The sequence below is a fragment of the Solanum verrucosum genome, unplaced genomic scaffold, assembly GCF_900185275.1.
Source record: "Solanum verrucosum unplaced genomic scaffold, falcon-dt-bn FXZP01000241.1, whole genome shotgun sequence".
Taxonomy (NCBI): domain Eukaryota; kingdom Viridiplantae; phylum Streptophyta; class Magnoliopsida; order Solanales; family Solanaceae; genus Solanum; species Solanum verrucosum.
The window spans coordinates 379,777-451,865 of NW_026020543.1; the positions used below are offsets into that span (position 1 = coordinate 379,777).

General features: G+C 36.6%; 1 protein-coding gene and 1 pseudogene across 1 annotated transcript; one reads left to right on the plus strand and one right to left on the minus strand.

The window, feature by feature from the left end:
• The first annotated feature begins 33,785 nt into the window (after nt 1–33,785).
• LOC125810013 (glyoxylate/succinic semialdehyde reductase 1) lies at nt 33,786–36,469 on the plus strand. The gene is made up of 8 exons (XM_049489531.1): nt 33,786–33,985; nt 34,498–34,608; nt 34,694–34,795; nt 35,147–35,248; nt 35,771–35,886; nt 35,982–36,060; nt 36,133–36,303; nt 36,394–36,469. The coding sequence occupies exons 1-8, from the start codon at nt 33,878–33,880 to the stop codon at nt 36,466–36,468; spliced, it is 864 nt and encodes a 287-aa protein (XP_049345488.1). The 5' UTR covers nt 33,786–33,877; the 3' UTR covers nt 36,469.
• A 371-nt stretch (nt 36,470–36,840) lies between these two features.
• Nucleotides 36,841–44,900, minus strand: LOC125810023 (oligoribonuclease-like; annotated as a pseudogene).
• Between the last annotated feature and the right edge of the window lie 27,189 nt (nt 44,901–72,089).

The window sequence follows — 72,089 nt, forward strand, 5'->3', positions numbered from 1 at the left end:
GACATTGGTGTCAATGCCTTGTGTGATGAGCTTACTGTGAACCATGTGTGCTGACACCTAGAATTTGCCCCATTGGACCGTTGACTAAGTGATGCAATCTCTTGAAGTGATATTAGGAAACTTTGAAGAGTGTGAAACCATTTGACACTATACCTCTTTTGTGGCCTACCTTGTGAGTGTGTGATCTTCGCTTGAACACTTTTTGAGCCTTACCATTTTCTTGGAAGAAACTTGATGAAATTGCGACATTTCTTGATCCATTACCCTTAATCCTCATGACTTATGATTTGTGTGAATAGCCAACTTAGGCCAAAGTGTGGTGAAACGAGAAGGTAAATCAAGAAAGAAAAAAAGTCCCATTGACCCATGGTTTTGAGAAATATGGAACCTCTCCATATAAAAAAAAGAATGAAAAAGTTATGGAATGAAGTTAAGAAAATGCAAAAAGAAATGGGGTGTCCAACATCCCATGAAAAGTGAATAATGGGGTGACATTCGAGCATGAATGAGAATGAGAAACAGAAGGGAATAAAGTGTTCTTCACACCACATTTCATGAGGATTACAGCCATTAAGCCTAAATGACCATACATTTACACTAAGCCCCGTTACAAGCCTTGAAAAGACCTTTTTGATCTTGATTGAGCTGAAATAGTTGTTGGTTTGAAAATAAGGGCAAACCTATGAGTGAATTCATGCATTGTGTTCATCTTTCTGAGTGTGAGTGTTGATTGTGATTTCGGAGCTATAACTTGTTTAACCATTGTGTGTGAATATGGAATCATTATTTGTGTGAGGGTATTTGAGTACCTTTGTTGAGCTTGAACTTGCATTTGAAGAAAGTATGGTGAACTTGAGATTCTTTGATAATGGTGAGTCACAACTTGAATTTTTGAGTGCACGATTGATCCTTGCATGAGTAGGTTGAGTCTTTTTGTGTGCATTCATGATTGAATCTTGTGTAGCACTGTTTGAAACATCCTTTTTGAACTGCTGAACTTGAGTTTTACTTGAGGACACACAAAAGTTTAAGTTGGGGGTGTTGATGAGTCCATTATTTAGACTCATTTAGGTCTTTATTTGGATAGATTTAGTGTCCTCAAATGCTTATTTTGTGCCAATAACTGATGTAAAATCCTTGTTTTCCAGGTATTGGATTGAGGAACAAAGCAAGGACAATAACGAGTAAAAACGAACAAGGCAGCTGAAAGAACGAAGAAAAGAAGGCATGTTAATCGCCTAATCCATTGGGCGAATTGTCGAGTGGCTATTACCTCACCTAAAGTTCTAGTGTGCCAAGCCCTAAAGGAGAAAGTCAAGCGTGCGAGAGAAATGAGTAGTCGGTGAGTCGGTGAGTCGGCGAACGGTTTTGTGATGCAGTGTTGGATCGCTCAAAGTTACAGAACTTGACGATGTTGAGAGCCAAAGCAAAAAGGTGATGCAACTGACCAAAGGGCGGATCTCCGAGTTGATCGGCGATCCCAACTTACTGTGCCGAATGGCCCTTCGTAGCATATTTTTGGCGACTATAAATACATTTTCAAACATTATGTTTAGTATCAAATTTTATTCTGAATATTCATTAGAGAAATTTTTGAGTATGAACTAAGAGTATTGAGACAATATTTTCCTTAGCTTTCAAAAATTGAAGTTTTCCATTTTTGAGAAATTAGAAGTGGGTCTTTGAGATTCTTCAACCTTGACTTTGTAAAGATGAAATTAATCTTACCCAGTTGATGGAAACACAATTTAATAATGATTTTTATCTTTTTATGATGTTTAGTTAAAATCCCAAATCTTGGGGTGTGATTATGGGTTGATTTAGCTTTTGGGTATTGCTAATTGTTAGTGTAATTGTTGTTTAAAAGTGATTTCAATCAGTAATTGTGGTTCAATTTAAAGGGTTGTAGTTCCAAATGCAACTCTACCTTTGTGTTTTTGGCTTGCTCGAGAGAGAGGTTTTAAAACCAAGATTACTGATTTGATGGTCTGTGGGTATTGGGTTCTCATGGGTTCAGCTCGAGAGAGTGAATCCTAAACCATTTTCCACACATTCAGCTCAAGAGAGTGAATGGACTAAAGCGTAGGCTGTTCTTAATTGCTGCTTGTTGGTGTTCGAGAGAAACCAACTTGATTCGGGGTAAATTGTTCGATAGAAAGTTTAACCCCACTAAAGTCTAGCTTATTCACTGATTTACAGCTATTTACTAATAGTTACAATCATCCACATATCTATATTAGCCTATAATCCAATCACATCCCAAGAACTCGTCTCATTACTTGTTAATTCGTGTTATTTGCTATTGTTGTAGCTGATAATTACAATCAAAACCCCCCCTGTTATTTTACACTTGTGTCACTTTTAAATTTGAATTATGTTTTTATTCGTAAATATATATTCCTATGATTGACTTGAACATATTCGAACATTGCTCTTGATTCTCAAACGCGTACCACTCCTTGTGGGAATCAACCCCAACTCATTTAGTTGGGTTATATGCTGACTAAAGATTTTTGACTCTTAAAATTGGACTAAGTGTCTTTGATAAAGTTATTCAATCAAGTGTATCTCTTTGCGGTGATCCTGCGTTATTGTGAAGAGCAATGATGATTTTATATGTATGTGTATTGACTATCAAAAGTTGAACAAGTTTACCATCAGATATAAGTATTTAATACCTCATATTGATGATTTATTTTATCAGCTTTAGGGTTCTTCAGTTTTCTCCAAGATTGAATTTAGATTTGTTAAATCAACTGAAGCTTAGGGTAGAGGTCCCCAAGACAAGTTTTCAGACACGTTATGGCCATTATGAGTTTTTGGTGATGTGTTTTAGGCTGACTAATGCCCCCAAAAACTTGTACAGACTCTATGAATGGGGTGTTCATACCGTACTTGAATTCCTTTGTTATTGTCTTCATAGATGATATATTGATATACTCTCGTAATAACGAGGAGCACGAGCATTATTTAAGGATTATGTTTGAAATTCTGAAAGAGAATAAGCTTTGTACAAAGTTTTCAATGTGAAAGTTGTCTTAGTTTGGTAGCATTCTTGGGACATGTAGTGTCCAAAAAGGGTATTATGGTGGATTCTAAGAAGATTAAAGCAGTTCAAGATTGGGTAACACTCATTTCAATTATTGAGATTCAGAGTTCCTTAGGTATTGCAGGTTATTATCATGTAGAGGGGTTCTCATCCATTGCATCTCATTAACTAGATTGACCTAGAAAAAAATGGTTTTCTAGTGGTATGATGAGTGTGAGATGAGTTTTCAAAAGCTTAAGACTTTATTGACAATTGCTTTAATTTTGACATTACCTGTGGAGGAAGAGGGTTTTATTATATATTCTGATTCGAATTGGTCTAGGTTATGCATTGATGTTGAAAGTGAAGGTGTTAGCTTATGCTTCGAGGCAGTTGAAGTTTCAGGAGAAGAACTATCCTACTTATAACTTGGACTTGGCAATTGTAGTGTTTGCATTAAGGTTTTTAAGACATTATCTTCATGGTGTACATTGTAAGGTGTTTCAATATATATTCAATAAGAGGAATCTAAATTTGAGACAAGGCAGATGGTTGGAGTTATTCAAGAACTATGGAATGGCTATCATTTATCATTTGGACAAGGCGAATGTGATAGTAGCTGTTTTAGGTTAAAGGAGTTGTTTTAGGTTAAAGGACGATGATTATTGGTAGTCTACCTTTATTGCATGTGGGAGAGCATCCTCTGGCTATAGATGTCCACTACTTAGTCAATATCTTTGTAAGACTTGATATTTTAGAATGTAGTAGAGTTTGGGCTTACATGGAGGTGAGGTAGTCCTTATTGGAGCAGATTCTGGTTCGACAGTTAGGTGATGGAAAGATGGTGATGGAAATTTGTGTAAGATTCGAGACAAGGTGTTATAAGGAGAAAGTTAAAGATCGTATTCATGTTCATCAGATATATGAGTTGACTAGACTAATCATGGAGGAGGCTCATATTTGAGATTTTTTATCCATTTAGAGGTTATTGAGGCATATTTTGACTAGAAGAAATATTATCAATAGTATCGTAAGAAGAGGGACATAGTTATGTTTGTATCTCATGTTTGAATTATTATCAAGTGAAGTATGAACATCAAAAGCACGTAGGTGTGACTCCAAGGATGCCCATACCTAAGTGGAAGGAGGAGTGTATTTATATGGAATTTATGGTAGGGTTGCCACATACATGGGTAAGTTTGATGCTATATGGGTCACCATATACTGATTGACTAAGTTTATGCACTTCGTACCAGTTCAGACCACCTATAATTTAGACAAGTTAGCCAAGATCTACATTCGAGAGATAGTTCGCTTGTAGAGGGTGCCTATTTCAATCATTTCAGATCATGCCATATAGTTTAAATCTCATTTATAACGGTCTATGTAGAAGGAGTTGGGCACTCGGGTGGATCTTAGTACAACCTTCCACCCTTAGAGTGATGGTCAATCTGAACGGACCATTCAGGTTCTTGAGGACATATTGCGGGCATGTGTGATCGACTTCGGTGGTCATTGGGATCAGCTCTTTTTGGCCTTTAGCAGAATTTGCTTATAATAATATTTACCATTAGAGTATTGAGATGACGCCATTTGAGGCTTTGTATAGTAAGAGATGTCAATATGCGATTGATTGGTTTGATGCATTTGATATTAGACCCTAGGGTTCAGATTTGTTGAGGGATTGTAAAAGAGTTACGCAGATCTCAGGTTTGTGACCTGGAGTTCATGGTTGGAGAGCGGATTCTCTTGAAGGTTTCACCCATGAAGAGTGATGAAATTTGAAAATAAGGGAAAGTTGAGACTGAGGTATATAGGTCCTTTCGAGATTGTTGAATGTATTGGTGATCGGGATTGTGAGTGAGCTTTGCCACTTGGTTTGTTTGGTGTTGACCCTGTATTTCATATTTTGATGTTGAAGAAGTATAATCAGGATTTTACTCATGCGATTCAATGGGACTCGATGTTATTTGATCAGAATTTGACTTTTGTGGAGGAGCCAATAACCATCTTAGATAGAAAAATTCAAAATTTGAGACCGAAAGAGATTGCTTTAGTAAAGATTCAATGGAAGCATCATCTGGTGGATGAGGCTACATGGGAGACCGATTCAAACATGAGGAGGAGTTGATAACCATATTGGATAGACAAATTCAAAAGTTGAGGTCAGCAGATATTACTTTAGTAAAGGTTCAATGGAAGCATCGCCCGGTGGAGAAGGCTACATGGCAGACTGAGTCATACATGAGGATTAGATATCCTCACCTTTTTTAGCGTTCATGTACTTCCTATTCTTTTACGGTTTGAGGATGAACATTTGTATAAGTGGTAGATGATGTAACGACCCTTTTCGTTATTTTGAGCACTAGAGCTATTTTGACTCTTGCTATGAATTTCTCAATGGAAATTTTGAACTATTTGGTAACTACGATTATTTAGAAAACAAATATGTATTAAATAATTAACATAATTAGTAATTAATGGGATAAGTCTGAAATTTATTTAACACGCTATCCCGCTTAGACCATGAGTTTAAATAAGTTATTGGGGTTTAATGATTTTAGATTACAACAAATTGGGGGAAAGAACATAAGGGAAAAAAACCAAAATAAAAGGTCACCACAGAGAAGATGGAGACAACATGTACTACAAACTCTTTCATGGCCTTTCCATTTTCCTTCTTATCAATTAATGATGGTAGAAATATGCTTAAGAAATAATTGGTTAGTAACTATGAGGGTGATAATTATAGCAAGGAGAATAAGTATTAATGGCTTAAGTTGTAAGGGTTGGAGCCTATTGTATCGATGTATTAGTGGATAGAAAGGATAATTGCTATTTTATTTGGATCTATTTGTGGTTTGTTTGAATTAAGGGACAATGGTGAGTGGTAAATCATGACAAATGATAATATAATGATGAAGTAATCATTAGAAAGTGATATATTTAAGAAATTTGTGGTGGGTTAATGTCTAAGGTATATTTATTTGGTATATTGAATAATATTGAACTACTGGTTATATGTAACTAATTTGGGTGAACGAGAATTAATATTTTAGATTACAAATTGAAACGATGGCAGCATGATGTCTATGTTTTTGTTAAATTTTGGATTTCTAGACTTTGGTATGGGTATTAATAGATTTATATTCTTACGAGTATCATAATTTTGATAGATTGGACTACTGATTATATGTAACTAATTTGGGTGAACGAGAATTGATATTTGAGATTATAAATTGAAATGATGGCAGCATGTTGTCTATGTTTTTGTTAAATTTCGGATTTCTAGACTTTGGTATGGGTATTAATAGATTTGTATTCTTACGAGTATCATAATTTTGATAGATTGGAATCATTCTGAAGCATTGCAAAAGGGAAAAGGAAAATCGTGAGGATTGGTGATACATTATTCAGAGATTGAGGTATGTTAAGGCTTTCAGATTTCGTTGAAGGACGTTTTCTAATTAAATATTAAAAATGAAATAGACAAAAAGGTAAGGGAAAATAGTAGAGGTCTCGTACCAATGGTGTGATGAACATTGGTACGAGTATCGGTGTTATAAAGGGAAAGTTTATTACTATAGAAAGACGGATTGTAATCTGAGAAAGCCAAAGCATATGAGCATTAGTTGATGTATTATTGACTTGGTTTGTTTTGTGTTATTGTATTCCTTTATTGAATCCATATAATTGTGATAGTTGAGGTGATTATATGTCATACTGATATTTGATTGATTGAGATGCATCATCATTCCCTTTTATCTATATCATACTGTGCATATGCATTGGCATAGGAGTGAGTATAAGTTGTGCACGTGGAGATTGTCTGTGCTAGGATTTTTTTGATTTTATGATTATAAGTTAGGCACGTGCAGACTGTCCGTACTGAGATTTTTTTAATTTTATAATAGTGTGCTGAGATCGTTCACAAAGACACGTGGAGTTCATCCATGTTAGTATATGGACCTCGCGAGTCCCCCATGGGTAATGAACACTCGATGTATTTCCAAAAATTATCATGTATATACGGTTGAGAGAGTACTTGGCAATTGAGGCATATCATTTCATCATGTTGCATTGTATTGCATCTCATTACATCATTTATTCATGTTTGTTTATGTGCTTCATTGGTTTTTGGGCAGTATATGCTATTTGATTTTTCCTATTTGATGAAACTTAATTGATAAGTATAATGTAGACTTGTAAAATTAAATAATGATTTTCTTATATACTCCTGACAGTACTTTGTTGTTGTCAGTTTATGAGATATACTGGGTACATGTGATTTTGTACTCATACTATACGTGTTGCACTCTTTTGTGGTGAAGATTGGATTTTGAATTCAAACAAATTCCGTGGAGCTTTTAGAGTTTACCTTGAGTTATCTTGGAGTTGTGGTGAGCTGCTTGGCTATTCTGTGTCCCACACCTCCTTCTATGTCTTAGCTATTATTTTATTAGTATTCGTACATGATATTTCGTACGTCTAGGTTTTTCATTTAGTTCTAGGCATACATCCTAGTTTAGAAGTTCTTGTACCTATGACTCTAAATATTGGGTGATATTTCAGCTTTCTGTATTTTAAAATTTTGAAAGACTTAGTGTTCAGAATATTTTTCTTATCACTTAAATTTCCACTTTAATTATTAAGTTGAGTTGGGAGTGTTGATGAGTCCTGTATTTGGACTCATTTAGGGCTTTGTTTTTATGGATTTAGTGTCCTCAATTGCTTAATTTGTGCTATAAACTGATGTTAAAGCCTTGATTTTCAGGTATATAAATTGAGGAGCAAAGCAAAGACACTAACAGGCAAAAAGGAACAAAACAAGTTGAAGAAATGAAGAAAGGCAAGCCTGGTGATCACCAAGGGCATTTGGCAAATCATCGAGTAGCTATCAGACCACCTAAAGTTCCAATGTGTTAAGCATTGAAGGAAAGAACCAAGTAGGCGATGAAAAGGAGCAGTCGGTGGATCGCCGAGTAGTTCCACGAAGCCAAGATAGATCGCCCAAAGTTACAGACCTTGAGGATGTTGAATGTCAAGGCAAAAGGGCGATGGAGGGGGTCAAAGGGCGGCTCGCCGAGTGGTTTGGCGAGCCCCACTTACTTCGCCAAAGAGCCCTTCGTGGCTTATTTTTGGCAACTATAAATAAGATTTTGAACATTTAGTTTAGCATCTTGGAATCAAATTTTTATCTGGTAACATCGAAGTTACAATACATTTTTTAGTCTAAAACAGTTTTCTTAGTAGACTTGAAGGTTTTGAGACTCAACTTGGAGATTTCACAAGTGTGTTTCTAATTTTCTTCTAATTGGAGCATTGTAAAGCTTGATTTCCTCTTACCCAGTTGATAGCTAATCGATTTGGTAACGGTTTTTATCTTTTTATGATGTTCAGCTAAAACCCCAATTCTTGGGGTGTGATCATGTGATTATGGGTTGAATTAGTGGGTGGGTATTGTTAATTACTAGTCTAAATGCTATTGTGAAATGGGTTTAATCATTAATTGTGGTTTAATTTATGAATTGTAGTTGCAAATGCAGTTCTATGTTAGTGTTCTTGGATTGTTCGAGAGAGAAGTTTTAGGACTAAAATTATTGATTAATGATTTTTATGTATTGGGTTGATATGGGTTCAGCTCGAGAGAGTGAATCTTCAACCCAGTCTAACCCATCTTGCTCGAGAGAGAAGATGCATTAAGGTTTTGGGTTGTTCTTAATTGCTATGCTTGTTGGTGTTCGAGAGAAACCACTTGACGCGGAATAGTTGTTCGAGAGAAAGCTATTTCAATTATAGTCTAGCCTACCCACTGATATTTAATTGTGTACTAGTATTTTCAACTACTCAAATATCGAACTTCACCTATAATCTATCACATCCCGAGAATTTCTCTCTTTATTGTTAATTCATTGTTATTTGACTGATTGTAGCTGATAATTTGAAAACCAAAAACTCCCATTTGACATTTGTGTCACCCTTTTTATTTGATATGTCTTTTTCTAATAGTATTTATTCCTATAGCTAGTTAGATCACATGCATACTTCTTAATTGAATTTGAACACGTACCGCTCCCTGTGGGATTCGACCCTAACTCAATTGTTGGGTTTTATATTGTTTAACGATCATTTGCACCTAGAATTGATGAGGTGTGCTTGAAACGTTAATTAGTAAACTTATTATATTGGCTTACCTATCGATTGGGAACATAGGTTCCATCACGATCCATATTTTTGGATCGTGACAGGTAAGGGGGAAGCAAGGGGTGAGAGGAGCCATGATTCGACCCTCCCGAGGAAACTTCACGGGAAGAACGTAGGAGACTGAAGAAGACTAAGAGAGAATACAAGAGAGTTGCCAAAGAGAAGGAAGAATTGGACCAGCAGCAGCGTGAGGCACTAAGGTCTGGAGATTTCAGTACTGGCCCTACTTCCCCTAATGAGTCCAAGATTTGGACTCATTTAGGGCTTTATTTATATAGATTTACTATCCTCAAATGCTTATTTTGTGACAATAACTGATGTAAAACCCTTGATTTCTAGGTATATGGATTGAGGAACAAAGCAAGGACACTAATTTGCAAAAAGGAATGAACCAAGCTGAAAGAATGAAGAAAAGCAAGCCTGGTGATCGCCAAGTCCACTTGGTGAGTCGACAAATGGCTGTTTGACCGCCTAAATTTCCAGTGTGCCAAGCCCTAAAAGAAAGAACCAAGTTGGCGAGAGAAAGGAGTAGTCGACGGATCGCCAGTGAATCGGCGAGCCTGACCTACTTCGCCGAGTGACTCTTCGTAGTACATTTTTGGCGACTATAAATACATATTTGAACATTTATTTTAGGATGAAATCAAAGAATCAAATTACTCTTTAGAACAGATTTGGAATTAAGTTTTGAACTGTGAGATAAGTTTTCTCCAGTTTTCCTTAGTTTTGAAGAATTGAAATTTTTCACTTTAGAGAAATTGGAAGTGGGTCTTTGAGATTCTTCAACTTAGACCATTGTAAAGACGAAATCAATCTTACCCAGTTGATGAAAACTCAATTTGGTAACGATTTTTATGATGTCTAACTAAAACCCCAATTCTTGGGGTGTGATTATGTGATTATGGGCTGATTTAGTTTATGTGTATTGCTAATTGTTAGTTTAAATGCTATTTAGAAGTGTGTTCAATCATTAATTATGGTTTAATTTAAGAATTGTAGTTCCAAATGCAGTTCTACCCATGTGTTTTTGGCTTGCTCAAGAGAGATTTTAAAACTAAGATTATTGATTAATGGTCTGTGGGTATTGGGTTGTCATGGGTTCAGCTCGAGAGAGTAAATCCTAAATCCTCTTCCACATATTCAGCTCGAGAGAGTGAATGGACTAAGGTGTGGGCTGGTCTTATTTTGCATGCTTGTCGATGTTCGAGAGAAATCAACCTGATTTGGTGTAAATTGTTCGAGATAATGTTTATCTCTTCTATAGTCTAGCTTACTCACTAATATCTAGTTACTTTCTAATAGCTACATTTACCCATTTATCTATATTAGCCTATAATCGAATCACATCCCAAGAACCCGTCTCATTATTGTTATTTTGTACTGTTTGATGCTGTTGTAGTTGATAATTTCAAACCAACCCCCCCCCCCATTTGACATTGGTGTCACCCCCTGATTTGAATAATGTTTTTATTCGATAATTTATATTCCTATGACTTATTTGACCATGTTCACACTTTCCTATTGAATCTCAAACACGTACCGCTCCCTGTGGGATTCGACCCCAACTCATTTAGTTGGGCTATATACTGATTAACGATCGTTGATGCTTAGAATTGGATGAAGTGTATTTGAAACGTTATTAATCAAAATGGCGCCGCTACCGGGGAGTGGTGTTGGTTGAGATTCTTTTGGTGAAGTTGAATCTTGTTCTTGTTAGTCATAGTTGAATCTATTTACTTTTAGTTTTGGTTTGTATGTTGCTTGTTAAGATCAGAAGAAAGGACCATGTCTTGTAGCAACAGTAACCAAATGAGCAACCCTTCTTCGAAAATGATGATTCTTAGGGATAATATCCTAAGTTTCAGGCAATTGGAGGGTGAGTCAATCCATGAGTTGTGGCTGAGATTTAAGATACTATTGCTGCAATGCCCAACTCATGGAATCCCAGATAAGATGCTACTGGACTGCTTCTATAGAGGCCTTGGTCCTGAGAACAGAGAAGTGGCTGACCAAATTTCTCCAAGTGGTCTCACAAGACTACCCTATGCAATAGCAGCCCAACTCCTTGATCAAATAGCCAAGACCAACAATGAGACAGAGAAGGACTAGGTCTTGGCCACACTGTAGACTCAGCTAGATCTTTTCGCCAGAAAGATCATGGAATTAGAAGTACCATACCAAAAGAAAGATAGGTACATTTCCCCTCGTGAGCGTAGAAAGTCCAAGGAGTACGAGGGTGGACAAGTAGAAGAGATACTCTTACTCATTCTCAACAAAGTTGAAGAACATGACAGAGTGTTGAAAGATATAAAAGAGAATGTTTCATTGCTGAATCAGATGACTGCTTCCCACTCCATATCTATTCAGCTACTGGAGACCCAAATGGGTCATGTGTTGTCTCATTTACACCCCAGGTGTGAAGTTTGAGTGGGGACTTTCATCGAGCCATGACGTTAACTAAGGTGCTTCTTGGGAGGCAACCCAAGTTTCATTTCTTTCGTTTTGTTTTTGGAATAATCCTGTGTTGATTATCCAGGTTGAAGTGTAGAATGTGTTTTAAAAGTGTAGGTTGGCGAGTAAAATGTATAGTCGGCGATCCCGACTTGGACCGTCGTTGGACTCAAGAAATTATGAAGTTGGAGTATGTAAAACTCAGCGAGCCCATGGACTAGTCGGTGAATCACCGAACAGGTCGGCGATCCCGACTTAGTCTGCCGTTTGGACCCCAAGTTAACTGGAGGTCCCGTAAAACTCGGCGAGGTAGGTTCGGCAAAGAAAAATAATGTCAACAAAAGGGCGAGAACTGGACAGTTTTTTGAAATTTCAAACTCTTTCACATTCCCTCATTTTTTAAATTCACAAAAGCACACTTGGACTATATTTCCTGTATTTTTGCAGGTTACCACTTCCTAGTCGTCGATATTGTGTTTGGAGTTGGAAATCTTTGTCGCCTAGCATTTCAAATCGTATATACGGCATCTATGGTTGGTTTTTCAAACCCAAAACTTGTATTTAGCGGTTATACTCATTTGAAATAGTATTTTTCTTAGTGATGTGTGTTGGTCCTCTCTGAAATCGTGTTTGTGTGCTTGTTTGCCTATTTTAATTTCGATTATCATGCCTTGAATGCCTCAGTTGTTGATTTCCCAAAATTTCATCCTTTAAAATTGATCTAAATTGTTGGGTTGTGCTTAATTATTGTTGGGTCTAGTCGGGTGAAGTCTGAGTAACCCATATTTGTGCTAAATGACGTGGTTTGCCCAATGATGGAGCAATTGACGTCATTCTTAAGTGCTAAAGTCATCAAATGGCCAATTTTGGCCAAACCGGGGAAAGTTTGAGTACTCCGGTGGCATGGGTCTTATGGGTCTAAGTCTAATTGAATAAGTGAATGGTTTGATTTTTGTTTTTGGGGGCTGCGGTGTTGATTTTGGAAGTTGGTAGAAAGTAGGCACGTTGGGCAGTTTGGCGAGCTGGGTCGAGCTCGCCGAACCACTCAGCGGTTCGCTAAACCCCACTTGATCGCCTTTAATTTCATGGTTATTGATGCTTTTGGTTCTGTAACTTTCGATGACAATCCTGATTTCATCGAGTGCACTCGGTGACTCGCTAAAAGTCTTCTTTGATCGCCCTTTCTGCGCCCCTAACCCCTAAAATGCACTATAACTTTCGGCGGGCTAGTCTGTGCTCGCCAAATGAGGTCGGTGATTTTCCAAAAGGCCTTTCCCATTGCCGATAGGCCCTTTTTCTGGAAAAAAATATTTTAGTCAATCCTTTCGGCGAGCCCGATCGAGCTCACCAAAGTGATTCGACGACTCACCGATCGGTTCGGTGAGTCTGTCTGCAATATAATTTCTATGATTTTTCTTGAGATGTTTCTAACTTTCTACGATGTTTTTGCATATATGGCTAGACCAAAAGTGAAAGGTAGAGACATGTTTCCCCGCAAGAGGGCTAAGGGAATCAAAATTAATGAGGATGCAGCTACATCCAGGGCAAAGGCTTCCAAACTTCCTACCACGGGTGGGAAGCGAAAAGGGAAAGGCAAGGCACCTGCCCCTGCGTCATCGGAGGACAGCTCTGACAGTGACAGAATCTATGCCACTCACCTCACCACTTTTGAGAGTGAAGGTGAGCACCAGGATACTCGGGCTACCACTTCTAAGCCTAAGGATAATGAGTTATTGATGGCCCGGAGTGCCAAACTGCGCTCCAAGAGGAAGCATGATCCATCTAGGATCAGGGTGCCAGAGACTCATACTTCTCCTCCCACTCCAGACCAAGTTGTGGTTCATGTACCACCAGCACAGGGTCCTCCTCCCCGGTCTATGAACAGACTGAAGACTAAGGGATTGAGGACTATTATCGAGGAAAAGAGGTTGTCTACTAATGGGGTGATATCCAGACACCCAGAGATTATGAGTTGTTTGAGGTCCCACGAGTTCCAAATATTCACTAGACCCCATGGCCCTTACATTCTGAACTGGGTCCGGGAATTCTACACTGCCTACGGAGCGCTAGTGCCACAATGGAAGAAGTAGGCCGCTACATTCAAGTCGGTTGATTACGTAGTTGTCAGGGGAAAGAAGGTTTTATCTGACAGTACTAACATAAATGTTGTCTTGGAATGCATCGACAACATTGCAGACGACTACCAATACATGATCAAGACTAAGTCTTTGAAGAATATGAAAAGATGGTTAGCTCCTCTCATATCTGATGGTACTCCTAGGTGGTTGGAGGCAGGAGCCCCGATAGAGAAGAAGGACCTCAATGTAGCAGTGAGGTACTGGTTTGGCTTCATCAACAGTACTATCATGTCATCCCAGAATGAGTCCATCCTCTGACACACAAATACGGCTTGTCTTGGATTGATCATTGCACGAAAGCACACAAATTTGGGTATGATCATTAAATAGGAGGTGTCCATAGAGCCAAGCAGCGCCAAACCTCTCTTCATTTACCGGTGTTGATCACTGAGTTGTGCAGACGGCTCAGGTGCCTCGAGATGAGAAGAATGATGTGGAAGTAATTCCCACATCTTCTACCGATATCAGGCGTATTGAGGCTGAATATTTGAAGGATGAGACGGAGAAGAAGAAGGCAGCCCTGGTGGATACATCCCTGGTTGTGGATACTGATGCATTACCTGCAGAGGCACCTTTTCCTACTCTGGCCCCTGGGCCTTCAGGTATATCTAGCACTACACCTTCCATGATGCCTAGTTCCTCTACAGCTCCCTTGCCTCCTAGGTATGGTGCCTCTGCTGCTGCTACATCCCGACCTCCACTCACTCAGGCTGCATTACTACGGATGGGGCAGCTAGCCCATTCTGCTGATAGGCGTGCCTCTAGGCTTGAGGCCACCATCCCTTGGATGATTGAGAGGGTCATCATTGCTGCTATGACACCTCTTAGTATGTCCATTGATGCCCTTGCGGCAAGGATAGAGGTATGTGAGCAAGGCCAAAGGGCCATCGAAAAGGTGATGGCTCTAAAAGTTGTCATTGCTGAGATGAGGAAGGATATGGACCAGTTGAAGTCCACAAACATGTCTATCATTTTGGGACTGTGGAGATCCCCGACATGCCAGCTGATACACATATGCCTCCAGCAACCACCGGAGATGATGTCTGAGTTGAGAAGGTGGCTACTGCTGAGACTAATGAGGAGCAGGTTGGTGTTGATGAGGAGGCTTCTTACGAAGGCCTTATGGAGATTGAGGAGGCCATGGTAGATTCAGCTGTATAGATCTCATTGGCAGACACACCCATGGCTGACTTGACTGGATTTATTGTTACTGATACCCTAGGTACTGATGCCCATGATCAGAGTGTTGCATCGGGCACTGATGCCCCGACAGATCGAGCAACTGCGTAGATAGAACCCTTCTTTACCTCCCTCTCTATCTTTTTTATTGATTTTCAGTATTTTGCTGCATTGGAGGACAAATTGCTTTATATTTATGGTGGGGTGAGGTATTTCCATACCTACCTCTTGTGATTATCATTTTTGTATATATATTGGGTTTTTGTGTTTGAATAGTGTTTTGACAGTGTTTTGTGGATGTTTAAGCTTGTGGCTCCTTGTTTGAAATGCAAATGGTTTTTTACACTTCTGAAACATTTTACCACCTCTTGTTGTAAAATGAAGTTGCATAGACAATATGTGAACTTTTTGCATCTCATTGTGACTAGTCGGTTATCGAACGAGTCTCTTGTGATGAACATTGCACACTAGTAAAGATATGGAGTCTTTTTTTATATTGGTGCCAATGCCTTGTGTGATGATCTTACCGTGAACCTTGTGTGATGACACCTAGAATTTGCCCCATTGGTCCGGTAGACTAAGTGATGCAAGCTTTTGAATTGATATTAGGCAACAATTTTGAATAGTGAAACAATTTGACATTATACCTCTTTTGTGCCCTACCATGTGAGTGTGTGAACTTTGCTTGAACACCTTTTGAGCCTTATCCTTTTCTTGGAAGAAACTTGATGAAATTTTAACCCCTCTCTATCCATTCACCCATAATCTTCATGAAGTGTGGTTTGTTTGAATAGCCAACTTAGGCCAAAAGCCTAAGTTGGGGATGTGGTGAAAATAGAAGGTAAATCAAGAAGTGCAAAGAAGTCCCCCTTGATCCATGGTTTTAAGAAAAATGGAACCCCTTCATAAGAAAAAAAAGTGAAAAAGTTGTGAAATAAAGTTGTGAAATTTGCAAAAGAAATGGGGTATCTGGTATTCCATGAGAAGTGAATAATAGGGTGAATTTTGAGCATGAATGAGAATGTTGAAGAAAAGGAAAGAAAGTGATGTTCATACCACATTTCATGAGGATAGCAGCCACGAAGCCTAACTGACCATACCTTTACACTCAACCCCGTGTGAGATGTGATTTCGGAGCTATAAAATTGTTGAACAATTGGGTGTGAATATGGAACCATCTTTGTGTGAGGGCATTTGAGTATCTTTGTTGAGCTTGAACTTGCATTTGAAGAAAGTATTGTGAAATTGAGAATATTTGATAATGGTGAGTCACAACGTGAATCTTTGAGTGCACAATTGATCCTTGCATGAGTACGTTGAGTCTTGTTCTGTGCATTCATGATTGAGTCTTTTGTAGCACTATTTGAGACATCCTTTTTGAACTGCTAAACTTGAGTTTTACTTGAGGACAAGCAAAAGTTTAAGTTTGGGGTGTTGATGAGTCCGAGATTTGGACTCATTTAGGGCTTTATTTATATAGATTTAGTGTCCTCAAATTCTTATTTTGTGCCAATAACTGATGTAAAACCCTTGATTTCCAGGCATATGGATTGAGGAACAAAGCAAGGACATTAATTTGCAAAATGGAGCGAAGCGATCTGAAAGATTGAAGAAAAGCAAGTCTGGTGATCCCTAAGTCCCCTTGGCGAGTCACCGAATGGCTGCTTGATCCCCTAAAGTTCCAGTGTATCAAGCCCTGAAGGAAAGAACCAAGTTGGCGAGAGAAAAGAGAGTCGGCGGATAATCGAGTGGTTCCATGATGCAGTGTTGGATCTCCCAAAGTTACAGACCTTGAGGATGTTGAAGGCCAAGGTAGAAAGACGATAGAATTGACCAAAGGGCGGATCGCCTAGTGAATCGGAGAGCCCGACTTACTTCGCCAAGTAACTCTTCACAGCACATTTTTGGCGACTATAAATATATTTTGAACATTTAGTTTAGGATGAAATCAAAGAATCAAATTACTCTTTAGAACAGATTTAGAATTAAGTTTTGAACTGTGAGACAAGTTTTCCTTAGTTTTGAAGAATTGAAGTTTTTCACTTCTGAGAAATTGGAAGTAGGTCTTTGAGATTCTTCAACTTGGACCATTGTAAAGACGAAATGAATCTTACCCAGTTGATGGAAACTCAATTTGGTAACGATTTTTATCTTTTTATGGTGTCTAGCTAAATACCCAATTCTTGGGATGTGATTATGTGATTATGGGCTGATTAAGTTTATGGGTATTGCTAATTGTTAGTTTAAATGCTATTTAGAAATGAGTTCAATCATTAATTGTGGTTTAATTTAAGAATTGTAGTTGCAAATGCAGGTCTACCCTTGTGTTTTTGGCTTGCTCGAGAGAGAGGTTTTAAAACTAAGATTATTGATTGATGGTCTATGGTTATTGGGTTGTCATGGGTTCAGCTCGAGAGAGTGAATCCTAAACCCTCTTCCACACATTCACTCGAGAGACTAAATGGACTAAGGTGTGGGTTGGTCTTACTTTGCCTGCTTTCGAGAGAAATCGACTTGATTCGAGGTAAATTGTTCAAGAGAAAATTTACCTCCTCTATAATCTAGCTTACTCACTAATATCTAGCTACTTTCTAATAGTTGCAATTACCCATTTATCTATATTAGCCTATAATCAAATCACATCCCAAGAACCCATCTCATTATTGTTATTTCGTATTGTTTGATGTTGTTGTAATTGATAATTTCAAACCAAAACCCCTCATTTGACATTCTTTTCACCCTTTGATTTGAATAATGTTTTTATTTGATAATTTCTATTCCTATGACTAATTTGACCATGTTCACACTTTCCTATTAAATCTCAAACACGTACCGCTCCCTGTGGGATTTGACCCCAACTCATTTAGTTGGGTTATATATTGATTAACGATCGTTGACGCTTAGAATTGGATGACGTATCTTTTAAACGTTAATAATCAACCCCGCAGTCAGTGAGACACTTGTTCCGGATATTTGCCAACCTGATACAACACCTGCACCAAAGTGAGCACCTATTAGTAAGGTGCACCAACACTCCGACTACCGACACCTAGAGCATTGATGAGTTGTAGAATTGCACTAATTTAAGGTCTATTTAGCTCAATAATTAGTGTCCTCAATGCCTAACTTTGTCCTATTCTAATATAATATTGATGATTTTTAGCTATGAAAGCAATTGGATAGGGCAAGGACTGAAGTGTGAAAGAATGACCAAAAATATAAAAATAAGTTCAAAGTAAACATTGTTGATCACCTACCATGAAAGGTGGATCACCAACTAAGCACGACCTCTCCCAAGTTGATAGTTCATGGCACTTGTTGCAATCATAGAAGGTCGGTGGACTCCAGTAAAGTCGGCGATGCGCCGAATGAGAATGGCAATCTGGATGCACATCGCCCAAAGTGACAGTGTGCAGTACAAAGATTTAATGCTTGAAAGGGGAACCAAGGTGGTAATCAGTGATTTGATGAACGTGAAAGGTTAACTCAATCAAGTTTGCCAACTGAGGTTCAACTAACTGAAGCCAAGAGTATCACAAGGCGAGCTGGGGAGAAAAGGGTGATTCGTCGAGCGAGTTTGGTGACCCTGACTGATGTCTCCCAGTTGGTTACAAAGTGGATTTTTGGCCAAATTTTGGGAAAGTATAAATAGCCCAAAGGATATAACTTTTAACAAGTTGATTTGGGATGTTAATTTACAGGAAAAAAAATAGAAAGTGAATTTAAGAGACTTTTAAAGAACACTTTACTTTTAAGAACACTTTTCTAGCTTTTGGGGTTTTTACATTTTTGAAATTGATAAATTGAACTTGAATCCAAAGTGCGTTTACTCTTAATTGCTTAATTTCAATTTAGCCATGGATGCTTTTATAAAAGGTATACTTTCTTTACTTTCTGTGATGGGTAGCTAAAACCCCAAGATGTTGAGGTGTTGTATTGGGGTTGGGTGTTGATTTAATGTAGTGGGTATTGTACTATGCTCTGTTTTGTTGTTATTTATGCATGAATTTGGTCTAATTACCATGAGGTTAACTTAAGGGTTAAGGTTGCAAACTTAATTCCTACTTTCGATCTCCAGTTGATGCTCGAAACAGATTAATTGTAGTGGTTAGTTAGTCCAATACTAGCAATTTAGGTGTGATGCTTGTAGCTTGGTTTAAACAGAGGTTATGGGTCGAATCTATTTGTCGTATTCTTGAAAGAGAGGATAGAGTAAGATTTTGGGTTGTTTAGGATTGGCATTTAGATGAGACCGAAAGGAGATTCTAGGCATAGATCTTTTGAGATCAAAAGATGATTAGCATCAATCAAGATCACTTAGCCTATTCGTGAATTTTCGTCACTATAGAGCAACACAATCACCCCTATGTGACTAGAAATTGTTGAATAAACACTAAAAGTGTAAGCATGTGCAATGAGTGAGTGTAAGTGTTTGTGTGAAGTCCAACTTTGTAAGTATAAGCTAGAACTTACCCAAGTAGTCTTGCTAAGATTGTTGAATAACTGGATAGGAAAAGATCATAGGCCGTTTTTGTATATAGTCCACTTTGCCAAAAACAACTACCAAATGAAATCATGAACCCTTGAACCCTATTTGAGCTTTGAAGTTGATTTTTGTTGTCATCCTATTGATATCATATCATTTTTTTCTACGAAGGCACGATGCCACAACTTAGGCCAGGCTTTTAGGGTGGTCATGACCTAAATGAAAAAGGAAATAGCTTAACAAGTAACGAGTCCTTGGTTATTCCGAAAGCACGAAACCACAATGTAATCTTTTGAAAGGTTCAAGTAAGTGGTGATTACAAAAGAAAAAAAGAGAGAAAAAGTGTTAGAATTCAAGTACACAAAACGACTATACTAACGAGTACTCAGACTTCCCCTGTGTAATATACAAAGTGGTGATTTCCCTTAAGAATACCGTCACTCAATCCATCATTGGGAAAGGGCACATAATAAACAAAGAATGAAATAATAAAAGAATTTTTTTGGTTTTTTATTTTTTTATACGTAAGGTTATACAGTCTGTGAAAGGTATCACAGCCCGTATGAGCCCTCGTGAAAGAATGTTGCAGTGACCAACACCTAAGTATGGTTCACGAGAGTTTCACAACCCGTGAAGAAGTACATGGTCCGTGAAGCCTCTCGTGGACTTACACTTTGGTGCATTTTAGATTTTGTCTTCCAAACTAACCCACATCTTTCGATAATATCACATAAGAACACAAATTTGACTCTCCCTACTCGCCCCATGGACAAGATTTCACATTGTAAACAAACCCATCAACTAATTAATTTATTTTCAAGCCCCAATCAAGCAATTAGTTAAATTCTAAACTAACCTACCATCATATGAACCCAAATACTTTCAAAATCCACAAGCACACAATCAACTCATCAACAATTAACACTTCCCTAATCTTGATTTCACAATTTTAAGATTGAATAAGGAAAAAATTAGGGGCCTTACTTCCAATTTACACCAAAATGCACAAAGAGATGAAGATGAATGCTTGATTTGAAGATTGAGAATACTTAGAATATAGAACTATTGTTTGAATTTCATTGATTCCTTGATATAGATGAGGGATGATGACTATTTAGTTTCCAAAGAGACGTTATGAATTCAAAGAAAAAGGGAAGAACCGGTCTCTTGGCGCTTTGAGTTCTTTTATTTGAAAAATTAGGGCTTGGGTCGGGTCGGGTTCATTTAAATCAACCAGCCTTGTACGGGCCGTGAAATGGCTCGTGAAGAGCATTACAAAACATTTAAAGACTGTGTACCCGTACTTAGAGAAAATATCATAACACTTACCTCAATGTTAACGGGAGGCTAAACGGTCCGTCAAAGGTTGAACAGACCATAAAACCTTTCGTGAACATTTCCCCCACTTGACCTATGAATGCAAGGCTACTTCCCACACTCTTCACAGATTGTGTAGGTCAATATGACGCGTCTACTTGCCCGTGGTTAAAATTTATACTCCCAAGTCCTTCATGCATACATTCAACACATAGTGAACCTATAAAACTTAAAAAACAATGCAAGAATTTAACTACTTATTACAATTACATCTTGGGTTGGCTCCCAAATAGTGCACATTTTAAGGTCGCGGCGCGACGCGGGTTACTTGATTACTCAGACTTCATCAAGTTGTAATTCCTAAACTATCTTAACTTCTTCTAGGATCCCCATGTACGACCTGACTCAATGTCCATTTTCCTTAAACCTTTCACCCTTTTCATTTTTAAGTTCAATAGCTCCCAACTAAAATACTTTTGTCACTTTAAATGGACCCAACCATTTGGACCTCAACTTGCTCGAAAACAGTCTAAGCCTTGAGTTAAACAGAAGCACCAAGTCTCCAAGACTGAAAGTCCTTTTTTCATTATGTTTGTCATGATACAACTTCATCTTTTCTTTGTACAATGCAGATCTCTCATAAGACCTTAGTCAAAACTCATCCGTCTTATTTATCTGCTCCAATCTCATATTCGTTGCTTCACTTCAACTCAAGTTTAGCTTCATTGGTACCCACAATGCTTTGTGTTCTAACTCCATAGGCAAATTACATGCCTTTCCAAACACTAACTGGTACGGTGACATACCAATGGGTGTTTTGAAAGCTGTCCAGCATACCCATAATACATCATCTAACTTTCTTTCCCAATTAGTCATGTTGGCATTCACTGTCTTCGCCAATATGTACTTTATCTCCTGATTAGAAACTTCCACTTGTCCACTCATTTGTGGATAATATGGCGCTGCTACTTTATGTTGTTTCACCCCATATTTAGCAAGTAGAGTGCTAAACACTTTATTGCATAAGTGTGAAAACCCGTACTAATAATCTTCCTAGGTGTGCCAAACCTAGAGAAAATATTTCTCTTTATGAATCCCGCAACACTCTTGCCATCATTCTCAGCCAATGCAACAACTTCTACCCACATGGAGACATAGTCAACTACCACAAATAGGTATTTTTTTCCATATGAACTAACAAATGGTCCCATGGAATCAATGCCCCATACGTCAAATAATCAAGGGTTGTATCTCAAGTTTTGAAGTTAAGTAAGTGGAAAAATAAAAGTTGGTGGAAGTTATCGTAAGTTCCTTTTTTAAAATTACTCTGAAATTTGGGTTAAATATCTCGGAGGTTTTTTCCAAGTCTATAAAGATTTATGGGTCCCACAACCTATCGAATCGAAGGTCTATGAGTCTAGTTTCTAATGCATTAAACCATTTGTTTATACGACTTCAGAATAGAGAGATATTTGCGTTTTTGTGGGACTACGCAAGCAGGCACGTGAGGTGGGGCCCTAGGTCGGTGGAACTTTACATATATCTTCTTCTTCGAACCTTTTCTTCATTTTTAGCTAAGAACCATAAAAAAATAGAGAAACCCATTTCTAATATCAACTAAAGTATAGATTTTCTCGACTTAAGTCCTTGACGAAAGTTGTTCTATGCGTTGGGCTCATCATCGTGGTATAATTTGTGTTATCAATTTCGTAGCATATCACACTTTAGTGTTGGGACAGCAAGGGTTTGGATATATTTGAAGGTTTTGAGGCGTATTACGACCTTAAGATGGAGGTAAGACCCTTCTTTCATTGACTCTAGCTTTTATAAGCAGCAAATAGAAATTTACAACGGAAATACATATCTTTTATCGTATTGTCATGGTATCTATTATTTTTGTGTTTTGATTATGGTCCTACCTTGTTGTAGTATCGAAGGTGTTATGAGTAAAAGTCGTTAGGCCACATGAATTCAGCGAAAAAGGTATGTTAAGGCTATTCCCTACTTACGACATGTTTCCTTAAAGCTTAGGAGCAATGTAATTGGGTTGTTATCCTTGTTACACTTGTAGCCATTATTGTTGATTGTTGGCTACTCGAGTTGATATAATCCTCCCTTGGCAGGATTCTTATTCAGTTAGTAGCGTCCCTATGTTGGACACGACTTAGAGGCTATTTGTATAGGTTGCTCGCTTTTAGCGATTGGATTGTTAATGTTGCCCTTAGGGCTATTGTGGTTAGCTGCAGGAATGTGATCTATGCCTAGAAAGGCAATGTTCTGCCTATAGGGCTATATGGACGCCTAAAAGGGCTATGAGTTGCCTACAGGGATATATTGACGCCTAAGAAGGCTATGTGCTTCCTACAGGGCCATGTTGTTACCTAAGAGGGCTATGAGTTGTCTATAAGGTGACTGTCTACGGGGTTAGGGGACTACCGATAGGGGTATATAGGCTGATTGGCACCTTCTGGGATTATGGGGGCCTGAGTAGGTAGTCTTGTGTGATGTTTGTACCTGCCGAGCTTATGGGGGCTTGGTTAGGTTGTTGTTTTATTATTTTTGATAAGTTTAGATTTAGGAGCTAGTCAGTACACTTATCTTATCCTTGATTTATTTATCAAATTATTCCAGTATATCAGGATACCTTCTCTTAGTCTATTGCCTTTCATACTCTGTACATTATTTTGTACTGACGCCCCATTGCCTTGGAGGCGCTGCATTCATGTATACAGGTCCTGACAGACGACTGAGTAGACCTCCTCAGCAACAGGATTGACTTTTATCAGGTTGGCTAGCTCCTTTCCTCCAGATCTGCCAGAGTTAGGAGGTTTGTTGGCTTTTGTTGTATATATCTTTATGGGTAGGTTGGGGCCCTGTCCCGCTAATCTTTACTACTCTTAGAGGCTTGCAGACTAGTGTGTGGATGTATAGCTACGTTATGGCCATACTGGCCTATGTTGTTGGTTTGCTGAAGCTTGTGAGCTGTTTGATGTATTGTATTGATATATACCTGTTTTTAGTTTTGGTATAGATATGATGGTGGCCTTGACGACCCAATCTGGACTTCTGTGCTAGTTGGCTATTTATTTATATGATCTCCTGGGAGTAGCTATTTCTTTTATAGATCAGTTGACAATGGCCTTGCCGGCCGAGGGCTTAGTTTTAAGACGAGATATACTTATTTGTTTTCTTGATTACGTGTGGCTGCCATGCGCTAGTAGAAAATGGTTCGGCAGGGTCGGCTCGGGCCTGAGTTTTGGCATTAGGAGCCAGTTGTGCCCCTTGAGTTTGGGGCGTGACATAAGTAGCCCATATTTGTGCCAAATGACGTAATTTGCCTAATGATAGAACGGGTAACGTCATTCTTAAGGGCAAAAGTCATCAATTGGCCAAATTTGGCAAAATCGGGAGAAGTGTGAGTATCCCGGGGTAATGGGTGTTATGGGTCTTTTTTTTAATTTGAGTTGTGCATGCTTTGATTTTGTTTTTGGGGGTTGTGGGGTTGATTTCGAGAAGTTGGGTTGAAAGTAGGCACGTTGAGTCGTTTGGCGAGCTAGGTTGAGCTCGCCGAACCACTCGATGGTTCGCCGAAGTTCCCCATCTCACAGTTAATTTCATGCTAAATGAGTAGTTTTGTTCTGTAACTTTCGGTGAAAAGCCTGAGGTCACCGAAGACACTCGGCGACCTGCCGAAAGTCTTCTTGTTTGCCTTTTGTCTGCACCCTTATAGCCTTTTTGCACTGTAACTTTCGGCGGGTTAGCCCTTGCTCGCCGAAAGCTATCGGCGATTCGCCAAAAGGACCTTCCCGTCACCGACTAGCCAATAGTTTAGAGCGAATCCTTTCAGCGAGCCCAATCTGGCTCTCCAAAGTGATTCGGTGACTCGCCGAATGGATCGGCAAAGTTTGTATGCAACTATTTTTCTGTGAATTTGATTGAGTTGTTTCTAAATTTTTCCTGATGTTTTGCAGATACGGTATGAAAATATATAGACATGCCACCCCGTAAAAGAGTACGGGGTATCACTATAAATGAAGTGGGATCAAATCCTCCAAAGAAGGGCAGACAAGAGCCTCCTCAAGGTGACAAAGTCAAGGGCAAGAGGCCCATACCCAACAGGGTGACTACTGGTTCCCTGGCTGCTTTATCTGAGCCTGAGGATGACCAGCCTTTGCTTCCGGGCTAGATCTCAACTTGACTCAGCCAGAGTCCCTCCTGCTTCCACACCAGTAGACTAAGTGCCAGCTCCGACACCCCCTGTGGCTCCTGTGACACCAGTTATCCCTCCGCCTAGGCTTCTCAACAGATTGAAAGGTGATGGTTTGCGAACCAACCTCGAGGAGAAGATGCTATCCACAGAGGGCATGGAGGGAAAATACTCAGATGTGAGGGACACCCTCTACTACTATAGGTTTGATCAGTTTACCAGGCCCCGAGGTCCTTACATTCTTTCATGGGTCCGGGAGTTCTATACAACCTACGGTGACTTGGTCCCAAAGAGCAAGAAGAAGGCGAGCAAGTTCAGACCGGTGAAGTCTGTCATGGTATAGGGAAAGAAAGTAGGGTGCAATAGTGAGTACATAAACACTATACTGGGTAGAGCTCTGCATTCTATGCACCATTATGTTGGATTGCTTGTTGCTCATTCCTTAGATGATTTGAAGGGCTAGCTAGCACCTCTGATTTCCGATACCACCTCGAGGTGGATTGAGGCGGTAGCCCCTATTGAGAAGAGGGACTTGAGTGTTGCTGCTCGCTTCTGGTTTGGCTTTAACAGCAGCACGATCATGCCATCCCAGAATGAGTTTATCCTCTGCCATCCTAAGGAGGCATGCCTTGGGTCTATCATATCCCAGAGGAGCATCGACATGGGACTCCTTATTGAGCAGGAGATGGCTATGAGGGCCAAGCAAAGGCAGACTTCCTTGCCATTTCGGATCCTGATCACTTAGTTATGCCGACGTGCTGGAGTTCCCCAGGATGAAATGAGAGACATTGAGGTGACACCTTCCTCCTCCACTGACATCCGGCATATTGAGGCCGAGTACACTCGTGAAGAGGTTGATAGGATAAGAGCAGCTTCGACAGATACTTCTCTGGAGGTTGATGTTTATTCCATACCTGTAGAGGCCTCTGTGCCTACTCCGGCCTCCGGGCATTCAGGTACTTTTGCCCCTCTTTTCTCTTCTTCACATGCTCCAATACCTCAACTTTCTCCCAGCAGACTAAGATTACTCAGGTGATGATCCTGAAGATGGGGCATCAGGCCCATTCAGTTGATGTGAGGGCGACCCGATTAGAGCGATTTGTCCCCTTGATGATTGAGGTTGCTATCTTAGCTGCATAGACTTCCCTCCGGGCTTCTGTTGATGATCTGGCTACTAGAGTCACAGCTTGTGAGAGCAGGTAGAGGGAGACCTCTGAGGTTACGGCTTTGAGAGCCGAGGTAGCTAACTTAAGGAAGGACGTAGACTATCTAAAGTCTACTGACTTCACTTCATTATTAGAGGTTGCAGATGATTTAGACGCTCCTGAGACTTCAGAGATTCCTCCGGCCACCACCGGAAATGTACACAGGGATGAGATAGCAGTTGATGAGTCGGATGTTTAGACCGATAAGGACCAGATTGAGATACGGGAGGAGAGCATATATGGGGACTTGTTGGATCTTGAGGAGACGATTATGCAGTTGGTGATCTAGACATCGCTAACCGAGACATCCATGGCAGCTCCTAGTGGTTCTGGTACTGCTATTCTTTCTTAGGTGACTCGAGGTACTGAGGCTCGAGTCCAGACTGATGCACCTGACACTGATGCCCAGACAGATGGAGCGACTACGTAGACAAGATCCCATCTGTACCTCCCTCTCTGTCTTTCTTTATTTTGACTTGTGGATAATTTATTTTTCTTGCATTTGAGGACAAATGATTGTATTTGTGGTAGGGTGAGGCCTACCTTTTGTGTGACCTTTTGTGAATATTGGTTTTGTTTATATATTTTTGGGTTTTGAGATGAAATTGTGTTGTACACTACTTTTTATGGAATGTTTGAGCTTGTGGCTCCGTGTTTTTAATTGTAAATGATTTTTGACTCTTCCAAAAAAAATGCCGCCTCTTGTTTGTGTTGAATGTGGCTATTTTTTTGCAAATTTGAGTATCGGTTTTGATCAATACCGGTGACTTGAATAGTGTTGATAATCGAACAAAAATGAATGTGCGGCTACGATGAGGCCAAATGAAGTTGCATAGACAATATGTGAACTTTCTGCATCTCGTTGTGACTAGCCAAGTATCAAATTGAGTCTCTTGTGATGAGCATTGCATACTAGTGAAAGTGTGGAGTCTTGTTTGACATTGGTGTCTATGTCTTGTGTGATGAGCTTACCGTGAACCATGTGTGATGATAGCTAGAATTTGCCCCGTTGGTCCGGTTGACTAAGTGATGTGAACTCTTGAGATAATCTTAGACAACTTTAAAGAGTATGAACCAATTTGACATTATACCTCTTTTTGTGGCCTACCTTGTGAGTGTGTGAACCCCGCTTGAGCACCTTCTGAGCCTTAACCTTTTCTTGGAAGAAACTTGATGACATTGTGACCTTTTATTAACCCATTGCCCATAATCCTCATGATTTATGGTTTGTGTGAATAGCCAACTTAGGCGAAAAGCCTAAGTTGAGGGTGTGGTGAAAAGAGAAGGTATATCAAGAACTGCAAGAAAGTCCCCTTTGACCCATGGTTTTGAGAAAAATAGAACCCCTCCATACAAAAAAAAAGATGAGAAAAAGAAGAAAAGAATGAAAAAGAAAAAGAATGAAGAAGTTGTGGAATAAACTTGTGAAAATGCAAAGAAAATGGGGTTTCCAACAATCCATGGAATGGGATGACTTTTGAGTACGGATGAGAATGATGAACAAATGGAAAGGAAATGTTGTTCACACCACATTTCATGAGGATAGAAGTCACTAAGCTTAAATTACCATACCTTTGCACTCAGCCCCGTTTCAAGCCTTTAAAAGACCTTCTTGATCTTGAGTGAGCTGAAGCAAGTGTTAATTGGAAAATACGGGCAAACCTATGGGTGAAATCATGCATTGTGTTCATCTTTGTGAGTGTGAGCGTTGCATTTGATTCCGGAGCTTTAAATTATGAACCATTGTGTGTAAATATGGAATCACTCTTTGTGTGAGGGCATTTGAGTACCATTGTTGAGCTTGAACTTGCATTTGAAGCAAGTATTGTGAGCTTGAGATTCATTGATAATGGTGAGTCACAACTTGAGTCTTTGAGTGCATAATTGATCTTTGCATGAGTAAGTTGAGTCTTTATGTGTGCATTCATGATTGAGTCTTGTGTAGCACTGTTTGAGACATCCTTTTTGAACTGCTAAACTTGAATTTTACTTGAGGACAAGCAAAAGTTTAAGTTGGGGGTGTTAATGAGTCCACGATATAGGCTCATTTAGGGCTTTATTTTAATAGATTTAGTGTCCTCAAATGCATATTTTGTGCCAATAACTGATGTAAATCCTTGAATTTCAGGTATTTGGACTGAGGAACAAAGCATGGACACTAATAAGCAAAAAGGAACAAGGCAACTGAAAAGACGAACAAAAGAAGGTCTGAGGATCGCCTAATCCATTGGGCAAATCGCCGAAAGGCCTTGGCCTAGCCTAATGTTCCAGTGTGCCAAGCCCTGAAGGAGAAAATCAAGTAGGCGATCGAAAGGAGCAGTCGGCAAGTCGTCGAACGGTTCCGTGATGCAGTACCATATCTCCCAAAGTTACAAAACTTGAAGATGTTGAAGGCAAAAGCAAAAAGGCAATGAAATTGACCAAAGGGCGGATCGGCGATCCCGACTTATTGCGTCGAATGGTCCTTCGCAGCACATTTTTGACAACTATAAATACGTTTTTTAAATTCTTAGTTTACCATGCAATTTTAGAGTCTAACATTCAGTTTTCAAGTTGAGAGCTTAGAACTGAGTTTTTGGAGACAATATTTCCTTAGCTAGGAAGATTTGAAGATTTCCATTTCTGAGAAATTGGAAGTGGGTGTGTTGAAGATTCTTCATCTTAGACCTTTGTAAAGACTATACCAATCCTACCCAGTTGATGGAAACACAACTTGGTAACGATTTTTACATTTTTACTATGTCCAGCTAAAACCCCAATTCTTGGGGTGTGATTATGTGATTATGGGTTGATTTAACTGCTTGGTATTGTTAATTAATAGTTTATTTGCTATTTAAAAATGATTTCGTTCAATAATTGTGGTTGAATTTAATGGGTTGTAGTTGCAAATACAATCTTAACTTCGTGTTTTTGGCTTGCTCGAGAGAGAGGTTTTAAAACCAAAATTAATGTATCGATGGTCTGTGGGTATTGGGTTGTCATGGGTTCAGCTCAAGAGAGTGAATCTTAAACCATTTTCCACACAGTTAGCTCGAGAGAGTGAATGGACTAAAGCGAAGGTTGTGCTTTATTGCTGCTTATTGGTGTTCGAGAGAAACCAATTTGATTCGGGGTAAATTGCTCGAGATAAAGTTTACCCCCACTAAAGTCTAGCTTATTCATCGATTTGCAGTTGTTTACTATTAATTGCAATTACCCGATTGTTCACGTTAGCCCATAATCCAATCACATCCCAAGAATCTCGTCTCCATATTCGTATTTTCATGTTATTTGTTGTTTTAGTTGATAATATAAACAAACCCTCTTGATATTTGACACTTGTGTCACCTATAATTTAAACCATGCTTTTATTCGAAAATATTTTTAGCTATGATTGACTAGAGCATATTCTTACTTGCCTATTGATTCTCAATTACGAACCACTCATTTGGGACTCGACCCCAATTCACTTAGTTGGGTTATATTACTACTCACGATCGTTGACACTTAGTATTAGATGAAGTGTCTTGATACGTGAAATCGTCCTCGACCTCTTGGAGCTAGTGGTTGTTGTTGAGGAGGGGCTAACTCTTCTTCCTCTTCATCCTCAACATTCATTATGTTTGGGTCGTTGGCATTGTTTTCAACACCCCTGGCTATGGCCTCAGCACCCTGTCTCAGCCTCTGCCTCCAGGCTTCAAGTTCTTCTGCATTCACCATTATCTTAATAGTTCGTTACAACTCAGGATCGTAAGGAATCAAAGGTGCTCCCTTACTTCTGGTATCTGACATGCACTATCTAACTCACATTTAGATGACACAGACAATAAACATAAAGTAAAATTAGGAAATACAACTACAACTAAAGTAATAGTTAGTATAGTATTTCTGAACCAAAACTCCCCATCAACGGCGTCAAAATTTGATATATCCAAACTTACACCTCGATTAAAAAGTATAAACGGTCGCAGTCAATTATAGAACTAGGTCGATCCCACAGGGAATTTACAGTACAAATAGACTTACTAGTGCTTTTATTCAATTGTGGTTAATATTTCTAAAAAACACAATTGCAAAAAGTAAATATTATTTTTGTTAAAGTTGAATGTTAATAGTAGCATATGATAGTTCCAAGATTTGATGTTTAATTAAAGTCTGTCCCCCATGACCTTTAGACTTACAACTTGAATCCTTACACAAATAACGATTTCTTGACAAATTCATGCGATCATAGCAAGCTATGTAAATCTAAACACCTTTCTGCCCTATTAGATGAATATCACTCCTCTCCTCTCAGTCTTAGAGTGTTTTGATGTTTACTCTTGCATACTTGTTAAGAAGACCATCCTCTCTTGAGCTCAAGTCTTTAGAACAAGCTAGTAGATCTCGTCTCTTGATTTTCCTAATCATCGCTTTTCACTCAAACAAGTGATGTATACATGCATGTTCTAATATGTGCACTCAATAGAAGCATTCATTATGAAAATAGATACGACGTATGTGATCATCAATCAGAAGTTATTTGTGTTTGATTCTAGCGTTGTGTTATAGTCATGGTTCCCACAACTCTAGTTGTGGTATTTAACCGCTCATATTCTCAATGAAACAAGTAGTAGACACTAATGAAAGAATAACAAAATAGACTTACGATAATTGAAAAACCAAAATCTTCTTGATTATAAGCACTAAATCAAGATCACAAAAACTAATCCAATATATTCAACCAAAATGTATCAAAATAGAAACTATTGTTTCTCCACAAAGAACTTGTCTCAGAGTTTCGATAATAATTCAAAAATAAACCCTAGGGATTAAAAATAGTCTTAGAAAAGAGTCATACATGAAGTTGGAAACATAATAGTTGACTCACTTCACAAGCAAGTTAAATAGTCTATGAAGTTTTTCACTGCCCGTCAAAACCCCTCGTGAACCAAGACTTGAACAAAAACTGTCAACTTCACTTGCAACTGTTTCACGAGCCCTTGTACAGCATATACAAGACACCATGACCCATTTGGGGTCTCTTGTCACCAGACTTCAACTGAATTTCTTTCATGTTACTTCCACTAACATCTTCATGCCCCGTACACACCACCACGACTCATATAGCCAGTCGTACAGTCTTGCACACTTCACTTTTGCTTCTTTCCTTCCATCACTTGATTCAAAGTATTTTACCTACACATTAGCAAAAGAACCGTCATATCCACATAAACATGCTCGACTTCTTGCACTAATCCTTTATTTTGGACGTCAAATGTGCTATAAGTTCACAGCACATCAGGGGAGTGGGGAAGCTAGTACGCTATTTTTGGGTTAATTTAGTATCAACCATCGGATAGTTTACCTTTTTAGTGACTGAATGTTATTGTTATTGTTGGATAAAAATTGACTTTTAATGATTGAATTTTTTTTAGTCTTTGTACATATACTTATAGCCACCAGATTCATATCTCTTTGCTAAAATGTGGCCGTTAAAGTTTGAATTTGTTTTAGTGATTTTAATAAAGAATCTTATTAAGAATTCATAATCATATGTTAGAACCACTTATAAAATTATGAAATATGTGTACCTTGATATGGAAGGAAGTGCAGGAGATAATTTCTCTATTCTAGGGCTTGGAGTTGTCAAAAAATGGATGAAAAATTGTTAGGTCATATTTATAATTGTTGGTGAGGGGTAATTATAGTGAGCTTGAGCTTCATATACATCTCGTTGATTGGACATAGTGTCCATGAATCAAATATTTTCTTAACTAGTGACATTGAAATTCAAAGGTCTCACTTATAATTCTCGAACATAGCTCGTGGATGAGTTTACAATCGTAAATCATTTTGTACTTTGATTTCTTGGTGTCTTACCTAGAGTTCTGGAGTGTCCATAGATTTCACATATGGTCTATATGTAGGTTGCGTGGTAAATCATCACCCCTCCTTAAACAATAGCTCGATTTTGGAGAGGTCTCAACCTTGGTACAATGTACAATATATCCATTTTACGTCTATACATATCTCCATACTTAGAAAGTCTTAAAACGTACTCCTCTCATAGATTATTATACGGACCCATAAGTCCATTTCACGGTCCGTGAATTGGGCCACCTTGGCCATAACTATTCCGTTTTCTCTGTGATCAATGTATGGGTCATATAGCATATATATGGATCGTACTTCAATTGAATTTCTTAGAATGAGGTTCTTTCAATTATTTGACACTTCCTTACTTATGCAATGATATCATACTTAAAAATAACTTCTTAGTTCATACATGTGATTATATTTTATGGTTTGGATCGTATTGCTCATATACAATGATCAGTAAAGTTTTAGCCCGAAGGTATAAGTTGTTGCAAAGAAGATATCCAAAATCTATTATTTTATGATATTTGTTGAATATTGTATATATTTTGCAAAGATTTTGCTCCATATATTGTGCATAAAATCCCGAAGCCCAACAATTAGGCCAATAAATGCTTCTTTTGGGATAATAATATGATGAAATTGCACGAATACCCTTCAAATGAGGCAACCTTTAATTTTTACTCTTTAAATGGTTTAAGATCGGAGCAGTGTGGTGCACTAAGCTTTCACTATGCGTGGAGTCTAGAGAAGGATTGGGCTACAAGGGTCTATTGTACGTACTCTTACCCTACATTTCTGCGAGAGCCTGTCGTCTCAAATCTATGACTTCTTGGTCACAAGGCTAATTGTCTCTCTTGGTGGATAAAATCTTCTCTCCTTTTTTGAATTCTTTGTCCCACAAAGTAAGCGTCTACTCAGATCAATCAAGTCAATCAAAGACTATGTTGCGAGTGATGATTGGCCTCCATGTACGGTTCGGAGGCCAAGCCCCACCCAAGTAATAAGGGTGCAGCTTAGGTCAACTACAAGATGACGTTCTAGTCAGATCCTTCTTGCACTATAAATATGAAGAATTTTGATCAGGTCGTAAAAAGAGGAGGTAAAATAAAAGATTCATCAAGTGAAATTTCGTTATATTCTGGAGTAAAGGATTTGTTGGGAAACTTTAAAATTTCGTCCTTTAGCAATTGACATTATGCCTATTGGGCATAAGTTCTTCGTGGGAAAAATCCATGTAAAGCATTGTGGAATATTTTAATACAAAAAAATATATTTATTCATAAAAAAAAGACTGATTTTTATGAGAAACAAAAATTAAATATGAAAATAAAAATTTTAAGTCATTTTTGACTTATTTTAAATTATTTTTTACTTTGTCAAATACTTCGTAACTTATTTTAAGTCATTTTTGACTTATTTTAAGTTATTTTTGACTTATTTTAAGTTATTTTTTATATTTGTCAAACACTTTCAGAAATCAAAAACTGACTTAAAAATAAATTTGACCAACTTTTAAGTCAATCCAAACGGGTGGTCACTTTGGGCTCCCATAAAAGAGGAAAAAAGACAAATGGAGGAATGAGGAAATAGAGAAAACGAGTGGAAGAGAATCTCGTTGACGTGGCACGAATCAAGTGGTCAATCAACTACAAAACAAGCAGATATCAAAGTGTACATTTATACTAAATAATTAATAATTAATTAAAGGAAAGTGATTTAAATTGTATATTTTGTGTTGCAGTCATTTTTAATAGTTGCAACAAGCTTTTAAGAGTAATAGAAAAGAATTATCAGTGTAGAAAGAAGAAAGAGAAAAAAAGAATGGGGGAAATAGGGTTTCTGGGGATTGGTATTATGGGAAAAGCAATGGCGGTGAACCTGCTGCGCCATGGTTTCAAGGTTACTGTTTGGAATCGCACTCTCTCCAGGGTATTATTCTTTTCTACTTTGTTAACAATGATGACCAAAATATGCGATCTTATTATTGTTGTGAAACCTGAATGGAACAAATTGATCGCTCATCTGTTCTACTCCCTCTGTTTTTCAGTTTTTGTTTACATGCTTGTATGTATGTCTCTAAATTTGTCTCACTTCATTTTTTTACCAAAAAGCCCCTCAAAACTCTTTGACATGCGCCTACCTTACCCTCTTTACAACTAGCACCAAAGTCTTTGGCCATTTAACAACACAAAAATTTGTGAAGAATGTATTCCAACAACTAAGGTTTTGCCCACTCAACTATTAGTCATTTTTCTTTATTTATTCCAATTTTCTACTAACAAAAAAAAAAGTGATTTTATGAGATAATAACTATCAAATTGCTTTTGTTCTTCTTCAATTGTCTGTTTTCCTAATTTCCTGTGCAAGTAAGGGGCTTTTAATGGACATGGCCAAGTGTTTATTAGTATTATTGAGTATCAAGATTTTTGTGATGAATGCAGTGTGATGAGCTAGTGCAACATGGAGCCTCTGTTGGAGAAACTCCTGCAGCAGTAATCAAGAAATGCAAGTATACAATTGCAATGTTGTCTGATCCAGCTGCAGCTCTTTCAGTTAATACACAAACACATGTCAATACGATATAAACTATTCAACTTTATTTGTACTTCCTTTGTCTAATCAGAGTTTCTTCCCTAGGTGGTTTTTGACAAACACGGAGCACTTGAGCAGATATGTGGCGGAAAGGGCTATATAGACATGTCAACCGTTGATGCTGATACTTCTTCACAGATTAGCCAGGTCCGGATTTCCTTTCATTTGGGAACTCTAATTCTTTAATCATTCATTCTAACATATTCTTCATTGCTTACTATCAGTAACTCAGCTTGTTTCTGAATCTTGATTCCCTAATTTAGGACATACAAGCTCAAATTTGAGATCATTTCATTTTTTCTATTTAGTAACAGTTGAAAACATGTCATTTTGAAATGTATAACCTCATACATTGAAATCGCTGTTAAATCCAAATATCTCCATCCAAATGGACCCTCTTTGGTGTTCATGTTTTTCTTTACCTCCAGAGTTTAGATGTGAGTTAAAAAAACTGAGGGAAGGGATAAGTGGCAGTTTACTAACATTCAATGATTACAGGTCATTACATCAAAGGGTGGTTCTTTCCTTGAAGCTCCAGTTTCAGGGAGCAAAAAGCCAGCTGAAGATGGCCAACTAGTAATCCTAGCAGCTGGTGACAAGGTAAAATTATTTAGCTCTTTAATGGAACCACACTCTTGCATATTTCTCTTTGGTTTTGCATGAATTCCAAGTTTGAACACAACATGTGAAAAACAATACTTTCCTTAATTGTTTGAAGAAAAAATGCTCCCAACTTATGATCTCGAATTGTCAAACCCTTACAAGTTTTGGTGAAACTTAAGATCTCAAACTGTCTAAACCCTACAAGTTTGGATGAAAAATAGCTCCCAAAAAAGTTATAACTAATGAGTTGGGTTTTAAGCATTGGTTGTGCATTCCAACCTTTGTCCGTTCAAATTTTGTGCAGCCTAACTAGTTCTATTCAATTATAACAACTATGTTGTGTGCAACTTTGAGACTGAAATATGCATGTGTAAATGTGAAAAATGAACATAGTGAGATCCCCTGTATTATCGATGAAGAATTGTGAACTTCATAGCACACTGCAACTAAACAACCTTCCATAATCAAACTTCTGTTGGTCTTTTATCAATTTAATTCTTTTTAGTTGAATCCTTGTAGGATCTGTACGATCAAGTAGTACCTGCTTTTGATGTCTTGGGAAAGAAATCTTTTTTCTTGGGACAGATTGGGAATGGAGCAAAAATGAAACTTGTTGTTAATATGATAATGGGCAGGTAATTGGCAGTGGCTCTTTGAATCAACTTTTATGTTCCTTGTGTGTTCTCCCAAGAGTGAATTCTGTCTTACGTTATTATGAATGAATGTGCAGTATGATGAATGCGTTTTCGGAAGGAATTGTATTGGCTGACAAAAGTGGATTGGACCCTCATACCCTTCTTGATGTGTTGGTAAGCATAGGCCATAGCTAGGTTGATGTTTCCCTTTAAAACATATATCCAAGTAAATCTTCATTCTCACAGGATCTTGGAGCCATTGCTAACCCAATGTTCAAAATGAAAGGACCTGCCATGATAAAAAATAGCTACCCACCTGCATTTCCTCTGAAACATCAGCAGAAGGACATGAGGTTGGCTCTTGCACTCGGAGATGAGAATGCAGTGCCAATGCCAGTGGCAGCTGCTGCAAATGAGGTAAGCCTTCACTTGTTTGATCTAAACATCATACAATTCTTTCTAGTTGGCTTTTTAAGTTTAACTCAATTGTACACTTTTTGCCTCCAGGCATTCAAGAAGGCAAGGAGCTTGGGCTTGGGAGACCACGACTTTTCGGCTGTGTTCGAGACTCTCAGCAAATGAGTCAGGCGTACTATTATAATAGCAATAAAATCTTGGAGATCATTGCTGAGTCCTTGTTGTCTCTCAAAAATAGTAATTAACTAGCATGGAAATCCTTCCTACGAACTTTTTAAGTACTTTGCAAATGTGAAAAGAACTCTTTCAACGTGAGAATTTATAAGCCCTCTTCTGTTGGCTTTGAAAGTAGATTTAAGGTTCAGATAGAAAAGACATTATTCGTTAAGAAATTTTAAATAACATATTCCTTTTACATGCTAACCAACTGACAACGAAAATTCATTGTGTAATCAGTATCTCTGAAATTGCGACCAAGTCTGATTTCATCTATTACTGGAAAGGCAAAAAGAAGTATTGTTCTGTTATTTCCCCTCACACACACATCCACTTTTGCCCAGGCCACAGAAGATGATATTAACTTAATGAGTTGGTTACCTGTTGAAATACTAACAGACATTTTCTGTGAAGTGTAATGTTGCTTATACTAAACCTAAAAGAACCCATAACCAGGAAATAGGAAATTTTGCGCACCATTACTTATTGGACTTGGATGCTTTGAATAGGTGTTCCTTGTAGTATTTGAGTTCTGCTATGCTCTCCTTAATGCCATCCATAGCTCAGTGCTTGTTTTATTTTTTGGAGCCTTTTTTCCATCTAATGAAAAAGCAGGAAAATACTATTAAATAGATGGAAAAGATGCAAAATAAAAAATGCAACAGCCAAAGAATCTGAATATTAGTCTACTTAACAACCCCCACCCGTCAAGGAATACATTAAAGTAGACATAGTACACTGCAATAACCTGTACTGGTTTTACCTCTTGGATACCAACGAAGACACAATGCCTTGACACTGCTAACATCAACAAGTACATGTGAAAAAAGACTAGCCAGATTCGACATATATTTCTGCATACATAAATTAGAAAGAGAACAATTTAGAAACAGGCTCTAAATTTGGTAGGCCAATCGAGTAAAACTGCATAGAAACACCCAAATCATACTAGACTATGCCACGTGGCAAGAAATATATATGATATATATACATATAATGCTAACATAATACATGAAGGTAGAATATTAGCATTGTACCCATTTTTGGAGTTCACCAAAACACCCTTATAAACACATCCCCTTTTTTTAATAGCAGGGATGTTTTGGTCTTTCCAAGAAATAAGTCTATTTATTCCCGCGCAAACTTCTCCTCACATTTTCTTTCATCCGGCTAACTTTTAAAATATTCCCTGAAGCCCTTACTATTTCTTGCCACCTAATGAAAATTAGGGACTTGTTTGTCATTTCAACCCAAAATTCCCCAAATCCCTCTTCCAAACCTCACCCAAAAGCTCCTTGCTTCTCTACGGTTATCCCATTTCAGCTTCAATTTTACTTATTCATGGTTCATTGTATCTCTATCCTTGATTTCTCCGTGTATCTTTCACTTAAATGTCCAAATCTTAATCACCAGATCTCCTTGTTCCTAGATTTTGGATATTACAAAAACCAAATGATGTTGAATAAAGATAGTATCGCCATTGATGGGTTTGCAATTGGGGATTGGGACTAGAAAAGAATCAAAATTTTATTTATTATATGGACATCAAAAGCAACCATATTTGGGAATCTTAAATCCATTAGTTGTATGAGTTTTCAAGCTTATCAAATTTAAAGGAACGGAGCTGAAATAGTTAAATGGAATTACCTGCTTCCCACTTTTTTCTACTTATGCTGAGAGCTATACTTTTAATAAAAATATGTTTTACACTTGTCACAACTGGCTTTGATCTAAAAGATATAAAGGAACACTTGTTTTCCTATTAATTAGCATTCTCAAAATCAAATTGCAAAGAAGAAAGGGGCTTTTGGGTGATGAGGGGAAGAGTGAAATGGATTTGGGAGATTTTGGTTAAAATGACAAAGCACTCCTTAGTTTTTGTTAGTTGACAAGAAATAGTAATGGGACGACGCTTACCTACTATCTTCCTATAAAGTATATATATTTGACAACCATTCATCTAGGTCAACTTGCGTGCACCTCGACTAATTTCATGGGTAATTGGTACCTCCCACCAGCACAGTTGTTGGGTAAGTCTATCCATCAAAGTTTGGACAGATGGAAAGAAATCGCCTATAGTCTTTGCCTCTAGCGGGGTAATGCGACATGGTACATATAATTATCACAAATCCATTTATTTGTTGATGAGATACTTCAAAATGATACGTCTATAGATTTATACTAAAATAAATATACCTTCAGATATTGAAATTCCACGTAGACTGAATTTCCTGCTAGTAATGGCGTATATGTGCCAATATTTCTCTTCACAAATTCAATAACCTACATAATGCAAGCAAAAGTATGCTAATGTAAAGACCAGTTTCATGGACCCCATAGCAATAGCCATGCATCCCAACTTTCAATCATGCTCTACCTCAACGATTTGCAGGGAAAACTAGACTGAAATAGTAATTGCCATATTAGACCAACATGAGGATACAATAGAAAGAAAAGAGGAAAAAACGGAGGGCACGAAAGGTACTGATGCTGGTCACAGTTCTTCAACATGAAGCTATACTTTTTGCCTTTTTGGTGTGGGAAAAAATAAAAACAGTGTTCACCGCAACAACCAATTCCAATGTGAGGATGTGGCCATTCAAAGTATATGCTTATTTTCAACACCTAGGAGGCACTTTCTAAACACAAGCACATGAGAAAATAGGGTTCAAAAAATTTGAGGTTTGGATATCAAAGTAGCATACCACATAAAGTTATTGTGCACAACTGTATCCCTAAGAGAAAAATACCTAGACACATTATTTTCTTTGATAAGGTAAATAATATTGTTAAACAAGGGGAATGAAAGCTCCCATATACAAGAGGTAAACCAAAAAGTAGAGAATCTACATCAAAACATCTATACAACGAGGAATTTTGAGGCTGCACCAAAAAGCAATCAAAGAAAAAAGGCTATTTCTTAAATGTGCAAAAACTCATTTTCAATCCCCTCAAAAGCTTTCCTACCCACATAAGAGCTAATGGGACAACCCTCCATGCCTTTTGCCTTCTATATATTCCAGCCCAACTTTGCAGGACCTCTCTTACAGTACCCAACATTACCTATTGTACACCAAAATAATTCAAGACCACCCTCCAGAAGCTCGACGGCACTTTGCAATGCACCAATAGATTATCAACTCCTTCACCTGAACACTTGCACATAAAATACCAGCTAACATGACTGATATTTCTCTTCCTTAGGTTCTTAGCTGTCAGATTTCCTGCCCTCGCTGCCAACCATGCAAAAAAACACACCTTCCTGGGTGCCCTAGGAATCCAAATCGAAAGATGTGGAAAAAGCATCTCCTCTCTCACAAGCAAGCTCTGTTAGAGAGATTTGACAGTAAACAACCCATCGCTCCTCAAGTCCCACCACCAAGAGAATCACAAACGTTGTGCCTGATTTGCTTGAAGAGTAACGACTATTCTTCCATCTCCCAGTCTTGTAGTTTCTCCTAAAAGTAAAGTCCCAAAAAGCTTCCCTTTCATGCTCCTTGCAGGTCTGGTTGACTGTTGACCCCACGTGGTTTGAGATTTTGAACATGTTAGTGAACGACACCCTCAATGGGCTCTCCCCATATCATTTGTGATTCCAAAACTAATTCTCCTACCGTCCCCCGCCCTAAAGGTGATGTCACCATTAAAGCCTTCATAATGCTCCTCCACATGCTACAACGAAATGAAACAGTAAAATCTCTAGTCCTCCCCCCCACCCCCACCCCCCCACCCCGATGTGCCATATTTGTCTACCCTCAATAAGGCGGCCTCCTCCACCACAAATCGCCATAACCACTTCTCCAATAAACTCTGTTAAACTTCTTGAGATCTTTTACCCCTAGACCACCCCACTTCGTTGGGAACAGCCTCCCAATTAACTAAGTGAATCTTGCTAGCACCATCTGTCGCATCCATAAAAAGTTTCTTGAAGTCTTTCCAGTTTTTCAGTAACGCTCACTTGTGCTTGCAACAAAGACAAGTAGTAGGTAAGAATGCTCGATAAAGTGCTTATTATGAATACATAGACAAAAAATATGTCAATTACACCCCACTTAAAGAGTGATATTCACTCTTCTCACTCTCAAGGACGGCAACACAAGCTTACGAAAACCGTGCACCTGTGTACGCATTTTGGAGGCACCATCTCTTTTAAGAGGACTTACAAGCCCCTCAAAATCTTGATGCACACAATAGTCTGCTCTTTAGGATCTGGTTAAGAATTACGAAATTATTAATAGCAATATCACATTCCTTATATATATTGGAAAGGTATAAAGTCTTAATTGTATAATTAGAAACAAGAATTACTTTATCTTACCTTTTTAGGATTACTTGTAAACACTATTTAAACCCCAACGTGCTTGAGGGAATAATCAAGCAATTCATTCTCAAACATCACATCTTTTTTTTCTTTTTATACATGGTATTGGTAGAGACTCAAATAGCTTCCGCTACCGAACAAAGAAAACATTTTGTTGAGAAAGAAGAAGATATTGAGGAATTGTCCAAAGATAAAATCAAAATATGGATAACGGCCTTTGTCACAACTAATAGGAATCTTGTGTTCCAATGGAAGTAGAAGTGATGTGGATTATTCAAGAATCGCGGGCAATGCCGATCAATGTGTGTCGTCCACCTGGCCAATGATTTCCCCTTTTTCTTCCTTCCAGTGTCTAGAACAACTCTCTACAGCAATTGGTGCTCCACTTTCTATTCAAACATCGTTCATCTCTATGGTGAAAGTTATGGTTCCACTCTGTCTGGTGAACGGCAAAGCTACTTTCTACATGACCAACGTACCCCTCTGATCTTGAATTTCTACAAAAGCTAAGGGTGTGCGTCCATACACTGAAAACTCTTTCTCCCTAATCAAAAATTTCTTTTACTAGTAGAGACAAGAATTTGAGTCCCTACTCTAAAAATTCTTTTTCCTCTTCTTCTAGTACGTCCTCTAATTCTTTTCTGCTTTTCAAAAAAATACAAATTCATCTTCTTATTCCAAAAAATAAAATGGTAGTCCAGACCAATGGAACTGGAATCTTACCTTCACTCGATGCAAAAGGGATCGAACACCTCATTCTATTACCCTGACCGGTGCCACTATATCTTTGGTGACCGACAATGCTACTTTTTACATGACCAATGTACTCCTCTGATCTTGAATTTCTACAACTGCTAAGGGTATGAGTCCCAACATTGAAAACTCTTTCTCCCTACTCTAAAAATTCTTTTACTAGAGACAAGAATTTGAGTCCTTACTCTGAAAATTCTTTTTTCTCTTCTTCTAGTACGTCCTCTAATTCTTTTTTGCTTCAAAATAATTTTCAAATTCATCTTCCTATTCAAAAAGGAAAATGGTAGTCCAGACCAATGGTACTGGAATCTTACCTTCACTAGATCTAAAAGGGATCGAACACCTCTTTCTATTACCCTGAATGGTGTTGATTATGAGGACTATTTTCGGTACCAGAATGTGGAGCAACATCTATCATCCTCATCTACAGTTGTAAGGTCAACCTGGTACACAAAGTCTGCCTAGTGACACATTACCTAATCTGACTCCATCCCCTGCTTTGGTCGAGCACTAATCAGAAGAAGTTGTGTATATCTGAGGCTACCTAGGAGTATACAATATATAGGCAACAGAAGGGAGGCTATGGACCCAAGCTGAGCAAACTACTATCACTGAAGGCCGAAGCTTAGAAAAGAGCAGTTTACCTCACTTAAGTTGTGCTTCAATGTAGACAAGGAATTAAGGTGTGTGCCTCATTGTCCATGAATTCTACCGGTGTTTTCGAGAGCTAGAAGCGAAAAAAAGTGACAAGGGTCCCTTCTTCTTTAAGCGAGAAGTGAAACAAAATTCTTAAAGAATATTGCACAAATAAATAAAATAACTACATAAAAAAGAACACAACAAAGATAATACTCCTTCCATCCCATTTTATGTGAGAGTTAAATTGTATCAGTGTTTGACTGAGCACGGAGTTTAAGAGGAAAAAAAGGCTTTGGAAAGTTGTGATCTAAAACAAGCCATATAATTTCTTGTGGTTAGAAATCATCTCACTAAAGCAAAATGAGAATTTTAAAGTTAAATTATTACTAAATATAGAAAGATGTCATATTTTTGGGACTGACTAAAGAAAAAAATGTCTCATAAATTGGGAAAGAGGGAGCACTTCTTACCAAATCTTTCAATTTAAAAAGTAAAAAAGTTGATAATAATCATCCACAAGACGAGATAAATTAACACCAAAATCAGTCATTTGGTGAATGGATCAAAGACGATTGAGTTCGTACTTTGGACTACAAGTTGTCATGACGGGCCATGCCAAAATCTACGAGTCGTAGATCATGCCCGTAGAAAGAGTCTTGATGAATTTTGAAGAAGTTGTTTTCTACAAGGGGGGTCTACGTGCCATTGTTTGACCTACGAGCCGTAGACCAGGAACTGTAGATGGGACTGCCGAATCCTAGTTATTCTATACTTTTTTAGTCTACTTTATTTAGGATTAGACATCTATAAATAGTCGTTTTTATTTATTTTTTAGAGTTAGACCGTTGAAACTTAGTTTTTACTTTTGGGAATTAATCTGTGTAACACTTTTCCGTTTTAATTCCTGAAATCACTGGGTTATATTGCAATCTTTTGTTCTTCAATTCAAGATTTCAGAATTCATCAATTATCCTTGTAAGTTCATGATATTTTAACTCAATTAATATGAATTGTGATCAAACAAGCATGAGTAGCTAATTCCACAAGTAGGGTTGTGGGAATCATGAGGAATTAACAACGTAGACCTATTAATTAGTAATTCTTGAAGAGTGTTTATGCATATATTGTATTTCTCTTCGCTTTGATTGCTTTTTAACAGATGCATATGTTAGAACTCATCTTATTCCTACTTACCGGACCAAGGAGGTAACGAATAGGAAAAGAGATTATATAACAGAGATTTGAGGGCATCAACCATCATCTAATAGCTTGACCTAGGCTAGGGGATAGTTAATTTGGGGTCAAAGGTAAGGGTTAGTGAAGCATACACCCGTAGGGCGTAGACAGACCAAGTTGCATGGTCAAATTCACTTATTTGGGCGACCAGCCTCTTAGAAGATATCTAACTTACCGATTTTGTATGCTAGACACCAGACAAGGTTACTACTATAGGGTTTACTGCGTTATGAACTTGTGGGGAACATAAATACCCTAGTTTCATCTTCTATTGATTTTACAAAACAGGCAAATCCTGCTTAGTGTGTTACGTGTTACTACAATCATTCCATAAAGCTTTTTGTTTCACAAACCCCCCCCTCCCTTTTATGGAAATAACTCGACTAAAAGTACTGCTGGACACCAAAGAGCAGAGTGGGGAGAGGAGGCCATAACTGACCTGGACAATGGGATGAAAGATTAATCTCTGACTATCAGCATGAGGAATCAAATAGTTGTTTTTTGACACTGAGAACTTAAAACAGCCTCTGGCAACAAGATCGAAAGAAGCTTAGAGACTCTTGTTTAAATCAATAAATGAGAAGATGGGTTTGTTAAGAGGTGTGGAGGATGCCTTCATAGCATAAGATACACAGCCGAGTGAAGGATCAAGAGTATCCCAAAACAACTATCTTAAGATGACTCTGGTGGCATCGGCCTATTGAGAAAACTCCATCAATATTAAAAGAAATTATAACCGGTTCTAGGTCAGCTTACGCAAACCTCAACTAATTCTACGACTTACCTACTACCTCCCACCAATGTACTGTCAACCAAGTCTTAGATAGATGGGAAGAAATGACCTAGAGGTTTTGCCTCCACTAGAAATTGAACACGAGACCTCATGGCTCACAATTCACTTGATTGACCACTTGGCCACACCTTGGGTGCAAAAGTCAATCAATATAATTGGACGGACAACATGCCATTCATGGACACTCTAAACCCTTAAAGGGACAGGAAACACATATCATTCCATAGCAGTGTAACCTAATGATTACCGGTCATCTCAAGGTCAATCCATACAAGCGGCAATTTGCACTCTCCTGAAACTGATTATAGCTTCTGAACCCTTATTTGATGCTCATCTACTTTCATCTCTCCTGGGCTGCCATCTGTCCCCTTCTCTTTACCTGTATAATTCGCAGATTATCATTACTTGCAAACAAAAGCAATATGCAAGGGTTACAAAAAGAAGGTAGCTGCATATCTATGTATAATCTACTTCTTTCTGACCTTCTCCTGTTACTCTATCAGTATCTCCATTAGTAATCTCAGCTTGGCTATCTGCAACATCCAAATTCAGCAATGAAAAGGCATTTGAGAGTTGATTCATTTCTCTCCAAATCCTGCACAATTCACAAATACACCAATCCTTTTCATTCAGTAGGAATCAAAATATAGAAAACAAAGAAATTAGTTTCTTTGGGTTGCGCGCTGCAACATAACACAATCCACCCCCAATTCTCTATTTTTATCTGAATGAATTCAGAAGAGATCATCTATATTTGAAAAAAAAAAACTAATTCCAAACTCACCACTCTATTTTTCACTTCAAAAAAAATAATCTTTTTTCAATATTATAAGTATTGTTTTTATTTTATTTATATTTATTTCATAAAATAAATACTTTTTTTTAATATAGTCACTCTATATAATTCATATTCTTTTCCAAATCTTTCTATAATATAAAATTATTTCTTACATCAAATTTTTAAATAACATAAATTACAAGTAAATATTTATTTACTTATATATATATATATATATATATATATATATATATATATATAACCTTAAAAGTATGAACTCCTAACTTGAATGTTAAATTACTATAATATCCCTAATTTAGGTTGTGACTTTTTTGATAAGTTGTGACTTTCCAAAGAGTTGTGACTTTTCAGATAAGACACAAAAAAAACACTTATTCATACTACCATTTGTTGACTATAAATAGAGGGGTTGCCTCTCATTTTTCAATCACAACTTCTTTTTAATCTTCTACTCTTCTTCTTGTTGCATTTTAAAAACATTCGTGTGATTTATTGTCGTTGAGTGAGTTCAAAGTTAAGCGGAATATGAGGTACCACTATTTTGATGAAGTAAATTGTTCTATCCTAAGAGAGTATATTCTTTAAACTCGAGTACTTGAGGAAAATAATTATGATGATATAATAATTATTTTTTTACTTAATATATACATTAGTATGTAATGTTCCAATATATGAGGTTAACATGATGTAGTCTAAATTTATTTGTTTTTGTGAACAATTTCTCTTGTGATGCAGATATATGCTTCTAAATATCTTTTTCAAAAATTATTAAACTTCTCAAAAGTTAGAAAATTGTCACGATTTATTTTTTGATACTCAATACAAAAGAAAGACATTATTTATCAGTGCTACTTATGTTATTTAATTTGTCATGAAGTTTGCTTCAAAATAGTTATTATTATATAAACATGGGACAAAGGTCTGAAAAATACTCCAACTTTGACTGAAATTGTTGTTACGATACCAAACTTTCCAGAGGACCTTTTACCCCCTGCACTATTTAATAGTGTATTTTAAAGGTATATATGTGCACATGTGGACACGTTGCTATTTATAATGATGCAATATTTATGATGTCCACGTGGGCACATATATACCTTTAAAATAATACACTATTAAATTGTGCAGGGGGTAAAAGGTCATTTCCAAAGTTCGGTATCGTTACAACAATTTCGGTCAAAGTTCGGATATATTTCAGACCTTATTCCCTATAAATATTTCCCTTTTGTTTTATTGATTTACTATTTCTTAATATTTAAGTATTTTCGACGAAGAAAAGTTTATATGACTTGTAATAACGTCAGTTGAAATTTTTATTGTAGTCTAAATTCATTTGTTTTTGTTAACAATTTCTCTTGTGATGTAGATATATGCTTCTGAAATGTTTTTCCAAAATTATTAAACTTCTCAAGAATTAGAGAATTGTAACGATTTGTTTTTTTGATGCCCAAGACAAAAGAATGACTTAATTTATCTGTGACTTTTCTGATAAGTTGTGACTTTTTACAAAGGGTTGTGATTTTTTGATGAGTTGTCACTTTTCCAAAGAGTTGTGATTTTTTCAAAGAGTTGTGACTTTTTCAATAAGTTGTGACTTTTCCAAAGGGTTGTGACTTTTCAGATAAGACACAAAACAACATTTGTTCATACTACCCTTTGTTGACTATAAATAGAGAGGTTACCTCTCATTTTTCAACCACAACTTTTTTTTAATCTTCTACTCTTCTTCTTGCATTTTAAAAAAATTCGTGTGATTTATTGTCGTTGAGTGAGTTCAAAGTTTAGCGGAATATGAGGTACCACTATTCAAAGTTTAGCAGAATATGAGGTATCACTATTCTGATGAAATAAATTGTTCTATCCTAAGAGGATATATTCTTTAAACTCGAGTACTTGAGGAAAATAATTATGATGATATAATAATAATTTTTTTGCTTAGTATATACATTAGTATGTAATGTTCCAATATATGAGGTTAACATGACGTAGTCTAAATTCATTTGTTTTTGTTAACAATTTCTCTTGTGATGTAGATATGTGTTTCTGAATATCTTTTTCAAAAATTATTAAACTTCTCAAAAGTTAGAAAATTGTCACGATTTGTTTTTTGATACTCAATACAAAAGAATGACATTATTTATTAGTGCTACTTATGTGATTTAGATTGTCAGGAAGTTTGCTTTAAAATAGTTATTATTATATAAACATCGCCCTTTTGTTTTATTGATTTACTATTTCTTAATATTTAAGTATTTTCGATGAAGAAAAGTTTATATGACTTGTAATAACGCCAGTTGAAATTTGTATTAGTTTAATTTTTATTATAGTCTAAATTCATTTGTTTTTGTTAACAATTTCTCTTGTGATGTAGATATATGCTTCTGAATATGTTTTTCCAAAATTATTTAACTTCTCAAGAATTAGAGAATTGTCACGATTTGTTTTTTTGATGCCCAAGACAAAATAATGACTTTATTTATCAATGCTACTTATATGATTTAGATTGTCCAGAAGTTTGCTTCAAAATAGTTATTACTATATAAACATTGCCCTTTTGTTCTACTGATTTACTATTTGTTAATATTTCAGTATTTTCAACAAAGAAAAGTCCATATGACTTGTAATAACGCTAGCTGAAGTTAGTATTAATTTAATTTTTATTGTAGTATAAATTCATTTGTTTTTGTTAACAATTTCTCTTGTGTAGATATATGTTTCTGGATATCTTTTCCCAAAATTATTAAACTTCTCAAGAGTTAGAGAATTATCACGATTTGTTTTTGTTAGGAAGTTTGCTTCAAAATAGTTATTACTATGTAAACATTGCCCTTTTGTTTTACTAATTTACTATTTCTTAATATTTTAGTATTTTCGACGAAGAAAAGTTCATATGACTTCTAATTACGCCTATTTAATAGCTAATTTTTATGAGATATATATTTTCACTAATGCAAACATACATACATATATATACATACATACATACATATATATATATATATATATATATAGGTATTTATATATGTCACAAATGTATTATCAACTTAACAAGATCTTCTAACTTCAAAATATATTATTTTAAAATTTTCCAAGTTCTTTTTCTTTTAAAAAAGAAAGTCACAACAAATGTGAAAATATGTGAATCATTTAAAATTTATCATTAACAAAATAAATTTATTTTTAGTAATATGGAATAAACATTTTCATTTTGTCTCTACACTAAATTAAAATCTAATACCTATAACAAAAAATAGTAACATTAATTAAAAGTCCTATTTAGTTATGTAAGCATAAAATTTATTAGAAATTCATCTATTACACACTAATTCTTTAGTTATAACATTATACATTCTCTTAGTTATTACAAATTATTGCAAATGTTATTCACACTCTTTAGTTATAATATTATGAATTCTCATAGTTAGTACATTTATTATTTCTATCTTTCATTTTTCCTTACTTTTGACCAGTGTTTAAAAGGCAGGGGCATGAGGCGAGACATTTTATACGGTACAAGGCGAGGCATAAGCCCCGAGACACGGCGTGTAAGTCCCATGGATCTACGGGGTTGTCACAACCCAGATCGTCGTGAGTGGCACCCACACTAACCCTCCGATGGGAGAACCATTAATATTAATTGCTAACCAAGAACTACACAACTTAATCAAAACTAAAACATTTAAAGTTACGGAAGCAAGTTTAAATGCTAAGGAAAAGAAATAGAGTTCTCATAAACTCCAAAAGTCTAAAAAACAATGCGAAAAATAACTCCTAGAACCTGAAAGGCAATGTACCGAAACTCTAACAAGAACTATAAGTCTAAACAAGAAGGGGTACAACCCCTAAACTAACATACAAATAACTAACTAGAGAGTCTAAGTTCGAAATGTGGACATAAATAGAAAGAGAACTCTTGGCAACCCGAAAGAACTGGATCACCTTGAATTCGAAACGATCACTGATCTTCTAAGCGAGGTCTGTCAATAGCCGCATGAAGATGCCCTGTACTCAACAAAAAAAGAGCAAGTGCAGTATCAGTACACAACCACAATGTACTGGTAGGATCACGCGGCTATCCCACTAAGTGCAACAGACATTAGTCATTACAACAATGTAACAACATGCATACACCGAACATATACAATATCAACATCATTTACGAACAAACGGAGCATTTCACAATTCTCAATTATACAATTATGTCAAGTCAATGGTCCTCTCATGGAAACAACACAAGGTGGCAACACCTTATCACCTATAGACCAGTGGCCAAGTAGAGGTGTCCAATAGAGAAATAAAGGTGATTCTAGCTAAAACAATGAATGCCAACAGGACATATTGGGCGTGAAAAGTTAGATGATGCTCTATGGGCATATCAGACAGCTTTCAAGATGCCTATTGGTATGTCTCCATATCAATTGGTGTTAGGAAATGCATGTCATTTGCCGGTTGAGCTTGAGCATAAGGCACTCTAGGCTTTGAAGAAGCTGAATCTTAGTTGGGGCGAAACAACAAACTTGAGACTGGATGAGATTAATGAAATGGATGAGTTCCATTTGAGTGCGTATGAGAGGTCTGCACTGTACAAAGAGAGGATGCAGTTGTATCATGATAAGCATATTGAGAAGAGAAGCTTCACTCTTGGTGACTTGGTGTTACTTTTCAATTCTACACTTCGCCTGTTTCTGGGAAAGTTGAGATCTAAGTGGTCTGGACCTTTTAAGGTAACTCAGGTGTTCCAATCGGGAGCTATTAATCTAGAGAACAACAAGGGAGAGAGGTTCAAGGCTAATGGACAACGCATCAAGGCATACTTGGGGGTTCCAGAAGAAGTGAAGATTGTGGAGGAGTGTAAACTTGATGAAGTCTGAGTAATCAAGTAACATGCGGGTGCGACGCAAAATTGTGCGCTGCTTGGGAGGCAACCCAAGATTATAATTATAATAGGTACTTTCCTTTTTCTTATTTTTCTTTGTTTTTATAGAGTCACTGTGTGTTGATGTGTGCAAGAAGGATTTAGACTAAGACTTGCAGGAACTGAGTGCAGACAACTCTTCACGAGCTGTCCCACGGGCCGTGGTTACCTTTACGGGCAACTTCATGGCTCTTCATCCTCATCAGCAGCCAAATGAGGCTACTGGAATGTGCCATAAAATGGTTCACGAAAGGGTTCACAGTCTGTCATAGTTTGTACGAACCGTCGAGTCTCTCGTGAACCTCAGGTAAGTGCACTTTGTTCAAGTCATGTTCACAAACCACTATATGGACCGTGGTGCCCATCACGGGAAACTTCACGTTCCATCGTCCCTAATCTAGACTATCTAAAACCTGACCCACACATTTTTAAAGGACTATGATGCTTCGTATTTAGTTCTTTTCAAGCGTCAAGGGTAAAATTTCTCTCATTCTTCCTTCTATAACGGTTACTAAAGAGTTTAAAATGGTTCCCATCATCCATAAATCCTTATTTCATCAGAGAATCAAAACCCTAATCCTATGTTGGTCAAGAATTTCAAGTCAAGTTCATCTTCTTTTTGGGCGAAATTTTCCATTACTTCCAAGTAAGTCACTTCATAACTTGTTACAAGTTTGATGTTGTCTAAAAACAAGTTAAATTTACTTCAATTTAGTCAAGATTAGCATGATCACGTGATGAATAATCTTGGTTGATATTGAATTGTTGCGGGTTCATTTGAATTGCATTAATTTGATGGTTTTTGTACATGGGTATGATGGATCCTTAGGGAATTGGTGTTGAACTATGACATTAATCTGTGTTTGAGTCCTATTATTGAGTGACTTATATGATTGAGTGAATTGTGGAAATGAAATTGTTGAAATTGCGAGTTTACACTCATATGCAAGTGAAAATGTTTGCACTAGTTTTCAAGTGTTCTTGATTGAATGAAAATGGGTAGTTAGACTCCTGTGCTAAAAAGGTCGGGCAACTATTTGTTGTGGGGTTGATTTTGGTGAGCTTGATCATCTATTGATTGTGGGAGAAAAATGGACTGAAAATATGTGAAGTGTAAGTTCACGATAGGGTTCACGGACCGTGATAACTATCACATCTCGTAACACCAATCGTGGTCCACACTTAGCATATGAACTGCACACAGTTTACTTTTACGGGAGCCTTTACGAACCGTGGTTCACCCTACAGGCCATTAAGCCTTCCGTGAACTTTGACCAGTGTGAACCTTGTTTGCACCTGTGTTTAAGGCATGTTCATGAGGGTCTCTACGGATCGTGGTAACCACCACGAACCGTGTAGCTCCCCATATAATATATATATATATATATATAAAATTTTGTTTATGTGTTTTTATATCTTTTCTGTAGTTTGATTCTGTGGCCCTTCCCAATGATAGATTTGGTGACGACTTTCTTAAGGGAAGGTGTCACATTGTTGTTACATAGGGGAAGTCTGAGTACCCGATAGTGTGTCATTTTACTGTGTTGCGTACTAATGGGTTTTTGTAATTCTCAGGTACTATGACTCCCCGAAGAAAGAATGCCACCAAACATTCCTCCCCCGCTATTTCTCAATCAGAAGGTCATAACGACTTCAAGTCTAGTAGTTCTGAGGTGCAAATAAATACTACTGTTGAGGATCACTCACCTCGAGCTACTTGAGCCCAGACAAGGAGGGTAATTCTCCAAGATACTTCTCCCCAGTCTGAAGAAGGAGGTAATAGTTCCGGTGGTGGGGAAGAATCGAGAAATCAAGCTGATGCGGGTTCGGGTAGCCAGTCTGATGATGGTTCGGGAGATAGTGCAGAGTCTAAAAGCAGCTCTCAGGAAAATGCAACCACATCTCCAACTGCAGTAGGACCAGAGGCTGAAACTGGAGCTCAAACAGAGGTCGGTATAGCAAAGTGGGATGATGAGGTGACTCTAAATGATATAATGGTTCAGTTTGTTCAGCTCCGTGAATTTGACCTAGTGGTGAGACATCAACTGATTGATTGTTTCTGATCTGTGTGGACGATGAACAGGTCGGAGGATTTCTTTGAAAATGGAATCATGAACAAGTCGAGGGGATTTATAAAAAGGCCACTTATGGCTGAGACTAGGGTAGTGATAGAAGACATCCATGCATTTCCAGAGATTTACACACTGTTCCAGATTCACCAATTTGAATGGATGACCAATGTTCCTGGGGAATACAATAGCCATCTACCTCGAGAGTTCTATGATATCTACGCCACCACTCTTATGAACATTGTTGCAGAAATTGAAACAACAAAATGAGCACAGAAGACACTTGCAACCACATTAGATCCTTTAGATACAGTCACTGTGTGGGGAAAGATTGTGAACATCTCTGAGGAAACAATCAATAGGATTCTACAAGGCCCCGAGTATACAACACCAGGTTCTATAGGACTATTTGAGGGCAAACGCCATGTTGTCATGAGTGAATCAGATATGGAGGATCCTACTTCGTGAGAGCGCATCATATGTTGGATTGCAGGTTACATTGCCACAGAAAGAGAAGTGATAACATGGGTGTCTGAGCCACATGTGCCAATTACAAAGACGTCCCTCACCTTTCAGGCTAAGGTCTGGTGGTCAATAGTTTGAGCATAATTATTACCCACAGCAAATGATAATACATTGTCTCCATCACTAGCACTATTGGTCACCTTCCTCATGGCCTGTTACCTTGTGAATGCGGGTCAGATCATCGTCACGGAGATGCGAGAAAGAGCACTGAATGAGCGAGCAGGTTTTCCATTTCCCTGTCTGATAGGGAAACTTTGTTTGCAGGCAAACATTCCTCCAAATAAGTTGGTGGATAAACCAGTTGAGGCATCCAAGATAACTGCAGCTTCTAAAATCTAGGATGTCAAAAATCCTCTTTTTGGGAGAAAATTAGGAGCGGTGGGACCATTAGCGGTAGTACCTCATACACTAGTAGTCATCCCACAGGTTGCAGGCCAAGCTGAGTAGGGTTGGTTGCAGATCAGCGACAGACCAGGACTTTGGTCGACCAAATTATCAACCGGATGCCCCAGCTTATAGAGCACGATGTGTTAGCTGCGGAGAAGAGTGTAAAAGATGAAATGTAGAAAGAGCTTGCTATTTTGAAAAACAAGATGGATGGTTAGAGGCCCTTGTCCAAACACAGTTGCAAGCTGCCGGATCAAGCAATAATGAAGAGTTCAAGATATAGTTGGCCGAGATGCGAGCCCAATTTGCTAAACTGGCTGAAATGCCGATACAGGTGCCCACTCCAGTCATGCTAAAGTCTTTAATGAATATATTCAGTGAGCATCCTACCACTCATTCCCTTGACGATCTCTGGGGGGAACTCCCTAAAGACAAATCCAGCAAGAGAAAACACAAAGGCGGAGAATCTGATGAGGAGCTACCTACTGACCTGTCCAGAAAGGAAAGAAGGCAACAAAAGAAATCCCGTAGGGGATCAAGAAAGGAAGCTAGAGAAAAAGAAGAACTTGAGCAACAACAACGAGATGTAATGTTAGCTGGAGCTTCTGGTAGCGGAGTACCTGTCCTGGTAAGTGGTAGCCATCATGATCCTGCGCTGGTTTCTGAGAGTGCACCTGTTGATAAGGGTGTCGATGTTGATCCGACTACCGACGCCTAGAGCGTCGCGGGTATGACCCCTCCTCATAACCCTGTTTTGTTCTTCATCATTAACTTTGAGGGCAAAGTCTTTTTGTTTGGGGAAGGGGTGGTGAGCAACCTGCCATTCTAGCTGTTAGGATGAATGGATGTTGACTTTGTGTTTATTGTGAAAAATTTAATGTGTTGGTTTTTGTGTTTTGATAAAGATATGAAGTGTTTGTGTGATGAGCTATGCAATAACTAATCTGTGTGAAATGATTACCTTGATCTGAGATTTGACTGTTAGGATCTTTAGATGACATTTTAGGTACTCACGTGTGGAACATTACTAATCTGTAAATAAATTGGTGAACCAAGAAATTGAAGAATGTAGTCTTATGTCATGTGTGTGTGAGGTTTGCTAGAAGTCTAACGTTAAGAGTAGAAGCTAGAACTTGCCCGAGTAGCCTAGCTTAAATTGGAGAATAACCGAATAGGAAAGGATTAGTAGGCCATCTTTGTTAAGCCATTAAAAAAAGCCAAAACTAAAGCAACCAAATAAAAAGCTTATCACTTGAACCCAATTTGAGCCTGAAAATCAGTTTTTGTTCTTACCCAATAAATATCATATCATTTGGTCTCCGAAGATACGATGTCACAACTCAGGCTAAAAGCCTAAGTTGAGGGTGATTGCAATCCGAGCAGAAAGAAGAAGTGAAAAAGAAGGTTCAATTAATTAGCTGAAAACATTAAAAAAAAAAAAACAAAAGAAAAATAAAAGAAAGAGAAAAAGAAAAAAAATGGTTGATGGGATGTACTGAAATGAAGAAAAAGAGGGAATCATTTAGAAAGAGTTGTGTGCAAACAAAACTTTGGAGAACCAAGGAAGTAGTCACTCACAAACCCAAAAATCCATTCCCTAACCTGAGACTATGTTACAAGCCAATAAAGTCCTGCAGTGATCCTACTCTGTGTGTTTTAAAGATAGAGTGTAGAAAGCAAGGGCAATCCTATGGTAGTTTGTTGTTAGTGTTAGAAGTTCTGTGAGAGTGCGAGCGTAGAACTTAGTCCCAAATTATCATGAGTGAGGGACTTCTTTGGTGTGAGGACACAATGATTGCATTTGAGAGTAGATTATGTTAGCTGATAGTTCACATGCATAAGCATGATTGACTCTGAGTAATGACATGTCATATATTGATCCTTGCATGTTAGATTCATGGTTTTGGATACAAATTGTGTTTGAGATGGTTGTTGCATAGTTTCAAAAGTATTTGAATGATTTGAGGGTTGAATGCATTATTTTCTCATCACTTGAAGACAAGTAATGGTTCTAAGTTGAGGGTGTTGATGTGCCGCGAAATCGTGGCACATTTGATGCTTGAAAACTAAGAATTAATGCTAGAATCGAGTGTATTTATGTAGATATGATGTGTTTGTACATGTGCAACAAGTGGAAGTGAAAGAAAATAGAAAAGACGAAAATGCAAGTTGGAATCTGAAGTTGCTCACAAACCAAGTGAAGATCACGGATGCCTATACGAGCCGTAAAGATCAAGACAAATTGTGATAGCATCCGTGGTGCAATTTCCAGTATGCTAGCATTGAAGACCCAAACTTGAGAAATTCCAAGTGAAGACCACGGACACCCAGACGGACCGTGGTCTCTATAACGGTTTGTGGTGTTGTCTGTGATGCAATGTCCAGACCCAAACTTGGGAAATTCTAAGTGAAGACCACGGACACCCAGACGGACCGTGGTCTCTTTAACGGTCTGTGGTGTTGTCTGTGATGCAATTTCCAGTGTGCAGACATTGAAGACCCAAGTTGGGGAGTTCTAAGTGAAGACCACGAAGGGATTCACGGACCGCAAAGCCCTTGATGGACCGTGGTAGCATCCGTGAGGTGCCCGACAGTTCAGTTCTACATTGAGTAAGACTCTTTTTAAAACACTTTAGTTGAATTAATTAGGTTTTTTTTAGTTTTCATCTTGTCTTATCTGGAACGAAGAACAAGTTTTCAAATTTTCTTAGCTTTTGGTTTTGAAGATTAACATCAAATTAAGTTTGGAAGTTGAATTTTCGGTTCTTGAATTATGAAAGTGCGTATCGATTTGCTTATTTTCGTAAGTATTTTTCTCGTCATGGTTTCATTATATTCTTTTGTATGTTTACGTAAAATCATGAGTGGCTAAATACCACAACTGGGATTGTGGGATCTACGACGTAAATCTAAGTGTAATTCCGTAAAAGGAGTGAAAGGCGATTTACATTTGCAAAATATAATATGGCTTTCGTTATTGATGTATTCTAATGAGTGCAGGCATTAGGGTGAGCATGTATCTATCATTTGTTCGAGAGAAAAATGATAGTTAGGAAAAAGCTAAATTAACCTAAAGAAATTGAGTCAAAGTTCGAGTTCGAGAGAAAAGAACTTTAACACTATTGTAAGCGAGGGTAAAATGTGTAACACTCTGGGACCGAGAGGACTTGAGTGAAAATTATCTGATTAGACTGAGAAGTATCATATATATTTAGCTCGTCTGTATTTTGTAGAGACAAATTGCCTGAAACTCAAATACGGAAGAACATTAGATGCAACGTTATGGGGAACCCAATCCTAGTTTCATTTAATTATCGAAACAACTTTAGAGATGATATTCTGTTAATTGTTACATTGGATCTTAGTTAACAATGTTGGTTACTAGAGCTTTATAGCTAAACCCAATTTTACTTTCCATAATTGCTTTTTTAGGAAATAATAACGACATTTGATTAAAATGCAACAGTGAAATCATTTCTGTAAAGAAATTCTTTGTGGGCTTGACCTCAACTCACGTTGAGTTCTATAAATTGACTTCAACCATTTATATCTCTTAATTGAGATGTGTGTTTGGAAGTATCAACGACTTCCATGCCTGGTTGCACTGTACCTCTGCCTGCGTTACCATTTTCCCTACTTCTGTGGCCTCACTGATTTCCTCTTCACCCACCTTGTGGACGCCCTCGACCATTATTACCATTTCCAGCAGGTACCACTACTCTAGTCTGCTACTGCGTGGAATCCATCATGTGTGGGTGGGGACAATGTCTCCTCATATGCCCAGGTTCTCCACAGTTATAGCAAGTACGATCAAAAGATAGCTTGTTGCCTGCCGAAGGTGCGGCAATTCTGAGGTAGAGTTCCAGAGTAATTACCTGTAAAAGCGGGCATAGCGGACTGAATTGGCTGGGCTGCAAGTGTTGGCCTCCCTGAATCTCTGGAGTAAGATCCCTAAAAGTTGTCTGAATTTTTGGCTTTCTTAGCCAATGCCTTAGCCTGATTGTCTCGCCTCACCCCCTCTACTTTCTTCACAAAGTCTACTACCTCATTGAAGCTTTTTCCTACAGAGGTCATATGAACGAACAATACCTGCAACTCAGAATTAAGCCCCTTAACAAATAGACAGATCCTCTCTTCCTCAGTAGTCACCAATTGCATAGCATATCTAGACAAGGCATAAAACTTTGCCTCATAAGCATCCACAGACATACCACCTTGCTCCAAAGCCATGAACTCACCCTACTTGCGATCTCTCAAAGTCCGAGGCACATACTTTTCTAAAAACAAAGCATGAAACTGGGTCCAAGTGAGTGGGGGTAAAACTGAAGATCTTCATTCAACATAAGCTCTCCACCACTGCTTAACCTCACCTTGAAGTTGAAAAGTCACAAACTCAACTCCATGTTGATGGACATTTCCCAGCTTATGAATCCTCTCATAATAATCTAGGATGAACTCATATGCATCATCACTCTCAAAACCATGGAACACAGGCAGTTTAAACTTCAAGAACTTAGTTAACATCTCATGCTCATTACCAATCATAACAGGACCCAACAAAGGATGGAAGAAGGCATCATTACCTACAACTCCACCCACCTTGGGGACAGTGATAGCAATAGGGGGGGTTGGCGGGAGCTTGAGGTACTTAACAGAAGGAAGCACTCCAGGACCAACCAATCCCTTCAAGAACGACATAATCTGTTGAGCTAACACTGGGTCTCAGAGAGGAATACATGTAGTCTCAGCCTTCACCTTTTCCTCTTGTCTAGCATTCTCTTCATTCTTAACCTCGATATTCTCCTCTACCTCTTCATGATGCGCATGAGAGGCCTCATTTCTGGGAGCATTCTCAATCGGTGCTCCATCCCTAGTAGGCGCCACCCTTCCTCGGCCTCTACCCCTGCCTCGATCGTGACCTCTCACTGCAGATTCCTCAGTTGGAGCATTGACGGGAGCTACGGGCCTAACGTCCTTGAACCTAGTGTTAACCATCTCTGGACAGAGAAGTGAAAGAGGTTAGATACCAATTTAAATCGCCAGATACCAATTGGAATCAAGTTATAACATGAAAGAAGACAAGAGAAACAAAGAGATTTCCAAAAGTCCTATAGAATTCTCGAAGAAAAGTACAGACGTCTCCATACCATTCCGCAAGACTCTACTAGACTCGTTTTAATACATCGAGATCAACGAACTTAGGCTCTGATACCAACTTTTTTACGACCTAGATCGTTATAAGTGGAACCCATAATAACCCTCCGGTGGGAGAACCATTAATACTAATTAGCTAACAAATAACTACACAACTTAATCAAAACTAAGGCATTTAAAGTTACAGAAGCAGGTTTAAATGCTAAGAAAAAGAAATAGAGTTTCCATAAACTCTAAAAATCTAACAAATCAATACGGAAAATAACGCCTAGAACCTGAAAGTCAATGTACTGAAACTCTAACAAGAACCATAAGTCTTAACAAGAAGGGGTACAACCCCTAAACTAACATACGAATAATTAACTAGAGAGTCTATGTCCGAAATATGGACAGAAACATAAAGAGAAGAACTGGCTCACCCTTGAATTCGAAACGATCACTAATCTTCTAAGCGAGGTCTATCAATAGCCGCCTGAAGATGCGTTATACTCAACAAAGAAAGAGCAAGTGCAATATCAGTACATAACCACAGTGTACTGGTAGGATCACGCGGCTATCCCACTAAGTGCAACATACATAAGTCATTACAACAATATAACAATATGCATACACCGAACATATACAATATCAACATCATTTACGAACAAACGGAGCATTTCACAATTCTCAATTATACAATTATGTCAAGTCAATGGTTCTCTCCTGGAACCCAAACCCAAACTGTTAGTGTACCGCTACGTGGTACCCGTTCCAAGTTAGTGTGTCGGATCATGACACCTGTTTCAATATTTATGCCGATACGTGGCAACCGATCCCAGTTAGTGTGTTGGAACGCAACACCTGATCAATTCAGCAAGCCACAATCACAAGTATATTCTCATAATCATACAATCAAGTCATGATTCATGGCATTGAATCATTCAGCTATCTTCATTTACAATTAGTGTGATCAATAATGCAACATTCGCATATAAACATGCATCATAATGAAACAAGAACAAATATATATCACACAACATGAAATCACAATCATCACCTACCTCAAACAAAACATGAATCCCCTAAGAAACTTGATCCTTCCCTTTGCGGATTCTTTTTGCTTGTTCTTGGTCTACAAACCATCATAATAACACGAAAATCAATAAACGATGTCTAATTACCTGGATTAAAGCCAACACTATCAACCCTAGATCAAACTCATGATCTAAATATCTAAAATTAGGGCTTTTCCCACCATCCAAACAGTTCCAAAACGCTTCCCAAACAATAATTACCCACGAAACTAAGTTCTACGTATCGAAAAATGGATTCGGGGAGTGAAAACCTTACCTTTAGCCTCAAGAATGGTGGAAAAACTGTCAAGAAAACACCTGAGGTTGTCTCATAGCTCTCAAAGTCAAAAAGTGCAGAATAAAACATTTTTGGGGTTTATTTCTCACTTAAGTCGCGTCTGTCCCGCCACATCGGTCCTCACTCCTCTACAGTGGCCCCACCCTAGCGGCACAAAATCCCGTCATGGCAGCTTGCACGAAACAGAGAGCTAAATAAAGAATTTACAAAACCTCATTTCACAACACACCTTCGTCCCATGACACTCAGAAAATACCCGTTCACACTAAGATCAGTTTCGGGAGTTCTACTCGCCCGAATTCAATTTTGTAAAGTCGTACAGGTTTCTTAACGTCTTAGCTAATTACCCATGTGATCAAATTCATAATTAGATCAACCAATTGTTACCTGATTTCCGTAGACCTTACTGACTCTGATTTCGTCCAAATCTGGACTAGGTTGGAAAATTCCAAGTTACTACGAAAAAGTTTTCCGGCACAAAATTTTCCCCCGTTGACTTTTCTATAAAGACGGGAACCAATCGCTACAGGGGCGTAGTATCGTGTATATTTAATTTTATTATTTTATTACTAATAAAATAAACATATGTATCAATGATTTATGATTTTTATTTGAGATAACTATTAATAATCAATAATTAAAAAAAAATTACTATTTGAGAAATATCATTACATCAGTAATAAAAAATATGATTTAAAGCAAAAAAAGGTTCAAATAAATAAATTAAAAACGTCTGGGCATAGGTTTTTACGCCCAGAACTTACATTTTTATACTCAAGGCTTACGCCTCAAATTTTAGGACTTACGCCTTATGGATCTACGTCTTTAATTTATGCCCAAAGTATTTTTGGTACTCCTCACCCCAAGACTCGCCCTGGGACTCGCCCCAAAAACATTTTTGAAAACTCTGCTTTTGACCAATAATTTTTCATTCTATTATACCGCCCCTATTTATGTGATAACACGGTGTTGTTATTTTTCTTTGGACGAATCATGCTTGGTTGAATAAATTGAAAATTGTTTACAAGGATATGAACTATATCTTTGTTGGGTCTAAGATAAACAGGTGATTATATTGGTTGAATAAATTGAAAATTGTTTACAAGTATATTAACTATATCTTTGTTGGGTGTAAGGTAAACAAGTGGTTATATATATGATTTCATAGATAGAATATACTCTTTAATTTTAATTTTTAATTTTTTCAGTAAAAATAAAAGGAAACATTTCTCAATTAACTATGGACAATCAGATAACTATGTTTGATTTATGTGCATAATCAATCGAGAAGTCAAATATGAGAGCCGACAAAAAGAACGTCATCTATTATGTTATAACTTATAAAATAAAAACTAGTGTACAAATATAGTTCTAAAAATTAAAATATAATTGTTCTTCACATGTTCATATGACATCTAAACAGATTAAGTGGAATACAGGTGCAAAGCACATCTGGTTAGATGACAAGAAAAATACACAACAAATATCGTCTATAAGATAATATTAGTGGGATACGACTTACTACATGATTGAACCTCATTAAATTGAAATAAATATATACATTATTGCATTTAACTAATAAAATTATTCATTGACCATCTTAAGAGGTTCGTGTGAATAATAGATATATATGATGGTCCACATTGAACATTCACAAAAGAATCTGCAATATTATTTTGTGCAAACTTATTATTCAAATCTTCGCTTAAATTTTCTGAATTGATAATCACGTGCAACGCACGTGTCAAAAAACTAGTATATATATATATATATATATATGTATTAATTTGAGAAGGAAATAGTATGATTATCGCGTCTCAATCAATCAAGAATGTCTCAACTGGATAAATTCACTTATTTCACACAATTCTTCTGGTTAATTTGAGATGAAAATAGTATGATTATCTCGTTCTCTTCAAATTATTTTTATTTAAATATTAAAAATATTTGTTACCATCTCTCTCCTCTAACTTCCAACCATAAATTATTTTTATTTAAAATATTTAAAAAAATTGTTTACTGTTTCTCTCTTTTAACTTTCAACTATTTCTCCCTAAAACTGATAAAAGGTTTATTTAGAATTATAAATCTCCTAAAATTAGTAAAAGTATTTTTAAATTGAGTAAATTTTAGAATAGCAAACATAATAATCATATTAGCGTTTTATAACTAAATATTTGTTATTTGCGCTTCATAGCAAACTATGTTTGTTATGGAGCATCTGATATGTATAAATCACATGCATCTCATTTGCAAGCATCTCATTTGTATAAAATCATAGTGATTTATATAAATCGCGGCAATTTGTATAAATAAAGCATATGTGACTATGAAAATTGTGTTTGTATATGCACATGCATATGCATATGCATATGTTCTTTGTGTTGGGTTAGAGTGGCGAGCGAGATTAGGAGAGAGAGGGCAGAAAGTGGAGGGAGGTGAATTGTATATGTATATCGGTTTGATAATTGTATACATGTAACTACTATATATGCGTATCAATGATTGTGTTTGTATATCTGCATTAAATTTGAATTCGTATACAATTGAATTGAGTTAAAACATTTGTATTTGTATATAAAATATCTCAAATCTCTCTATCGCTTTATACAAACACAAATTATACATTGTATTTTGTATAATTTGTGTTTGTATAAAGCAAGAAAGAGAGAAAGACAAAAGAGAACTGGGCATGGAAAGATTTGTATTTGTATAATTATAAGTGTATATGACAAACATATATGTATTTGTATTTGTATATACAGTTCTCTCTCGTTTTATACAAACACAACCACAATTTATACATTTGTGTTTGTATAAAGTGAGAGAGCCGAGCGAGAGAGTGGCGAGTGAGATTTCAGAGAGTGGCGAGCGAGATTTAGGGGATAGAGTCAAATGGCAAGAAGTTTGTTGCAAATCAGAATTAAATAAAACTGTAGCTATGACATTTATTTGAATTAATAGTTTGCTATAATGCACAATTTTCCCTTTTAATTATGACTATTCTTCTTTCAAAGAATGTTCTCTACTATCAATAAATTATTTCTCTCAATTGTGTACTAGAAGTTATAGTGAAAATCTCAATTCATATTTATATTAAATATAAAGTATAATATATATTTATTTAATATATAAATAATTATAGATTTGTTCGTGTATTCAATTAAATATATTTGATCAAATATATGTTTGCACTATAATGTTTACACAATTTATTTTCATATTTTGTTTGTGACTCACATAATCTAAACTTAGTATTAGGCCTCCAAAATATACATCTAGTATGTGGTGAAAGTTGAAATCTACTCAAATAAGTATGTATTCAATTGAACATGCGATTAAGTTTATATTTAATTACGTATACATTCGCACTATAATGTATATATTATTTACATTTTGTTTGTATACATTATTAGTGTACGTGAGTATAATTTGTAGATATTGATATGTATAGATATATTACCTTTCGTAAAATATTTCAATAAATAAAATTATGTTAGTAGACATACTTTCAACTACATATACATAATACCAATTGCATATACATTTAGTTTGAATACAAAAAAAATAGACTATAATAGAATTCTGCCTCAATGTATACAAATACATCTTTCACATTAAATAAGAATCAAATGCTCCTTCGCTTTAAATATCGAGGTGAGTTTGCATTGTTGAAATCAATATTGTGAATAAAAAATGTTCAAAATCGAAATTATTATGCATTAGTACCTACAATTGACGATTTTCAAACTCATCTTCATTTTTCAATGCACCCATTTCCTACGGGGATTTTACATTGTGGTTACAATCTTCATCACTGTAGTACATATCTTCATCACTGTAGTACATATCTTCATCACTTTCTACATTTCTCTTTTGAGAATAAACAACTCTTACCTATTGAAATCTAATAGAAAACACAAAAATTCATTAAAAAAATCTTGCATCCAACTATAAGATAACAAATGTAAAAAATCCTTATTTATTTATTTTTCAAAAATGTAGACAATCAATATAAAAGAAATTTGGTGTTATTTGAGTTAGTTAGTAAAGAGTTATTATTGTAATTGATCTCTAACAGAGATACTCTAGAGATGAAGATAGAAGTACTAAACCTTGAAAGTGAAAGAAAAAAAGGGAAGAAAGAGAAAAGGAAGAGGAAAAAGGTGGAAATACGTGTTTGTCTAGAAGTAGAGAGAGAAAATAAGAAAAAACAGTTTTTAAGAAAAATAAATATGATTATTTAAAGTCAAATAAATATTAAATAATTTTTTTTACAAAATAAATAAAACTGAGCGATTTATTGCCAATTAAATCTATAAGTTATCACATTGTACCCTTTTTTCTATATATTATATTTTGGGTCTATTTAGACCTTTTTGTACACATTTGTGATTTAATAAAAGAGTCTTGAGCTCAACCAAAATTGCTTTTTTCTTTTAAATTAAAAAAAATACTTATCAAAAATAGATTTAAAATATTTTTTTTTAATTTAATAACTCATTTTGCATGTGCATGGTTCATTTTTGTGATGGTTATTTTTTAATATAATTATAAATTATAAATAAAACTAAGTTATATCTATATAAAAATATATTTTTCAGAAACTAATTTATAGATTAATATAAATTTATAATTAATATAATAAAAACAATACATTAGAAAATAATTATGAATATTAGGAATTTAGTTAATGGTTTTATATGATTTATAACATGTTAAATAAAAATATTATATCATATTAATAATAATAAAATAATTAAAAAGTGAAATGGACATAATAAATAGTACTTGCTGTTTTGAGAATTACCATTCACCCTGTCAAATATAGAGTATAGAGGAAAATATATGAGTGAAAATCATTTTCACCCTCTAACTAAGCTTTATAAATTAAACTCCCTCTCAACTTTGAACAATAATCAAAATCCCCCCTTAATTCTATTATTTTTTTTAAAAATTTCTTATACCTTTTCATTATCAACTATTTTTTACTTCTTTAAAAATCATGATTTTTTTTTTTTGAATTCATATAACTTTTTCATAAAAGCGTAAATATTATTTTTTGGATGAAAAAAGTGAGCAATATTAATTAAGTATATGAGCTAATGATATTTTATAATGAAGTAAATTAACATAATGAAAAAAATTATTTTTATTAATAATAATCAAAACTCTAATATTTATTTACACAAGTAAAATAACAAAGATTAATAATGTACAAATATATTTCGATGTAGGAAACATAAAATAATAAATTTAATTGAGGTCAAATATTTAAAGATTGTAGATTTTAAAATTTAAATTATTTTAACTATAATTTATGTAATACTCCATTATTGTCAATCAAAACTTGTTTATTTATATAGAAAATAGAAGAATTCCTTGGATGTTTAGATTACTTGACTCTCATTCTAAATATAGTTGTTTTGATTTACTTGTCCAATTGATGAAATCAAAAGAATTTAAAAATATTTTTCATTTTACCCTTAATATTAATTAATAACTGCATAAATAGTAGTAGTCAAATTCAAAGTTTCAAAACATTATTGATAATGTTAGTTTACTAAAATACATCTCTAATTAAAAAAATTTAAGGGTAGATGATGTAACGACCCGCTAGGTCATTTTAAGAACTAGGACTATTTTGACTCTTTCCGTAAAATTTAAATGAAAAATTTTAAACTATTCGGTAACTACAAGTATTTAGTTGATGAATTTTTGTTAAAGAATTAATATAATTGAATAGTTAATGGGCAGAGTTCATAAATTTTTGGACACCCTTTTACCACTTGGCCCCATGGTACAATAAAACTAACTAAAAAGAGATTTATTGCTCCTTTACTCATAAGTCAAACAAATTGCGGCTGAAATTTCTCGGGAAGAACTCAATCTCAACGTCGACAACATTTAATTTACTATTACAGGTATTATAAAGCCTTAAATATCTCAATCTTTGGTTTAAATGGGATGAGTTATGAATAGTGGATTACTGGGTATACTTTAATTTACTACTATTTAAGGGAAAGAATTGGAATGCTAATTTAGTTGGAATTTATTGATTTCTGTGAAACTCTTTTGACTATAAATGAGAATCTTTATACATTGAATAATGGTTAGTCATTAGATAATTACTACGGTGATCATTTGAGTGGGATAATGCATGTGGATTAAAATATTGTAAATAAATTAATTGCTCCAAAGTGGGTTTTAAGGTTAATTCAGGTGTGAGATGGTCCAATGATTTTAGGCATATACTTTAATACTTTTTTAAGTGTTTATGCCAAGAATGGCTAGGGTAAATTGAGGTGAGACTATTTCTCAATCACCGTTGCTTCTAGATCCATTGTTATTTTTAGTATTATAATTGAATAGTTACTACTACGGTACAAAAACAGTGAGCATCTTCTAGATCCATTGTTACTTTTAGTATTATAATTTGAATAGTTACTACTTCGGTAAAAAAATAGTGAAATATTCGGGTTATATAATGGGATGTCTTGTGAATCCTTTACTTACGAATAATGTATATTTTATAAATTGAGACTTAACCTTAGGCTTAAAATTTAGGAATATGAGATTTGACATATTTAGTTGGCACCAAGATTTATAAATTTAACTATTGATTAGGGTGAGTTTTGGATCTAGGCTAGGCATATAGTGATATGATTAACTATGGACTCATTTCCTTACGAATTGTGCATATCTGATAGATTAAGAACTTTCAGAGGCTCTACGAAAGGAAAGGTAAAATCTTGAGGGTTCGTGACACGTGTTTGACATTCAATGTATGTTAAGACTTTCAGACATCATTGAAGGACCTTTTTCTAATTAAAGATTAAAAATGGAATAGACCATGGGGAAGGGCAAAAGATGGGGGTCTCGTACAAATGGTGTGACGGGCATTGGTACGAGTACCAGTGTTATAAAGGAAAATTTTATTACTATAGAATACAAATTGTAATCCGAGAATGCTAAACCATATGTGAATTAGATGATATATTATTGATTTGATTTATTATGTGTGATTGTGTTCTTTATTGAACCTGTATACTTGTGATAGCTGAGGTGATTACATATCATATTGATATTTGATGGAGATGCATCATCATCCATTTTCATTGATATCATATTATGCACATACATGGACATGAGATTGACTATAAGTTGGGCACGTGGAAATCGTCCGTGCAGAAATTGTTTGATTTTATGATAGTGCGTTGAGATCGTCCGCACAGACGCATGGAGATCGTCCTTATCGGTATATGGACCTCGCGAGTCCCTCATGGGTCATGAACTCTCGATGTATTTCCGAGGAGTATCATGTATATATAATTGAGAGAGTACTTGGTATTCTGAGACATATCATTTTATGGTGTCATATTGCATTGCATCTCATGACACCCTTCATTCTTGATGATTATGTGTTTTATTGGTGGTTGGAAAGTACTTGATATTTGATTACCTCTATTAGATGAAACTTGACTGGTAAGTGTAATATAGACTTGTATAAGTAAATAACTGATTTTTCTTATATAAACTATGGTCACTACTTCTTCGTTGTCGTTCTATGAGATATACTGGGTACACGTGGTTTCGTACTCATACTACACTTGTTGCACTCTTTTGTGGTGTAGATTTGATTTCGAGTACGAGCACATCTCGTGGAGATTTTTAAGTCTGAGCTTATAGTATCTTGGAGTTGTGGTGAGCTGCTTGGCTGTTCCATGGCCCACACCTCCCTCTATCATTTATTTATTATGTTATTTTAGTATTTAGACAGGATATCCCTTATGTTTGGATTTGTCATTTTAGTTTGAGACTTGCACTATATTTAGAAGCTCTTGTACTTATGACACCAATTCTTGGGTGGTATTTTAGTTTTCCACATTTCGTATTTCTAAAGGACTTAGTGTTGGAGATATTTTACTTGTTTTTTAACTTTTTACCTCATTAGTTATTTAAAATTGGTAAAATATGTTGGGTTGGCATACCTATTGGTTGGGAACATATGTTCCATCACAACTTGCCAATTTAGGTCGTGACAATTTGGTAGTAGAGCCCTAGGTTCATCGGTCTCACAAGTACAAGAGAAATGTCTATTAGTTTCTTGTGGATCGATATGATGACGTCCATACTTATCTTCGAGAGCTATGGGACATTTAGGAAACTTCTATCCTTTTATTCTTTATCGTGCGTACTTGAATTTGTTTGAATTCTAATCTTGTTATCTCATTCTCTCACAATTAGTGAGGGCTCGTGCATCCGTGATCAAGAATCTGGAGTTTACACCCACACCTCCTGCTAGGGTTATTCCATTAGGTATATATAAGGGGAGGTCTAAGTAGAGGTTCGGTTGTATCGTTTTTGGCTAATAGGTCTATCATGATTGTTTGTGAGTAGAAAACGATTGAAAGGGTTATGATGATGAAATTTTTTGACTTATACTGGTAACTTCAATGAGAATGCTTCTGAAATTATAGTCAGCTTTCATGAGAGGTTGTACGATCTTGGATTAGGGGAGTCCCATGGAGTTAACTACACACCGTTCATATGATCGGCCCTATCAAGCAGTGGTGGAGGTATTACTCTTATAATAGGCCAACTAGATCACCTCTACTCTCATGGACTCAATTTGGTCAGGAGTTTTTAGATAAGCTTGTTCCACATAGTGAGGGGGGACGTACGAGCGCCAAGGTTGAGGATTTGAAGTAGGATGGCATGTTAGTCACACAAAATAAGGTTAAATTTCATGCTTTGGTTAGTTACCTTTGATGATACTTTCCACCGAGGCTGAGAGATAAGGTTCATTAAGGGATTGTTCATTTTGATTCGTATGGGAGTTTTTCAGGTTGCTGCCTTTTGTTTTCCATTTTAGAAAGTTTTAGATGTTGTCAAGGAGTTAGAGATGATTGGACGTATGAGATTTAAGTAATGTGAGGGCAAGAGGGTCCGTCATTTGAGTTGGATATGGTATGTGAGTCACTTTATTTGTTTGTACATGTTTCTACTTCTATTGGATATTTCATAGTGGTAGATCGAGTATATTGATCATATGTAGCTATGTTGAGGGGATGCGATATTCAAGTAGATTTGAAGGTTTTATATATGATAGATTTTGATGTCATTTTTTTGGGATGAATTGGTTATTTTCTTATCACACGATTTTGAATGGTCATGCCAAGAAAATTACATTAGTTATGCCCAGAATTCATACAATAAAGTGGAGAGTTTTTCTTAGTCACAGTTTAAAAGGGTGATATCATTTATTAATGGCTCGTCGTTTAATGGAGAAAGGATATTTGGCTTACTTGGCGTGTATTTGAGATACTAGTGTGAAGACTCTTGTGTTTAGGTCTATTCTAATGGTGAGTGAGTTTTTAGAGGTATTTTTGTCGAACCTACCAAGTCTTCCACATGATCGTGATATTGATTTTGTATTGACTTAGTATAAGACACTTAGCCAATTTTCATTCCTCTTTATGACATGGAAATGTCGAATTGAATGAGTTGAAGAAGCATTTATGGGATTTGTTGAGCAAGGGGTTCATTGACCGAATGTATTTCCTTGGGCTATTGTAGTGTTATTTGTAAAGATGAAGGATGGATTTATACATAGGTGTATTGACTATCGACAGTTGAACAAGTTACCATCAGAAACAAGTACTCAATACCTCATATTGATGATTTATGTGATCAACTTTAGGGTATTTTAGGTTTATCCAAAATTGGCTTGAGATCCAATCATCAACAGATGAAGCTCAGGAAAAGGATAACCCTAAGACAACTTTCCATACGCGTTATAATCATAATGAGTTTTTAGTGATGTCTTTTAGGCTGACTAATGCACCAATAACTTTTATGAACTTGATGAATATGGTGTTAAGACCGTACTTGAAATCCCTTTTTATTGTCTTCATAGATGATATATTGATATACTCTCGTAATAGTACGAGCACGAACATCATTTGAAGATTGTGCTTGAAATTAGAGAAAAAGCTTTATGCAAAGTTTTTTTTTTAAGTGTGAGTTTTGGCTTATTTAGTTAGCATTCATGGGACATGTAGTGTCCAAAGAGGGTATTATGGTGGATCCTAAAATGACTGAGACATTTCAAGATTGGGTCAGACCTTCTTTAGTTAATGAGATTCAGAATTTCTTGGGTCTTGAAGGTTATTATCGATGATTAGTGGAGAGGTTCTCATTCATTGCATCCTCATTAACTAGATTGACCTAGAATGAAGTGACTTTCTGGTGTTTTGATGAGTGAGAGGTGAGTTTTCAAAAGATCAAGACTAAATTGGTTACTTCTCTAATTTTGACTCTACTTGTGGAGGGAGAGGATTTTATCATATATTGTGATTCTTTTTGGATTGATCTTGATTATGTGTTGATGTAGAAGGGAAATGTAATAGTCGATGTTTCGAGGCAGCTGAAACTTGTTCATCAGAAGAACTCTCTTATCGATGACTTGGAGTTGACAATGGTAGTATTCACAATGAGGATTTGAGGGTATTACTTTTATGGTGTGTATTGTGAGGTGTTCAAGAACCATCGCAGTCTCTAATATATATTCAATCATAGAAACATCAATTTGGGGAAGCGGAGATAATTTTGAGTTGCTCAAGGAATATGACGTCAATATATTTTTATCATTTTAATAAGGAGAATGTGGTAGTAGATTCATTAAGTATAAAGATGGTGAGTATATGGAAATTTGTCTTTGTTACAGATGACGGGGCTTTCTTTGGCTATGGATATCCAATTCTTAGCCAATAGCTTTGCGAAACTTGATATTTCAATATCTAGTAGAGTTTTGTCTTACATGGAGGTGGAGCCATCCTTATTGGACCAGATCTAGGCTTAACAGTTTGACGATAGTGATTTATGTAAGATCCGAGACAAGGTGTCAAAAGGAGAAGCCAAGGATACAATTTTTGATAGTGAGTGAGTTTTGAGGATAAAATGTTGTATTTGTGTTCCTCGGACAGGTGGTTTGACTAGACTGATCATGGAGGAGGCACATAGTTTGAGGTACTTTATTCATCCGGGGGCTACTAAGATGTATCGTGACTTGAAGCAGCATTATTGATGGTGTCGTATGAAGAGAGACATAATAGATTTTGTATCTCGGTGTTTGAATTGTCAACAAGTAAAGTATGAACACCAAAAGCCTAGAGGTGTAACTCAGAGGAAGCCCATACCTGAGTGAAAGTGGAGAGTATTGCTATGGACTTTGTGGTAGGGTTCCCACGTACCTTGGGTAAATTTGATGCTATATGGGTCATCGTGGATCGATTGACTAAGTCTGCACACTTCGTACCAGCTCAGACTACCTATAATTTAGAGAAGTTAGCTAAGATCAATATTCGGGAGATAGTTCGTTTGCATGGGGTTCCTATTTCTATTATTTCAGATCTTGGAACACAACTTACATCTCATTTTTGGTGGTCTATGCAGAAGGAGTTGGGCAATCGGGTGGATCTTAGTACAACCTTTCACCCTCAGGCCGAGCCAGACATGAGGAGTAGATATCCTCAGCTTTTTGAGCGTTCAGGTGCGTTCTATTCTTTTACCGTTCGAGGATGAACATTTGTTTAAGTGGTAGATGATGTAACGACCCGCTAGGTCGTTTTTAGAACTAGGACTATTTTGACTCTTTCCGTAAAATTTAAATGGAAAATTTAAAATTATTTGGTAACTACGAGTATTTAGTTGATGAATTTTTGTTAAAGAATTAATATAGTTTAATAGTTAATGGACCAAGTCCATAAAATTTTAGATACCATTTTACCACTTGGCCCATGGTACAATAAAATTAACTAAAAAGGGATTTATTGCTCCTTTACTCATAAGTCAAACAAATTGCGGCTGAAATTTCTCGGAGAGAACTCGATCTCAACGTCGACAACATTCAATTTACTGTTGAAGGTATTATTAAGCCTTAAATATCTCAACCTTTGGTTTAAATGGGATGAGTTATGAATAGTGGGTTACTTGGTGTACTTTAATTTACTACTATTTAAGTGTTTATGCCAAGAATGGCTAGGGTAAATTAAGGTGAGGCTATTTTTCAACCACCGTTGCTTCTAGATCCATTGTTATTTTTAGTATTATAATTGAATAGTTACTACTACGGTACAAAAACAGTGAGCAACTTCTAGATCCATTGTTACTTTTAGTATTATAATTTGAATAGTTACTACTTCGGTAAAAAAATAGTGAAATATTCAGATTATGTAATGGGATGTCTTGTGAATCCTTTACTTACGAATAAGGTATATTTTATAAATTGAGACTTAACCTTAGGCTTAAAATTTAGGAATATGAGATTTGACATATTTAGTTGGCACCAAGATTTATGAATTTAACTATTGATTAGGGTGAGTTTTGGATCTAGGCTAGGCATATAGTGATATGAGTAACTATGGACTCATTTCCTTACAAATTGTGCAAATATGATAGATTTAGAACTTTCAGAGGCTCTACGAAAGGAAAGGTAAAATCTTGAGGGTTCGTGACACGTGTTTGACATTCAAGGTATGTTAAGACTTTCAGACATCATTGAAGGACATTTTTCTAATTAAAGATTAAAAATGGAATAGACCATGGGGAAGTGCAAAAAATGGGGG

What these genes read in the sequence shown, in the direction of transcription:
- LOC125810013 (XM_049489531.1), top strand. Translation starts at nt 33,878, where the DNA reads ATGGGGGAAATAGGGTTTCTGGGGATTGGTATTATGGGAAAAGCAATG. An exon ending in TCCTAGCAGCTGGTGACAAG is followed by an intron (nt 35,249 to 35,770) that starts GTAAAATTATTT and finishes GAATCCTTGTAG; the next exon opens with GATCTGTACGATCAAGTAGT. An exon ending in GTTAATATGATAATGGGCAG is followed by an intron (nt 35,887 to 35,981) that starts GTAATTGGCAGT and finishes ATGAATGTGCAG; the next exon opens with TATGATGAATGCGTTTTCGG.